This window comes from Gracilinanus agilis, chromosome 5 (genome assembly GCF_016433145.1).
Source record: "Gracilinanus agilis isolate LMUSP501 chromosome 5, AgileGrace, whole genome shotgun sequence".
In the NCBI taxonomy this organism is placed as follows: domain Eukaryota; kingdom Metazoa; phylum Chordata; class Mammalia; order Didelphimorphia; family Didelphidae; genus Gracilinanus; species Gracilinanus agilis.
In genome coordinates this window covers 306,398,371-306,465,939 of record NC_058134.1, presented here as the reverse complement: position 1 = coordinate 306,465,939, position 67,569 = coordinate 306,398,371, and the positions used below count along the sequence as shown (strand labels likewise).

General features: G+C 53.3%; 5 protein-coding genes across 6 annotated transcripts; 4 read left to right on the top strand and 1 right to left on the bottom strand.

Moving 5' to 3' along the window:
* Nucleotides 1-20,510: 20,510 nt before the first annotated feature.
* ODF3B (outer dense fiber of sperm tails 3B) lies at nt 20,511-23,749 on the top strand. The gene is made up of 7 exons (XM_044678450.1): nt 20,511-20,584; nt 21,080-21,217; nt 21,589-21,792; nt 22,220-22,321; nt 22,644-22,765; nt 22,906-23,046; nt 23,349-23,749. Exons 2-7 carry the CDS (start codon nt 21,109-21,111, stop codon nt 23,430-23,432), a joined length of 762 nt encoding a protein of 253 aa, XP_044534385.1. The 5' UTR covers nt 20,511-20,584; nt 21,080-21,108; the 3' UTR covers nt 23,433-23,749.
* Nucleotides 23,750-36,865: 13,116 nt separating this feature from the next.
* On the top strand, nt 36,866-44,210 carry LOC123250655 (thymidine phosphorylase). The gene is made up of 11 exons (XM_044679834.1): nt 36,866-36,967; nt 37,057-37,093; nt 37,194-37,328; nt 37,484-37,686; nt 38,008-38,106; nt 38,277-38,406; nt 38,485-38,603; nt 41,510-41,672; nt 41,763-41,993; nt 42,186-42,326; nt 43,937-44,210. The coding sequence occupies exons 2-11, from the start codon at nt 37,066-37,068 to the stop codon at nt 44,089-44,091; spliced, it is 1,404 nt and encodes a 467-aa protein (XP_044535769.1). The 5' UTR covers nt 36,866-36,967; nt 37,057-37,065; the 3' UTR covers nt 44,092-44,210.
* Nucleotides 44,211-44,682: 472 nt separating this feature from the next.
* LOC123250752 (protein SCO2 homolog, mitochondrial) lies at nt 44,683-45,995 on the top strand. Its single transcript, XM_044679988.1, has 2 exons — nt 44,683-44,768; nt 45,149-45,995. The coding sequence occupies exon 2, from the start codon at nt 45,163-45,165 to the stop codon at nt 45,916-45,918; it is 756 nt and encodes a 251-aa protein (XP_044535923.1). The 5' UTR covers nt 44,683-44,768; nt 45,149-45,162; the 3' UTR covers nt 45,919-45,995.
* Nucleotides 45,996-46,096: 101 nt separating this feature from the next.
* On the bottom strand, nt 46,097-55,442 carry NCAPH2 (non-SMC condensin II complex subunit H2). The gene is made up of 20 exons (XM_044679987.1): nt 55,260-55,442; nt 52,469-52,570; nt 51,707-51,762; nt 51,283-51,367; nt 51,096-51,164; nt 50,917-50,996; nt 50,623-50,756; nt 49,774-49,869; nt 49,355-49,467; nt 48,702-48,779; nt 48,373-48,439; nt 48,056-48,163; nt 47,916-47,969; nt 47,714-47,784; nt 47,297-47,390; nt 47,127-47,183; nt 46,973-47,025; nt 46,780-46,881; nt 46,503-46,652; nt 46,097-46,420 (listed from the first exon to the last, which is right to left on the bottom strand). Exons 1-20 carry the CDS (start codon nt 55,365-55,367, stop codon nt 46,280-46,282), a joined length of 1,818 nt encoding a protein of 605 aa, XP_044535922.1. The 5' UTR covers nt 55,368-55,442; the 3' UTR covers nt 46,097-46,279.
* Nucleotides 55,443-56,011: 569 nt separating this feature from the next.
* Nucleotides 56,012-62,503, top strand: LMF2 (lipase maturation factor 2). Of its 2 annotated transcripts, none has more exons than XM_044677396.1 (14): nt 56,012-56,129; nt 56,866-57,119; nt 57,459-57,487; nt 57,776-57,972; nt 58,107-58,285; nt 58,992-59,133; nt 59,317-59,451; nt 59,567-59,672; nt 59,795-59,891; nt 59,980-60,162; nt 60,861-61,029; nt 61,195-61,306; nt 61,490-61,586; nt 61,870-62,503. In XM_044677396.1, the coding sequence occupies exons 1-14, from the start codon at nt 56,036-56,038 to the stop codon at nt 62,170-62,172; spliced, it is 2,097 nt and encodes a 698-aa protein (XP_044533331.1). In that variant the 5' UTR covers nt 56,012-56,035; the 3' UTR covers nt 62,173-62,503. The 2 variants fall into 2 exon arrangements, with proteins under 2 accessions (XP_044533331.1, XP_044533332.1); XM_044677397.1 differs by having other exon boundaries at nt 56,103-56,129; nt 56,724-57,119.
* The last annotated feature ends 5,066 nt before the right edge of the window (nt 62,504-67,569 follow it).

The window sequence follows — 67,569 nt, the reverse complement described above, 5'->3', positions numbered from 1 at the left end:
GCCACCGGGAAGGTACCTTCGGGGAGAGAGGCCCGGGAGGTCCAGTGGTCAGTGCGGGGGTCGTAGCACTCCATGCTGTAGAGACACTCGCCCCCGATGGCGTAGAGGAGCCCCTCCAGGGCTACGAGCTTCAGCTGTGCCCGGGCCTGCAGCATGGGCCGCACTTGGGTCCAGATGTCGGTCAGTGGGTTGTAGCAAAAGACCTCGTTGGTAGAGGCAGCCCCGGGGCCTGAGCCCCTGATGCCGCCAGCCAGGAACAGGTAGTTGTACATGGTGCACAGGCCACAGCCTCGGAGCGGCGCCTCCTCGGGCACGAGGGTCAGGGGCTGCCATGCGTTCCTGCCGGGCTCGAACGTGTACAGGTAAGTGCGAGGCGCCACGGCTGACGGGGCCACGGGCACCTCTGTTGCTTGGGACTCCCCTGCCGGGCCTGCCCGGCTCACCCCATAGGCACTGGGCACCACGAGGACCCCCAGCACAGGCTGGCCTCGGGTCTTCCGCAGAGCCAGGATCCGCTCCCTGTCGCCTCCGCTGAGCTGCCGGTAGAGAGGGGCGTCCCCCAGCACGAGAAGGAAGTTGTCGCTCATTAGGGCATATACCTCTTCGACTAGCGCCAGCTCACCGTGCTGCTGGGCAAACGCCAGGGCCGCCACACAGCTGCCCAGGTCCAGGTGCCGCCGCATGGCCGCCACGGTACTAGGGAGATCCTTGGGAGGGTGACGAGGCTTGCGCGGCCCTTCCACTCTCCCCCAGGTTCCAGGACGTCTCAGAAAGGCCATGAGCTGGCTGTCCTGGAGTTGTCTTTCAGTGAGGGGGGTTACCATCCCTGGGGGGGATTCCCTCTGAGGGGGGGCTGCCGGGCTCACCCTCTGTGCCAAACTGTCGGCCATCTGGCAGATGCTGCGTTTTCGGGGTCGAGGTGCAGGCTGGCCCTCGGGCCTCGTCTCTCTGGGGACCATTGGCTCCTGCTGCTTCCTGTCTGGTGGGGGCCTGGTGGGGTCAAGGGACTCGGGGGGAGATGATGGTCCCTGGGTGACACTTTGGGGTTCCGTTGTTTCTAGCCTTTTCTTTTCCGCTGGGGCCCCGTTCGGGCCCTGGGAGCTACTTGGAGTGGTGACTGCTGGGGTTGCCATCCCTCCTGATGGCGGTGGGGCTCTGACCTTGGCCTGAGGCTCTGTGACCACTGCGCTTACTCCTGAAGGAAGATCCCTGGTCCGACTGCTCTGGGAGGGCTCAGCAGCAGCACTTGAGCGATCCACAGGGCCAGTCTGAGGGGCCTCCCCCTGCCTCTTTGCTGAGCTGGGGAAGGGATGGTTCTGCAAGACCATGGAAATGAGGTTCCCCCAGCTGCCACTCGGACCCTGGGCCAGAGCTCTGACTGGTTGGCCACCTGGGGCTGGGGCTGGGATTGAATCTGCTGTAAGACCTTCATCGCTGGAAGGACTCTGGGTGCTCTTGACAGGGAAGGGAAGGGCTGCAGGTGGTTGGCTCTTGGTCAGAGGGGATCCTTCAGTTTGGGGAGCTGAAGGAAGGGCTTGTGAGGCAGAGGGGATTGCGGATAAAGAAGCTGAGGGGGCAGGAACTGAGGAGGGTAGAGTAGAGGGAACATGAGCAGAGGAAGGAGGGCTTGTGGGAATCGAGGAGGGCCCCAAGAATGGAGACTCTGTGGGCGAGAGAACTCTGGGAGGAATAGCTGAAGACGGAGACTCTGTGGGGGCAAAGCCTGAGGAGGACCCTAAGGGTACAGAGGCTGATGGTGCTGACTCTGAGGGTACAAGGGCTGAGGATGGAGACTTTGTGGGTGCAGGGTTTGAGGATGGTGACCCCAAGGGTGCAGAGGCTAATGGTGGTGACTCCAAGGGAGCAGGAGCTGAGGATGAGGACTTTGTGGGTACAGGGGCTGAGGAAGGTGACCTTGAGGATTCAGGGGCTGAGGACTGCAACCCCAAAGGTGAAGGGGCTGAGGATGGGGCCTTCATGGGTATAGGAGATGAGGATGGGGACTTTATGGGTGCAGGGGCTGAGGATGGTGACCCCAAGGGTGCAGGGGCCACAGGCAGCAACCCCGAGGATTCAGGGGATAACGATGGGGACTTCATGGGTGCAAGGGCTGAGGATGGAGAACCCGAAGGTGTAGGGGCTGAGGCTGGGGACCCCGAGGGTGCAGGGGCTGAGGTCAGAGAACCCGAAGGTGTGGAGGTTGAGGCTGGGGACCCCGAGGGTGCAGGGGCTGAGGATGGAGAACCTGAAGGTTTAGGGGCTGAGGACAGAGAACCCGAAGGTATGGGGGCTGAGGACAGAGAACCTGAAGGTGTGGGGGCTGAGGCTGGGGACCCCGAGGGTGCAGGGGCTGAAGACGGAGAACCCAAAGGTGTGGGGGCTGAGGCTGGGGACCCCGAGGGTGCAGGGGCTGAGGATGGAGAACCTGAAGGTTTAGGGGCTGAGGCTGGGGACCCCGAGGGTACAGGGGCTGAGGACGGAGAACCCAAAGGTGTAGGGACTGAGGCTGGGGACCCCGAGGGTGCAGGGGCTGAGGAGGGAGGACCCGAAGGTGTAGGGACTGAGGCTGGGGACCCCGAGGGTGCAGGGGCTGAGGAGGGAGGACCCGAAGGTGTAGGGACTGAGGCTGGGGACCCTGAGGGTGCAGGGGCTGAGGATGGAGAACCTGAGGGTGCAGGGGCTGAAGGTGAAGACTTCATGGATTCAAGGGCTGAGGATGAAGACACAGAAGGTGCAGGGACTGAGGATGGGAACTCTGTGGGGCTGATAGCTGTGGGAGAAGAGCCTAAAGACTGAGACCCTGTAGGAGGAGAATCTGAGCTTGGAGGCCCCTTGAGGCTATGGGCTTTGGGAGAAGGGGCTGAAGATGGAGACTCTATAGGCAGTGGGGCTGAGGATGAAGATCCCACAGGAAGGGGGGCTCCAGGAGAAGTGACTGGGCTTGGAGGCCCCACGGTCTTACGGGCTCTGGGAGAAGGACCAGAGGCGGAGGAAGAGGAGCTCAGCCCAGCACCCTCATGATTAACTGTGGAATTGACTTGAGCTGGGGCATCCCCAACTCCTCCCTCACAGTACAGGAGGGTGCTCTCCTGCCCCTTCTTGACCCTGCTTCCTGGTTCTCCCCAGGCCTCTGCAGCCCCAAGCTTTTTTGCCGGTGCTCCAGGCTCTGAGCCTGGGGTGGTGCTAGGGAGGTCCTGACCTGGGCTCATGCCCTCTGGAGACAAAGGACCCTGAACTGCTCCCTTCTTCCTTTCTTCAGGATCTGTGCGGGTCGCCCTGGGAGCCAGGCCAGCCTCAGTGGTCTCCTTCTTGGAGGGCAATGGGGATTCTTGGCCAGAACCCTCCAGGTGCTGGATCAGAGCATTGAGGGGACGGCTAAAGCTCCTGGTGATCAGGAGCTCCCTCTCCTTCCAAGGCCAGCCCTCCTCTGTGACAGGGCCTACATCCTGGACAGGGCCGGGTTTGCAGGATGCCGAGAGTCCCGTTCCCCCAGGGCTGGGGTCTCTGTCTCTGGTCTCACTGTTCATTCTCTCTGGGGCTGGCTGGGATCCTGAGGCAGGGGGCTTGATCTGTCCTTGGGAAACTCGCCCTTCCCCCCCACCTCTCTTTGAAGGGGTGTCCTGGCGGCTCCCAGGGGGTGCTTTCTCTTTGGGTACAGGGCCACTGGAAGCTTTTGCTGGGGCTGAGACTCTAGTGCCTAGGGCTCGGGGCAGGAGCCCACCAAGAAATGGGTCCATAGCAGCAAGAGAGCTTCCTGCATCAATGGCATCCCACACACTCACCACCGTGCCCAGGCTAAATGGATCAGGCCCCGGGCCTCTAGAGCGGCTCCTGGTTCTGGGACTGGGCACCGCATCATGCCCTTGGCTCTCAGGACCCTTGCCCGACTTCTCTCCACCGTCATCGAGTTTGTCTCCGGCTGGGGCTGCATCCAGGGGGCTGGTTTGCTCTCTGGCACCCAATTCCCATTTACTCCATGTCTCTGGAGTGAAGTGTATCACAAGGGGAGCCTGCCCTGGTGATGGCCCAGCTTCGCTCTGCTGAGAGCCACTTCCAGGCTGCTTCGGTTGGGCTACCCTTGAAGTTATCTTGGGTGCCTTGGCCTGGGGAGGAGCTGGCGGGGCCACGTCTGGCGGGGCCAGGTCATCATCTTTGTTCCTGGGAGCCTCCGAGTCCCCTGGGCTTCTTCCACGCTGTTCTCTGGGACCCGGCCCTGGTGGATCTGGCATCGTCTTGGGGGCCTTGGTCTCTGGGTCTTGGCCACTGACCTTGGCCTTCGGGGCTGGTGTTTGGGCCATCTCATGGTCCTGAGGATGCTGAGTCTGGCTAGACACTGGGCTCTGCTTGGCCACATCCTCGTCTTGTTCAGACCCGGATCCTAACCAATGGAGGGCCAAGGCTGTGGCCGCCACCACGGCCAGCGCTAACATGGCCTGAGCCAAGGTCAGGGCCACTGAGTCCTCACCATCGCCATCTGCCTCAAAGAAGCACAGGGCCATCTTGCCAGGCTTACGACCCAGCCCCAGCAGCCCGGGAACCCTGGAGGGCCGGGAGGCAAGGGAATCGAGAGCGCTTCAGTGTCTGTCTCCGTTGTCTATGTCATGGACCCAATGGGTCCTCTGTGACCACAGGTGGTCTGGCATGAGGCCCAGAGTCCCCATCCACCCCGCCTGCTATTAAGGTGGCCCTCAGGAGATGGGTTCAGGGGAGGGTGGCCAAGGAGAAGAATGAGGCCTTGGAGTATGGGATAGGCTGGGCATATGTTTATTTGGGGACTAGGACTGGTTAGACAATGATGGGGGAGGCTTTAAGAGAATAAGGGGCATGAGGAAAGGGGCTTGGGGAAGAAACTGTTAAGCTTCTGGGAGACATGATCCTAAGTAATATAATGCAACAGAAACCTGAGTTATCAGAAACCTGAGTCTCTGTTCCACTGGGGCTCAGGGAGGGGAGGAAGCCAGAGGGAGAGAGAAGGGCCTAGGAGGAACAGAGGGTCTAGTGCCCCCAAAGACAGCCCTCACCCTAGCCCGAGTTTCTGTCTGCCACTTGGATGCCCAAACCCATTCTTCTCCCGAGTCTCTTGAGTACTTGATGTCCCATTATCCCATAAGTGCTGCCCAGCCCAGTGGACCACCCTATATGTTTGGTGCTTTGTGGGGAGGGTGAGGACAGGGAATGTATAAAGGTAGAGGCCGAGCCCTCTCCTCACTTGTCACAACAGTAGTGGGCAGCCCAGGGTCTATAAGCTGAGTTCTCAGGGCTGGAGAAAGAATAGGGGTAGGCAGGTGGGCAGTTAGTTAGAAGCAGACTTCTAGGAAAAGGGGAGGGGACCTGGGCTGGCTCCCTGGCCTCAGAGCTAGTCCCTTGGCACTCTGAGCTCTTTATTCCCTCAGTCTTTTCTGCCTCCATCACCACCCAGGCCACATGAGTGTGTTTCTGGGGTTTGAATAAACCCAGGAGAAAAGAAAAAAGACCAATTGAGAACTAAGGCAGCAGAGAAGTAGCATTCTCTATCCCAGAGCCTGGGTCTTAGCTGTACTGACCACCACCTCCTCTGACTCCCTGATGGAGACAGCACAGGACCCTTAATCTAAGAGTCTTGGGAATAGCAGCTTCCTCTAGACATCTAGCCTGAGCCCAGCAGCCATCATCAAAGAGAGATATCACTGTGGCGAAAGGGCCCATCTTCCTTGCCATCACCATGCCAAATGCTGACCAACTGCCACGTATTGGCAAGCCAGCCAAAGAGCCTCAGGAATAGCAAGACTCCCTCCCACTGGCACTCCTCCCTCCTAGCCCAACCAACAACAAACATGGTTCCAGAAGGCAACCCCTGGCCTTGCCACCGACTTCTGGGGATGCTTCAGCCACAGCTTCCAAAGACCCAGGCGATAAAGTTCTTGACTCCAAAGCCCTCAGCCCTGTCCAATGGAACATTCAGAAGCATCAGAAACGGAAAGGATTTCACGAGCAGAAATAACGTTAAAGATGGGGCCCGACCATCTGCCCTGCTTCTGCCCCCTGAGGACCAGGGGACCTTTCCACCAGATTCACTGCTGAAACTTTCCCTATGTGTTGTCTCCTCAAGGAGAACGGGAGCTCCTGGGGAGCAGGAATGTGTCCCAAATGTGTCCCTAGGCCAAGCCATAATGCATCGTTCATTCCTCCTTCCCTCTGACTCCTGGGCTCGGGGTGAATGGGGAAGAGCTATCAGGAGGTTTCTGATTGGATGAGATGGACCAGGGTTAGACTTTGGGGAGGGCTGGGAGGCTCTGGAGGGTCTGCCCTGGGACCTCTTGCTTTTTTTATAGGTTGAGTTTCTTTTTCTTCATATGGACATAGTAAATATGGATAGTCCACAACTATCTCCTCCCCTTCCCACACTCCCTGAGTCTCAGAAGGTCTCATGTGTGAGAGCAACATGTTCATCCAAGTTAGGTCTGACACGGAATTGTAAAGCAGGTACACATCATTAGGATTTCAGTTGGAGAGGAGCTACCTCTGGGGAGGAATCGAGACGGGGAAGCTGTGTTTTTTCCAAGTTTGAAAAGCACCTTGCTGGCACAGTAGAAAGAGTACGAGGCTTGGAGACAGAAAGATCCACGTTCAAATCCTGCTTCAGAGAGTGGTTGCAGGCAAGCCCATAAACTCATTTGCCTCAGTCTCCTTAACTGTAAAATTGTAAAATAGAGATCATACTAGCACTTACTTCCCAGAATTTGGGTGGGCGGGTGGTAAATGAGGTCATATTTGTCCATCTTCGTAAACCTCAAAGCACTATATAAATGGCAGCTGTTGTTACCGCCATTGCTCTGTGAGCAAACCTAGAACTGGTGATCCTGGGGGCTGGAGCTGGGGGATGTTATGAGTAAGATTAGGAAATACCAAGCAGTAAGGGGTTTGCTTGAAGCACTGTCCTCTTCTCTTGTTCTTTCCTTAAATGCCACACCACACAGGATCCAGGGGAAAACAGGATGCAAGGTGTCCTTTGCTCTGAGGTCTCCCAGGCTGGCAACAGTTTTGCCTACCACTCATGGAGTCCACACATAGAACACAGATAGACTTCCTCCTCCTTCATTCCAACCTGGAATTCCCAGCTCCAGCTCCTTCCTGCTAGGTATTTCCTAATCAATATATAATCAATACCTAATAACTAGCTAATCTAATCTTACTCATAACAGTTAGAAGGGACGCAGGGAACAGAGGCCAGTGCAGATGACCATGGTGACTGGGGATGACAGCCACAATGATGCGAGGCTGAGACTGGGAGAATCAGGATGGCATGGCCAGGACTCGGGGCTCAGAATGGGTTCAGAAAGCTGAGAGGAAGAACTCTGGAGTGAAAACAGATCTCTCAGGAGGGATCTGAGAGCAGGCCAAGAACAGGTGCTACCCCCCACTAGGGCTGGGGGAGAGAGGCTGCCTCTGCCCAGAGATGGTGCCTACTGAGGGAAATGGGTTCAGCATCCCACAATCCTGTACCCCGTCCCCAGCAGCAAATAGGATAAGGCTAGGGTTAAGGTGCCTGCCCACCCCCCAACCCCCCGCCAGGGCCTCAGTGCCTGACCCCTTCCCCCTCCCCCTTCTCTATCTCTGGCCTGCTGCCTCCCTCCTCTATTATCACCAGGACAATCTGGTAACCCTACACAGGGCAGCCTTTTCTTCCAGGAGGCCTGCCAAACTAGGGAAACCACCTGAGCTGGGAGCTGCCCTCACCCCCTCTCTCTAGATCCTGGGCTGGCACCTGCCGGGGTAGGACTCACTGACTTCAGAACCCTGCCTTGGGGTGCTGACCAGCTTCAAGCCTCATCGCCCTGTTCCTTCTACCTCCTGACTAATTCATGCAAAGAAAAGAGACTTGTATTTTGAGAGCAGGGATCTGGGTTCCAAATAGATTTTTAAACTGCACAGATCTGGCCAGGTCCCTTCCCTGGGCCTGTTTCCTCAGGTGTTGGCCCAGCTCTGAAGCCACTCACTCTCCCATGCCCCACCTCTCCTCCCACATACATACACATTCCCTGCAAGAAAGTGGAACTGAGATGTGGGTGAAGTCCTTGGAAAGGAAACCCAGGCTTTGAGAGTCAGAGGACCCCAGCTAAAACCCAGACTGTGGCTACTTCCTGCCCTCCCATGAGACCTTAAGAAAGCAAGTCCCTTCCCCTTCCAAGGCCTCAGTTTTCCTAACTGTAAAATGAGGTAGGTGGGGAGGAATAAGGGGATCTCTAAGATCTCTTCAGCCCTGACATTTGAGATGGTCCCAAAAGGGACCCACAGTCACTGGAAGGAAAGCAGCTCTGTTATCCTATATGTCTCCTCCTTTTCCTCAACCAAACTCTTAGAAAAAGCTGGCCTCATTGCCTCTTATTATCTTGATAATAAATTGAATATATTGAATTGAACCAAATGTAGTAAATTGAAGAATTCCTTCCTGCTTCTTCTGTAGCCTGGTTTCCAAACTCTGTCATAAACTGAAACCAATTGCTCCAAATGTACCATTGCCAAGTTGAATTAGCTTTTCTTAGTCCTCCCTGACCCCTCTCCTCCATTACTGAGAGTGGCCATCCACTGCAGGATACATTCTCTTTTATTGGATTTCATTCCCCAGCTTTCTCCTGGTTTTCCTCCTACTTTTCTGACCACTCTTCACTGGTTTCCTTTTTTTTTTTTTAAGGATTTTTTTTTATTTTAAACCCTTAACTTCTGTGTATTGACTTATAGGTGGAAGAGTGGTAAGGGTAGGCAATGGGGGTCAAGTGACTTGCCCAGGGTCACACAGCTGGGAAGTGTCTGAGGCCGGATTTGAACCTAGGACCTCCCGTCTCTAGGCCTGGCTCTCAATCCACTGAGCTACCCAGCTGCCCCCGCTGGTTTCCTTTGCAGAATCATCAGCCACCTCCCAGCCCTCAACTATTGCTCTATCCCCAAGGCTCTGCCCTTTGCCCTCTTCTCTCTCTCCATTCCATTTCCCTTGGTGACCTCATTAGCTCCTACAGGTTATCATTCCTCAGAAGATGATTTCCTGATCTTGTCACCCAGCCCTGGTCTCTCTCCTGAGTTCCATTGCCACACAACTGCCTATTGGATGTTTCAACTTGGCTGCCCAGATAGCTCCAACTGGGCATGTTCAAAAGAATTCATTGGCATCCTCCACCCCCATCCCACCCTTCCCTCTTCCCAATTTCCCCGTCTCTGTCAGGAGGACTGCCATCCTTCTAGGCTCCAAGATTCTCATCTTCAATGGCATCTCACTCACCCTATATATTCAACCAGGATATCAAATTCTCAAGTCTCCATTCATTCTACTCCATTTCCCATAATAGCGTTCCCTTTTCTCTACTCACTCTTTCTACCATAGCCATAGGCTTCGCAGGCACAGCCCACCAGACATCCAACAGAAGCCAACAGACCTAAGCCTCAGGCTTAGGTCAAATCCGCCTTTTCAACTCCCTCGGTCTAAAACTCTTCTCTGAGTGAAGTCTTAAACTCCCTTTCCACCTGTTATGTGCCTTGGTCTCTAAGCTTGAGCTCCTCCAAATCATTCCTGGCATTCTATTTGGCAAAATGGCAAAGAGGCTGGGAAGAAGAGATTCCTTTCCATCTCCTCTTCCATTGCCCCTTTGCTGCCATCCAAATCCATGAATGGCTGAATCAGAGCAAGGCTGAAAAGAGGATGGGGGAACCTGGACCCTGGATGTCACCTACAATCATGTAGTCCTAAGTAAAGAAATCTGCAGTCTCAGCACATTCACATCTTGTATCCAAGTATAATTGGCAGGTTCATCTCATAAGTGGTCATCAGTGAGTACCACACAAAGCCACAGCACAGACCCAGGGAACTGTTCCAGATGTCCCAAAAGGGACAGATAATGTATTCTCCGCACTAGAAGGGAAAGCGGACACAGAATACAAAGCTTATAAAGTGGTAGGACCCCAAATTTAGAGCTGGGAAGGACCTCAGAAAGCCATTTGCCTCATCATTTTATATAGATGGGGAATCTAAAGCCCAAGGGGGTTGAATAACGCACCAGATAGAAGTAGCAAAGATGGGATCCTAGGCAAACACAACACACTTCACGAAGATGTACACTCAGAAGCAAGTAGCTTCTGCTATGGGAATAAGTTAGAAGCCTTTCCAATATGATCAGGGATAAAGCAAGGATGCCTATTATCACCCACTATCATTCAATACTGTACTAGAAATGCTAGCTTTAGCAATAAGAAGAAAAAGAGATGGAAGGAATTAAAGTAGACAATGAGAAACTAAACTCTTTGCAGATGATATGATGATATACTTTGAAAATCAACTGAAAAACTAGTTGAAATGATTAATAGCTTTAGCAAAGTTGCAGGTTACAAAATATACCCACATAAATCATCATTTCTAGGTATTGTATGATGTAGGTGTAAAATGTGGGTCCTATAGGAGCAGCCAAGGGGCCTAGGCAGATGTTGTTGATGGAATATGAAGGGAGGGGAATCCCAAACCAAGGCTGTATGAGAGTTAGATAACCTCCCACAGCAGCTGGGTCAGGTCCCCTTTAAGCCCAAGGTTCTCTGCTAATAGGCCCAGGGCTTGGAACCAATCCAGCCAAGACAGTTAAAAATGTCTCCAGGAAGCTGATTGAAACTTCCTGAAACCTCATTGAAAATGGATAACTGGCTTGGAATGGCCTGCTCAACTAAGCTGTAACTCAGATCTGACCGCTATTAAGGATGGTTGGTGGTAGGTAAGCAAAGCTCCAAGACTGTTTAGGCTCAAGGTTAACCAGGGTTTATTTGTAAATAACTGTGGGAAGGAAAGGGTAAGTAGGTGGGTGAAAGAAACCCTATGACCTTGCCTAAACTGTTGATATTGATTAATCCTGGAGCACAAATTGATATTCCTAGGAGCAGAGTGATAAGACAGCTTTGAGGGCAAATCCCAACTCTGTTGTTTGTTGCTGAGCCCAGAGGCTGGGAAGCCCCTGGGTCAGTTGCAGTTGTTCTTGGTTGTAGCTTTCTCACTAGCTGATATGTAAGACGTTATCTATGCCAAGGAAGTAATGAATATTTGGCTGATGATTGAATAGTTCCTACCTGCCTAACAGAAACTCCCCAAAACCACCCTCGAGACCCCAAAACCCTCCTTCCCTAACCCTCCAGGTGAGTAAGAAAAGTGAAGTTCCCAGGGGTTTGGAGACCTCCTTTTATACCCTATCCTTAACTGGCACTCTGGCACATGGCCTAGGTGCTCTGCCAGATTCTGTGTTCTAAAGTGGCAACTGCCAGCTTGCACCCCCAGAAATATGGCTACTCATTTCTGCACATAACAATTACCAACAAAGTCCAGCAGCAAGAGATGGAAAGAAAAATTCCATTTAAAGTATCTTTAGGCAATATAAAATACTTGGAAATCAACTGGCCAAGACAAACACAGGAATTATCTTAACACAATTACCAAACAATTTTCACACAAATAATGTCAGTTTTAAACAGTTGGGGAAATATTAATTATTCAAGGGTAAGCTGAACAAATATAATAAAAATGACAATTCTACCTAAACTGATTTACTTATTCGGTCCTATACCAATCAAAATACCAAAATACCTAGTTGTAGAACTAGGAAAAATAATAACAAAATTCATCTGGAAGAACAAAAGTTCAGGAATATCAGGAGAAAATATCATGAGAAAAAAATACCAAAGAAGATGGCCTAGTAGCACTAGATCTCAAATAGTACTATAAAGCAGTAATCATCAAAACAGTCGGGTGCTGGGGCAGCTGGGTAGCTCAGTGGAGTGAGAGCCAGGCCTAGAGACGGGAGGTCCTAGGTTCAAATCCGGCCTCAGACACTTCCCAGCTGTGTGACCCTGGGCAAGTCACTTGACCCCCATTGCCTACCCTTACCACTCTTCCACCTATAAGTCAATACACAGAAGTTAAGGGTTTAAAATTTAAAAAAAAAAAAAAAACAGTCGGGGTGCTACCTAGGAAATAGAATGGTAGATCAATGGAATACAATAGATACAATACATAGGGGTAAATGACCACAGTAACTTAGTATTTGATAATCCCAAAGACCCTCACTCTTTAACAAAAACTGCTGGGAAACTGGAAAAGAGCATGGCAGAAATTAGATATAGACCAGTATCACACACCCTACCAAGATAAGGTTGGGTATATGGTTTAGACATAAAAGGTGCTCATAAGTATATTAGGGGAATACTGAATAGTTTGCCTGGCAGATCTGTGGAGAAGGGAAGAATTTGTGACAAGAGATAGACAGCATTACGAGATGTAAAATGAATAATTTTGATCATGTTAAATTAAAAATGAAAAAAATACATTGATCATGTACAAATGAAAGCAATGTAACCAAGATTAGAAGGGAAACTACAAACTGGGCAGCCGGGGGGGGGGGGAGGGAGATCAATTTTATAGCAAATGTCTCTGATAAAGGTCTCATTTCTCAAACTTATAGAGCTGTCAGCTTTATAATACAAGTCATTCCCCAACTGACAAATGGTCAAAGGATATAAATAAGCAGTTTTCAGATGAAGAAATCAAAGCTCTCAATAATCATATGAAAAATGTTCTAAATCCTTCTTGATTAGAGAAAAGCAAATCAAAACAATGCTGAGGTACCACCTCACACCTAGCAGATTGGCCAATATGACAGTAAAGGAAAAAAATAAATGTTGGAGGGGACTTGGCAAAATTGGGACACTAATGCATTGCTAGTGGAGTTGTGAATTAGACCAACCATTCTTGAAGACAACTTGGAATTATGCCCAAAGAAAGAGCCATAAAATTGAACATATCCTTTGAGCCTGTAACACCACTATGGGGCCATATCCCAAAGAAATAATAAAAATAAGGGAAGGACCTACTTGTACAAAAATATCTATAGCAGCCTTTTTTTGTGGTGGCAAAGAATTAGAAATTGAGGGGACGTCCCTCAATTGAGGAATGACTGAACAAATTGTGGAATATGTTGGTAATGGAATACTTTTATAATGATGAACAGGCTGATTTCAGAAAAAGCTGGAAAGACCTACCTGAATTGATGCAAAGTGAAATAAGCAGAACCAGGAGAACATTGTACAGTAAGACCTATATTGTATGATGATTGACTGTGAAACTTTGCTACTCTCAGCAATGAAGGATTTAGGACTGAGAATGCTCTCCACACCTCCACAGAAAGAACTGTTGGAGCCAGATGCAGATCAAAGCAGATGATTTTTCATATTTGTTTATTTATGTTTTTTATTTGGGGATTTGGGTATTAAATGAGTATTCTCTTACAACAAGGACCAATATGGAAGTATGTCTTATATGAGACTATCTCCGAGAATAGAGAGGGAAGAGAAGGAGAGAGACAATTTGGATCTTACAATTTTGAGAAACATAAGTTGAAAGTAGTTGTTAAATGTTATTGGGACAGGGTGCAGCTGGGTAGCTCAGTGGATTGAGAGCCAGGCCTAGAGACGGGAGGTCCTTGGTTCAAACCTGGCCTCAGACACTTCCCAGCTGTGTGACCCTGGGCAAGTCACTTGGCCCCCATTGCCTACCCTTGCCACTCTTCCACCTATAAGTCAATACACAGAAGTTAAGGGTTTAAAGAAAAATTAAAAAAAAAAAATGTTATTGGGACAATAAAATTACTTTGAATTTTAAAAAAAGAGATGTATACTCAGAGGACATTGTTTTTTGTTTTTGTTTTGTTTGTTTGTTTTTTTATAACACCCTTACCTTCTGTATTGGCTCCAAGGCAGAAGATAAGCGTAGCAATGGTGGTCAAGTGACTTGCCCAGGGTCACACAGCTAGGAAGTGTCTAAGGCCAGATTTGAACCTGGGACCTACTGTCTCTAGGCCTGGCTCTCAATCCACTGAGCTACCCAGCTGCCCCCTCAGAGGACACTGTTAAGGCAAACAGTGATTGGAGAACTCAACATGAAGGTCATTCTTGTTAGTTATCAAACTAAGCAAAAATTTGAGTAAATTTTCAAAGAAAATTAACAATTAAGCTTTACTTAAAAAGTGAAGCTTTAAAATGAAACACAAAATACTGAAAGTTTCCTGAAAATTAGCACATTAACTTTTTTTTAAACCCTTATGTTCTTAGAATCAATACAAATACAGGTTCTGAGGCAGAAGAATGGTAAAAAGTAGGCAACTGGGGTGAAGTGACTTGCCCAGGGTCACCTAGCTAGGAATTGTCTGGCCAGATTTTAACAGAACCTCCTGTTTCTAGGTTTGATTCTCTAGCCACCTACCCCTCCCTAGCACATTAACTTATGCTTGGCCACCCCAGCATGTACTGCATATACACCTTTGGGTAAGATTTGAACCCAGCCCTTTTGACTCCAACACTGGTGCTGTTTCTCCTATACTACAAGGTCTGTTTCTGCCAGAAGCTGTTGCCCATCGTTTTGTGTCTTTGTGGCCGCAGGGTTTAGTGGTGACCAGCACACTGTGCCCACTCGACTGACTCGCTGGGTCCTTGCATAAAGTGCTTCTGTCTTATACGTACACGGTGTCGCCCACACTAGAGGTCTGGAGCTCTCAAGGCAGCCACAAGACTAAAGCCATGTCCTGGGAGAGAAGAGACATCCCTAAGTTAGCCAGGAAATTCTCACAGGGCAGCTGCTAGGCTTCCAAGGAGTCTTTCCGTCCTGGGAGAGATCCGAGGGGCTCCTGGGACGATTTCTGTTGCGGGATGTGTTCTTGGGCTCCTGCCAGGCCTTTGTGCCTTATGGAATTTCCCGAGAGGGGGAAAATGGGCAGTTTGGAAAGTGAAGACCTTGAAGGTTCCTTCAGCCCTGACCTCTATGTGTGTACATTAGAGGCCCTTACCTGCCGTGGACGAGATGGAGGCCACCCCTGGCCCAGGGCCACTTCCTGCAATGAAGGTTCGCAGTCAGAAGCCAGGAGCAGAAAAGGGTTTATTTCTCTTTCATGAAAGAGGGCAGCGCCCCACACATGAGGCAAATGCCCCTCTTCTGCTTGAACCTGCCCTTTATTGGCGCCTCCTTTCCCCGTCTGCCCCCCAGAAACTGGGGAGCCAAAACTTACAGGCTCAAGTTCCCCCAGTCAGAAAATAGGGCAAGCACAGCTTTAGCACCGAGAGCTCGGCTCGAAGCTTCGCACCCAGTTAGCAAATAGCAGAGCCACCATCTGACGCCTGGAGCACGGTGGGCATACTCAGCGGCACGGCCTAACAGAAGCCGGGGGTCGCCGTCAGAGCTTTCCAGGAATGATACACTCGGCAACATGTTTGGAACTAGCACATTGCTTGGCCAAGGGCTTTGGAGAACGGATTCTGAGGCTACACGTAGTCCCCTCCTCAAATTATGCATTGGTTCCCAGGCAGAAGAGCAGGAAGGGCTAGGAGTGAAGTGACTTGCCCAGGGCCACCCAGCTGGGAAGTGTCTGAGACCAGATTGGAACCCGGGACCTCTGGTCTCTAGACCTGGCTCTCCATCCACTGAGACACCCAGCTGCCACCTGTCCATATTATATATTGAGAGTCTATGGGAGGAACAGTTATGTAGCTCAGGGGATAGAGAACCAGGCCTGAAGTAGGGAGGACCTGGGTTCAAACATTGGCCTCATATTTCCTTTTTTTTTTTTTTAATAGAATTTTTTTATTTTTTTAGAAAAATTTTCCTTGGTTATATGATTCATGTTCTTACTTTCCCCTTCACCCCTCCCAAACACCTCCCCCCAGAGCTAACTGGCATTTCCACTGGTTTTAACAAATGTCATCAATCAAGACTTATTCACCTATTATTGATAGTTACAATGGTGTGATTGTTTCCAGTCTATATCCTAATTGTGTTCCCATCAACCCATGTGTTCAAGCAATTGTTTTTCTTCTGTGTTTCCACTCCCACAGTTCTTCCTCTGAATGTGGGTAGCATCTTTACCATAAGTCCCTCAGAATTGCCCTGGTCATTGCATTGCTGCTAGTAGAAAAGTCAGTTACATTCGATTGTGCTACAATGTATCCGTCTCTGTGTACAATGTTCTTCTGGCTCTGCTCCTTTCACTCTGCATCAATTCCTGGAGGTCTCTCCAGTTCACATGGAATTCCTCCAGTTTATTATTCCTTTGATCGCAATAGTATTCCATCACCAGCATATACCACAATTTGTTCAGCCATTCCCCAATTGAGGACATACCCTCCTTTTCCAGTTTTTTGCCACCACAAAGAGCACAGCTATAAATATTTTCATGCAAGTCTGTTTATCTATGATCTCTTTGGGGTACAAAGCCAGCAACGGCATGGCTGGATCAAAGGGCATTGGTCTCACATTTCCTAGATGTGTGACCCTTGACAGATCATTTAACCTCTATTGCCTAGCCCTTACCACTCTTCTGCCCTTGCAATTGATATTGATTCTAAGATAGAAGATGTGAGGAGGAGAGACAGAGAGACAGAGAGGGAGAAAGAGAAAAGGAGGGAGAGAGAGAAAAAAGAGAGACAGAGGGAGGGGGACAGGGGGGGGGATGGAAGGAAGGAGAGGAGAGAAGGAGGAAGGGGGAGAGAGAGAGAGCGAGCAAGAGAGCGCCAGCCTGTGGGAGTTTAGACATTTCCTTCCGGATATATTCTGGGTGGGGACCGAGTTAGAGACGGCATTCTGTGCCGGTGTCCGAGGCCCCCGGGCGGGGATGAATCAGAGGTCCCAGAGACAAATGCACGCCCACACCTGGTACCACAGAGCCGGGTCACCTGAGAAGGCCGGCAGAGCTGGCGGTCTCAATGGCGCGTGCAATTAAGCGGCCCTTTGACCGATACTAGGTTACTGCTGTGAAGTGCAAACAGCAGTGATTAATGGCGGGGCGAGACTGCCGCGACGGTTTCGCCGGGCACGTATCGGTGCTCCGTCTGGCTACGGGAGGAGCAATGGTGGGAGAAGATGCGGCATCCGAAGCGACAAGCAGGGATTGCAATATGGCGAATACTTCCAAAGTGGGCCTCGATCTGCCAAGCAAAACAAATCCGGCTGAAAAGGAAGCAGCCTTCGGCCCCCTGTTTCCCCCTGTCTGCGGGCGACCCCTGGGAACCATCCCGGAGCTGAGAGCCCGACTCCTCCGCGGGGGACGCGGGCGAGGCGGTCCTATCCAAAGTGGCCAGCAGGTGGCCCTCTGCTCCCGCTGTTTCTCTGCCTCTAACCAGTCCCCACCCCCGAGCTCCCAGGTTTCAATCTAGTCTAGTAGACAGAACGTGGATCGAATATTAAAACATGAAATGGGCTATTCAGATGGCAGTTCCCTCCCCCCATCCCTCTTCATGCCCGGGAATTCCGCCCCTCCGCATCTTGCGGCTTCGTCATTTTCAGGCTGCCAGTGCAAGGGACGACATAAACTCTTGTGGCCACACCCCACCCACCCCACCCCCACCCCGTCCCCGGGCTTCGGTGCAGAAGGTCTGCTTCCCAAGTGCACATTGTCTCACAGTCTCCCAGTCAGGTATGAGGAGAACCTCCACTGTGCGCTCTTAAGTTTTTTGGATTGTAGGGAATTGGGGAAAACAAATTTCCCCTTGGCTGACCAGCCACCAGATCTTAGTAGCTGGAGCTATCGTTGACTCTGGGTGACATGCTGGGTGGCAGTCACTGTGCTGCCCTGCGCTCCTTGTCTTGACCCCCTGGCAGGGCCTTCTTCTCCTCTCTGGAAGGCTGCAGCTGAGGTTTAAAAAACACCAAGGGTAGCTCAGTGGATTGAGAGCCAGGCCTAGAGATGGGAGGTTCTGGGTTCAAATCTGAGTTCAAATCTGGCCTCAGACACTTCCCAGCTGGGTGACCCTGGACAAGTCACTTGACCCCCATTGCCTGGTTCTTACTGCTCTTCTGCCTTGGAGCCAATACACAGTACTGACTCCAAGAAGGAAGATGAGGGTTAAAAAAAAAAAAATCAAGGAAAGAGAGAGCCAAAGTGCAAATGGTGTCCTTTTCGCCTCTTCCCTGGTTCTTTATTAAAAACCTATTTGTCTATTAAAAACCAAAGACCAAAACAAAACAAAGCAAAAAAAAAAAAAAGTGACCTGACTATAAGAGGAAGAACAGGTTGTCCTTCTCCTGTACGAAGACCTCCGAATTTGCTCCTCAAGTCTCTTTCTGAATTATTTTTTCAGGTCCAGAGAGGGGGGAAATGTTCAAAGAAGTCAAGACAAAACAAAGTGAAGTTCTCTAGAGCTACACAGAGATCCGCAGTCAACAGATATCCTACCCACCGAGCTACACATCCATCCTTTCTGGCCATGCCTCTTTTTAGCCATAAGAGAGCTCTTAGGAGTGGACCATGTTTGCTCTCTTCAGTTTGTATGACTCTCCTGAGCCTTGAGGTCACACTGGATTTGCTGGAGTCATGGAACATGGGGTTGAATTCCAGACTCATTATGTGACTTTGGGCAAGTCTTTTCCACTTATGCAGCCTCTTCTATAGAAGGAGGATAATAGTCCTTTCAAGATCCCTATTTTTCCGATTGGTCTCTCCTCCCCCCCAACCCCCAATGCTGATGGGAGTAAAGTAATGGAAGTAGTTGCTACTGGCAGAATAAGATAAGCTCTTAAAATAAGGCAGCTAGGGGGCACCAGAATGTACAGAGCAAAAGTTGGGAAGACCTGAGTTCAAATCCAGTCATACATGCTTACTAGCTGTTTGACCCTGGGCAAGACAATCACTGTCTGCCTCAGTTCTTTATCTGTAAGAATAATGCTAGCACTGACATCCCAGGATTGTTGTGAAAAATGAGATGAAATATTCATTTAAGAGCTCAGCACATAGTAAGAGTTTAATAAATGCATATTCCTTCCTAAGGATTACTTGTAGCTTCATAAATATTTGTTCCAATATTCTGTGTTCTAAAACCCCTCCCAGCTCTAAAGCTATTATTCTGCAGTGTTCTAAGGTTCTACTCAACTCTACTTTTCTTTGTTTCATTTACAAAGGTATCTCCAGATTGTGACATTCCTGGTTCTAAGGCCCTTCCCAGCCCTGACAAAATGCCCATCCCCATAGCCCAGTGTTTAGATATTACCAGCACTGAGAATACACAGTTATGAAAAGCAAGATGTCCTTCATTCCCCTTGCTTTGTGCTTAACCCTAGATCTGCTGCCCTCCCCCCACTCCCACCCCCTATTCCTCAACTCCTAATCATCTATCTTCACTTGAGGTCATTCTCTTCCATCTGGCTGGCCTCCTCTGTCTTCCTGGTTTCCTCCTTACCTGCCTGCCCAACTCCCCAGTCCTGCCCTGGGCACTCCTTTCTCTCCACTCACACTTGGTGGCCTCAGTGGCTCTCATCTGTCCCCTCAGAGCCAATGACCCTCCAAGGGCTCTCTCAAAGTCCTGCACCTCCAAGTCTACTTGGCCGGCTGTAGCCACATCAGCTTCCTTCCCAAAGTCCCTCTGCTGCCCTGCTTTGCCATCTGTCTTGGTGGCACCCCAGTTCCCTCCCAGGTTCACAAGCTCAGACTCCTCTGCATGCCTCTTGTGCCCTCTCCCACCTCCCCTATCCAATCTGCTGTCAGTTCTGCCTCCAGAAGAACAATCAGTGACTTCTTCCTCCTCCCAGTGTGCATCGGGGCAGGAGGTGGACCAGGGAGATAGCTCCCCTGGATTGATCGGGCTCGTTTTCCCAAGTCGAGGAGGAGGATCGGGGATGAAATGGCTGTGATGTCAGGACAAAAGGCATTGTGAATAAGACATCTTTTCCCCTCCCCTACCCCCCAATTTACTTCCACAGTATCTCTCCCCTCACACTGCTCCACCTGGGCCGGCCTCCGTCCCTTTCACCTGGACTCAAGACAGTGACCGGCCCAGCGATCCCTCCAAGGCCAATCCTCTGGCTGCCAAGGAGACCCTCTAAAGTTCTGGTCTTACACGCCCCTCCTGCTCAGAGGTCTTCAGCCAGTCTCTGGTTGCTTCCAGGCTAAAGCCCTTCCTCCATGTCAATGCAACCTGGGCAGGCGGGGGCCAGTGGGGGGGGGGGGCAGGCGGTGCCCAGGAGCCCCGGGGTGGAGCCCAAGACTCCCAGAGCCCCGGACAGAATGAGCTCGTTTAGGAAGGGCTAGGGAAAGCTGGGAGAAGACAGCGGGGAGGAGCATGGCCTTTCTAAAGCCAGCGGGTGGTCCCTGGGGGTTCCGAGGTCCGGGACTGAGAAAAGCACGACACCCGGAGGACAGGGGGACCTTGGGAGGAGAGCGGCTCCAGAGTGGGGAGGGGTCGCCCCACTTTACTGAAGACTTTGCAAAGGAGAAGCTCTAGGTCTCCGCGTGCGACGGACAGAGCCGGGATCGGGACCCAAGAGTCCAGACCCCCGCCCTGGGCACCGACCAACTAGCTCCCGGGCTCCAGGGAGAGTGATGGTGAAACTAAGGCAGGGGCTAGCGGATCCAGCTCTTGCAGAGGCGAACTGGACCACAATGGGGCTGAGGGGCGGGGCCACAATAGGGTTTGTGGGCGGGGCATTGGAGCAGCTGCCGGGGCTGAAGTTAGGCCCAGGGGACCCGGGCCTCCCACCGGGATGGTCGGTCTACTTTTGGGCCGCTGCTTCTTTAGACTTCTCCCCTCGGCTCTGCCGGGGCCCCAGCAGGTGAGTGCGGCCCCAGAGGCAGCGGCAGGGCCTTTCCTGATGTGCGTGTCTACATAACAGCCACCTAGTCCAATGCCCACTCGGCACCCCAAACTTCCCACTGACCCCTCCCCAAAGCTCCCCCCGCAGTCCCCCAGACTCCTCACTGACTCACTCCGAGCCCCTCCCACGGACCCCGCCCTCGCCCCTTTCCGAGTCCCCCGGAGGTTCTTCTCCACGCCCCTGACTCCTGCCAGAGGCAAACGGGGGTGGCCCGGTGGGCTTCTTGGTCTCTGCCTCTGGGAGCGGGGTGGCCTCGGGGTTCTGGGGCCCCAACCCCCCCAGTTCCTCCCCACCAAAAGGCCTCTCTGTTTGTTGTCCGGGCTCCTCGGAGACCGGCCGGAGGCGTGGCCGACCTGGCGGCTCCAGCCTAGCGGCTACGAACCAGTACGGGAGAGGGGCGCGGGGTCCGGGAGGGAGCCTTTGGCGGGGTCGGCAGCATCTTCCGACTCTCAGGTGCAGCAAAGCTCGTCCCGGAGTCCGGCATGGACAACAGTGTGTGGGTGGGCTCTTGGCGGCCCCACCGGCCCCGGGGCCCCATTGCAGCACTCTACAGTGGTCCTGGGCCCAAGTATCAACTGCCCCCTAGCACCGGTATGCCACGTCCAGGATGGGGGAAACGGGAGGTTCGGGGGGGAGAGAGGACTGAGCCCCCAGACCCACGGCAGCCCTAGTGCAACTACTGCACCCAGTACACAAGTTCTGCGCCGCCGCCCCGCCCCCAGGTCCCTGGGAGGCCGAGGGAGGGCTCAGGGTGAGAGAGGGATTGTATTCGATGGGCTGCCCAGCCTCCCGGGCCCACGACGGCTAGGGCTGCCTTCCCCGGAAGGGGCCTGGGCAGAAAAGGGCCCGGCCCGGTGATCCAGAGGGCAGTCCTCGGAGACTGAGGGGTGGCCCTTGGACTGGGGATGGAGACGGACTCCTCCACTCGACGCCTTCCGCCCCGGTTTCCTTCCTCCCTCCAGGTTACAAGATGCACGACCCATCTCGGTTCCGGGCTCCTGCCTACACGTTCGGTACCCGGATTGCCACCCAAAACACGACGTGTGGCCCCGGCCCAGGGCACCTCATCCCTCAGCGCATGACCGTTCGGGGCCCCGATGGCGGGCCTGCCTTCTCCATCTACGGACGGCCCCGAGAGAGCCGCCTGTTCCGCACTCCGGGCCCTGGTCAGAGAAGACCTAAGCTGAGGGCTCCCCACCCCCCACCCCCACCCCACCGCGCTGGGGCCCAAATCTAAGCCCGAGGCGCCCTCTCCCCCAGTTTCTCGGCCCTGCTTCCCTCCAGGACTTGCTGGGGGCCTCGCCTTCTCAGCTCTCCCTGATGGGACTCGGAGACCAAGGGAGGAGGAGGACCTGCTCCGCCCCCACTGAGGAGGACCCCAACCTGACAGCCCCGCTAGACTCCGCCTGGGCACTTCAGTGGGCCCGGATCTGGCGTCGCTCGGGCCCTTAAGCCCCTCTTTTCCTGGCCCCCATCAGCTGTGGACCCGGGGCCCAAGTGTCCCTCTAATAAACTACAGCCCACCCGACGTCTCCCTAGCCTCCGCCCTCTAATCGTGCCACCCAGGGACTGAAGCAGCCCTTCTCCCTGCAGGTCGCTACTTTCCAGAGCGGGCAGCCCGCATCGCTTACCCCTGCGCCCCGGGGCACTCAATAGGAGGCCGGAACAAAGAGTTAAAGGCGGACCTAACCCCCGGTGAGCCCCCGCCCCCGCCTGGCAGGCCTGGAACAGCACCCAAATCCCAGGAAAGCCCGCGCACGCGCACCCCTGGCCCTCGGGAGCTGGGGCCGCGGCCACCTGGGGCAGACCTAAGAAAGGGCGTTCGCTCACGTTCCTTTCCTTCTCTGGGCTCAGTTTCCCCGCTGTAAAACCAAAGGATAAGAACAGACTTAAAGGCATTAAGGAGCGAGGGGATCCCCACTCCCACCCCCGCCTCTGCAGTCAGCGAAGAGCTCCCTCCCCCCACCCTCCACCTCGCCTCCCGGCCCAACCGGTCCCCTTCCTCCCTGGGCCCTAGGCCCGGCAGCCTACACGATTCCGTCGCTCATCGGCTCCCGTCTGATCCACAAGCCTTCGGCTCCCACTTACTCCATCTACGGCCGCAATGCTTTGGGCAGCTTCTGCCAAGACTTGAGCAAGGTGGGGAGGGACGGAGGCGTTCAGCGCCGGCCGGGGCGGGAGGGAAGCGGGGAGAGCACTCACTCCGAGGGCCAGCGAGAGCCACGAGGCCCGGGGGCTGGGCGGCCTCCCGTCTGAATCGCGGCCGCCTCTCCCTGCAGACTCCGGGCCCCTGTGCTTATCACGAGGTGAACCCGGCCGTGTACAAGCCCAGGGCCCCCCAGTTCACCATGCAGCCTCGCAACTACCTGCCCGGGGACAACACCGTGAAGCCTGGGCCGGCAGCCTACCACCCTCTTAAGGTCGGGCTGGAAAGAGCTGCCCAGGAAGGACCGCGTGGGGAGAGGGGAGGGAAAGGAGAGCCCGAGCCCGAGAGACCTGGGGGGAGGGGCTGTAAGAGGTGGGCGCTGGGGGAGGCGGGGAAGACTTAGACGGCTTGCCGGCCGAGAGGGGAGCAGAGGACTCGGAGAGCTTCGGAGAGCCCGGGGTCCCTAAAAGGGGAAGGGGCTCGGGAATGGGGGAGGGGCTCCGAGGACCGCCGCGGGACAGGGGGAGAGGGGAGGGCCGCCGGCGGCTCTTGCTCAGCTGCCGCTTTCCCCCGCAGCTTCGCCAAACACCTGGAGGCCCCACCTTCGGGATCCGCCACTCGGATTACGAGGCCCCTGTTATATTGGAAATACAGGAATAACCTCTGCGGGGCCCGAGGGGTGAAACCCCACAAAGGTTCCTCTCGTAAAGCCTCCTGGCCCAGCCCTGCCTCTGTCCATCTGTCCATTTGTCCGGCCGCCCCCACCCCCCTGAGCGTCTGTCAGCCTGTGTGGCTGTGGCCGCCTCCGTCCCGGCGGTATAAAGCAGGCCCCTGGCGGGCCGCAGAGTATACTCCCTCTTCTCTCTGGCCCTGGGCGCAGAGGCCAGCCGCCCCTGCAGCTGGAGCCCCGGCCCTGGGCCCCTGCAGCCTGAGCCTGTCTGTGTCTGTCTGTCAGTGTGCGGTGACCCCATGCGGAAATAAACCTTGTCCTATACCTGCGGCTTCTTCTAGCTTTCAGCCGCGCTAGCTCGGGACATCCCGACATCCCCTGGGCCTAGAAGGTCCAGGATGGAAAGGGGCACTGCCTGCCCCTCAGGTTCCAAGGCCCCCCGGCCGCCCCGTGGCAGCCGCTCCTGGGGGCCCCAGCACAAGGCGTTACCTGGAAACCTGCAGAGCCCAATTAGGAAGTGGGGGTGGGGGGCGGGCAGAGCGACCCACTTCCTGTTTCCCTTTCCCAGTGGGTCCGAGGCCCACCAGAGCCCAGACTGACCTGGAGGTTTCATTGTTCTTTGATCCTGGCTGTGCAAGTGGGCCGCTTTAGCAACTTTAGCATACAGACTGTTGGGCATCCAGAGGGAGGGAACCTGGCCTAGGGGTTTCCACTATGCCTCTAACACTTCTCATGTGACTCTCATGCCTCAGTTTCCTTCTTGGTAAATAGAGAAAATAACCCAGGCCCCATCTCTGAGACTGAAAGGAAAGTGCTTTTCCAGCCCGAGAGCTTGGTCCCTGTTGTTATCTTTATCCCTAAGGTCCCTAGGGCCCCCGAGCATCTGGGTGGTCTCCTCTTTCCCTAAAATACCAGAATTAGGGGGTAGCTGAGTGGTGCAGTGGATAGAGTGTTCAAATCTGGCCTCAGACACTTCTTAACTGTGGGACCCTGGGCAAGTCACTTAACCCCCATGCAGTTCTTCTTCCTTGGAATAAATATGCAGTATTGTTCTAAAGTGGAAGATAAGGGTTTAAAATAAATAAATAAAATAAAATATCAGAATCTTGGGAGGCAACTCTTATCTACAAAAGGCTTACAGTAGATTGAGAGCTACATCTAGAGCCAGGAGGACCTGGGTTCAAATTTGACCTCAGACACTCTCTAGCTGTGGGACCCTGGGCAAATCACTGTCAAACTCTTCCTGCTCTTGGGCCTTGAACTCAATTACACAACATTGATTCTAAGATGGAAGTAGGAGTTTTTTTTGTTTGTTTGTTTTTTTAAAGAATAGGTGTACTTAGCCCATCAGCAGGCTAGTTAAGGACCAGCACAAGGCAATCCTATTGGACTGGGGACCAATCCAGAGAGCTCCCCTGTGGGAGGGAGGGCAGAGTGTGAAGGACTAGGGCAGTGTTGGCAAAGGCATGCTAGCCAGCACTCAGGGATCTGCTCCCTTCCTCCTCTTCCCAGGGCCAGAGAACATTTTTTGCATGCCCCACCCCATCTCTCCAGCTGCCCAAAGCAAGCACTTCCCCTCCCCCCCCCCAACTCTCCAACAATCTGGGGGCTCACAGACAGTTTGAATTTGCCCTTTGGGCACTGGAACTCTGAAAAGGTTCACCAAGGAGGGACTAGGACCTCTCTGAGCCCCCAGCCACAATACCTCTTTAGCTCTGCTGGCCCAGGAACACTGGTAGGCCACACAACAATCAGACCTGTTAACATCAGTGACACGTATCAGTGACACTGGTGATTCACAGTCAAAGCCAAAGGGCCAGTTTGCACCCACCTTGTCCATTTTCCTGTACGTGCCCTAGAGACCAACCAAGCTTGGTTCCAGCATTCATCTCACACCAGGACTCTGAGATCCAGAAGCAGAGTACCTGGACAAAGAGAGTACACCCAGAAGGCATAGACTCAGAAGCTCTGGGTTCAAATCCAAACCCTACTACTCACTAATTGTACAGCTCTGGCTAAATCATGTCCCCTCTGTAAATTATAGGTAATTTACAATTTATAGATAGGGCTTATTATAGTGAAAGCAGACAGACTAAGCTAAAACCTGGCTGAGGCTGTGAACATTCTAAAATCAGAATGTTCAGAGAGTTTTGGCCCCAGAGACTGAGGAATTGGCAGGGTTTTGCCTGGGAGAGTGTTGGTAGAGGTGGCATCTGTTCATCTAAGCCTGTGGACAAGTTTGGGATCTCAGTAGATGAGTTTGAGCTTCAATCAAGAACTAGGTAGAGTTGGGTGCTTTTCCTGTTCTTGGTGGACGGCAAACAGGAAGCCCTTTACTCTCTAGCCCTCTTTGGATTAACTTACTGTATTTGAAGTTTTCCTGTGTACCAATTACATCTGGATATCATCTTGGACCTGATTTGTGAGATTCCCAAATTCCTTTTCCCTCTGCAGCCCTGTCAGTGCTGACTGTTTGGAGTTAGAGTAGTGTAGCCAATTCCACGCCAACATTCCTTTGACAGTTGTTTGTAGACTTTAAGATTTCAGCTAACCCTCTCCCCTCCTTCCCTGTCCTTCTTAAACATTAAACAAAACTTTTATAAACTTCCTGGTAGTCTCCTTCCCAGCCATCAAGAACCCACTGAGGTTAAACTGTTTTCCCTGGCTGTATTGATTTTCAGTTACTGTTTGTTTCCCCAGCTAAGTTACATTGGGTTACCTCTCCCTAAGCAGCAATGTAGCTGTACTGGTGTTTCTTCTTCCATTTTCTACCTATTTCCCCATTCCCCTAAGTTACTGTTAGTTTATTGTTACCCATTCTTTCAGATGGGACATTTATTTTTTCACCTCTCAGGATCCAAATTTCCTCCCCTGTAAGATGACTACTAAATGAAGCAGCCCCCAGACAGTCCTGCTGGTTAGCCCTTCTATCCAAGGACTTGGATAAAGGAATGTTAACCAGTCTGGAAATGACCCAAAGCTGGGAGCAAAGAGGAATGGACAAGAGGGTACAAGCCTAACAGGCTAACCAGCTTCTTTGACAGACTAGAGCATGGAATTGAGTCTGAGATTCTTTTCTATTAGAAACTTCATGAGGATGAAATGTAAACTCTTATATTTGAATTGGAAAAACCCAATTTGAATACAATATACCAGACTTGGAATATGGAGGGACTCTCGCCTCCTCATTCCTGGAAACTTTGCTATACTCTTGGATGCAGCCCCAAATCATCTCATTAGCTTTTCTGGCTGCCCCATCACACTGCAAACTTGTTGCCCTCTAAACCTCTCAGATCTCCACCCCCCAAAACAAACTGCCTCTCTCAAGTCCCATTTGTGAAATCAATGTTTTGGAAGCCAAATATGACTTGACTTCAATAGCTGTGGTTGAGGATATATACCAAATGTAAGCACGATTATAGATGGAGCCAGTCCGATGGGCTCCCACATATCATGCTCTCCCAGAACCAAGAAACTGTCAATTGATCACATCTTAAGAGGGGCACACAGGATATTGTTTGGCCTCTGGTCTCTGGTCTCTGGTCTCTAACTTCAGTTTAGCAATATGCTCTAGAATTTATTCTTTTTAATTATTTAAATTTTTAGTCATATTTTCTGTTGCTTACATTGCCATAGTTGTCCCAAGTAGCCCTCTCTTTCCCCCTCCCACAGAGTCATCACATGTGACAAATAATATTTTTTAAAGGAAAATCAGCACAAAAAGGGAAAGTCAGCAAAACTGATCCATCAGAAAAAGGCCAAAAACATGTGCCTATATAACACCTGTGAACTGCCCCCCCCACACACTTCCACATAGGGATAGGTTGGCAGTGTCTTCTCTGTTTATTCAACTCCCACTTGATCTTTGTAATTTTCTTCCTTTCTTTGGTGCATTGTTGTTCTTTCCATGTACATTGATGTAGTTACAATATTGATTGTTTTCTTGGCTCTGCTAACTTCATCCTATATCAGGTTATATACGGAGTTTTCCATGATCTGTATCCATCATATAAATCACTTCATACAGAAAGATATCGGAGCAGCAAGGTGGCTCTATGGATAGAGAGAGCCAGACCTGGAGACAGGAGGTACTAGGTTCAAATTTGGCCTGAGATGCTTCCTAGCTGTGTGATCCTGGACGAGTCACTTAATCCCCATTGCCTAGCCCTTACTGCTCTCCTGTCTTCAGTCCAAGACTGAAGGTAAGGATTTAAAGAACAAAGAAACAAAAGACAATCTAAGTCAGGGGTTACTTCTTTGCTCACTTGCACATCTGGTCTTCTCAGACAGATTCTGTTTTGTCTTCCTGAAATTGTTCATTTTATGATTTCATTTCATTCCTGAGAGTTTCTCAGATCTCCTTGGGTAGAAAGGGACTGTATTTCTGTGAACACTTTGAGTCTCCCATAGCCTACTATGGTGCATGTCAGATTCTACCTAGCTTGCCTTGATTTTTTTTATCACAAACTCTTGTAAAATTTAAATTAATGTCCAATACTTCAACTATTATATTTTATAAGTTTATTGATAATCACTAGAAATAAAGAAGTAAAAAGGTAATTATCTAACAAAACAGAACTACATGACTAAGTTTTTCTACCTGCTCAAAAAGCCCGCTCCACCAAAGCTGCAACAAGAAGACAAGAGAGCGAGAGATGGAACTCCACAGAATTTATATCCTGACTATGTCAGCACGTAATGACAGGAAGAGAGTGGAGCTCTGAGAATCATAGGGTTTTTTTTAGGGTAACAGATTCTAATAACACAATCCTCCCTGGGATCCTTTGGGAGACTAGTCTCCCCAATGGATCATGTAAACATAATATCGCAATAAGTTGGGGATAAAAGGGAAAGAGAACAAAACCAATGATTGCTAGGCACATTGACAAAAAGCCAGTTAGGGGGCAGTTCCCTTTGGCATAAAAGGGTACATTGAAAACAAATGCATTCAACCCCCCACAGTTCAATTTCACTACATCCCAAAGTTCATTCTGGATCTTTTGGTGCAGTGTGAGATTTCTGTAGGCATCTCCATGGCCTTCTGGGAAGCAGCAAGTTTCTTACACAAAAATTACTCTCAAACAAGAAAAACTTTTATAAAATGAGAATTTTATGATAATTATACAATCCCCACCTGAGGGGGGGGGGGATTGTATGATCCAAACACATGGATCAACTCATGATACATTAATTTTCACTAAGAAAACAGCTTTAAAAAAAAAACAAACAGTAGTGTAGCAGCTAATTCAAGAAAACCTTTTGGGTCTAAAACATCACCAAGCATCTAGATCATTCTGGTGGAGGGGTAGAGTAAACTAAAGAATTACAAATAGAAAAAACCATCCAGAAGCCACTAGGCTACCTGGGTAACACTCCCTTCTCAAGAGCCATCCAGAGGTGCCATGCCCCCTAGGAAAACCCTCCCACCTCCACCTCCAGGAGAGAATGGTCACATCATTTCTATACTAGCAATCAGTTCTTTCCTGTTAGATACAGATATAGATACAGAGTAAAATCTTTTGTGCATGGAAAAATTATACAGGTCTAGATCAGGTCTAGATTCAGGACTGGGGTAGGGTTGGGTAATGAAATCTCCACCTTTTGAAGGAAGAAAATCTCATCATGGAAAGTTAAGAAGTTGTTAGCTGCTCTACTTTTAGCAAAGGGAGCTCTAGCGTATGTCTGGATATTTGAAGTCTTGCATCATTACTATATAATGCCTCTGGGTTGGGCTAGCAATTTTTTCCCCCCAATGCTCTTCTATTTCCTCTTTCTGTACTGGTAGTTATATACTCCAATGATAAGAAAGGGTTCTGTTTTCCCCACTATCGATCTTTAATCAAATGCTTCCTCTCCCTATCCCTCTTTCCTGGTTATTTTTTATTTTTTTATAAACTCTTATCTTCTGCCTAGAACTGATCATCTTGCCTAGAGTTATAAAGCTAGAAAGTGTCTGAGGCCAGATTTGAATCCAAGATCACCCATCTCCAGACCTAGCTCTCTATTCACTGAACCATCTAACTACCCCTGTGCCTTCTCCTTTAAAAATTCAATTTTATTTTCTTTTTACTTCTGGATTGTTTCCCTCCTATCTCGACCACTCTGACATGATGAGAAGGTAAGAAAATAAAAACCCAAAAGAAATATGTAATCAAACAAAATAAATTCCCACATTAGTGACATCTAAAAAAAGGAAGAAAGAAAAAAGAGAAAAAAAGGAAAGGAATGAAACATGAATACTTCATTCTGTATTCTAAGCCCATCAGTTCTCTATCTGAGAGTAAGCAGCAGATTTCATCATTAGTCCTCTGGAACTGAAACGTGTCATTGTTTGATCAGAGTTCCTAAGACTTCAAAGTTGATTGTTCTTACAGTATTGTTATTGTAGAAATTGTTCTCCTGGTTCTACTCACTTCACTTTGCATCAGTTCACATAAGCCTTTCCAGATTTTTCTAAAATCATCCCCTTCATTGTTTCTTATAGCACAATATTCTATCACATTTATATATATATATATATATTTATATATAACATGTTTAGCCATTCCCCAGTTGATAGGCACTCACTCAGTTTCCAATTCTTTTGATATTTTTTCAGCTCTTTTTACTGATATATTTTTGTACCCATGGGTCCTCTCCTTCTTTCTTTACTTGGTAAGGGTATCATTGGGTTAAAAGGTACCCATGGATCCAGCCAGACCAGTGTTGGGTTTTGTAAAAAGTGAAATTTGGGAAATGTATAAAACTACATTTCCCGTGATCCAACATGGTCCAACTGATTTCCGTCTCCGACGTCTTGACGCAGGGGAGAGCTTAAATCTCGTGGGTTAGGAGGGGTGGTCTTTTTTGTGAGTAGGCCATGGCCTGGAAACAGGAGACAAAATGGAGGCAGCAGTTTTGAATGCTTACAAGCGCGTGGTCTAATGATTTTATCTATCAACATGGCTTTAATTAAAATACTAATTTATATATTTATCACAGCATTTATCATTTTTCATTTTTATAGTTTGTACCCCAAAGAGATAATAAGGAAAAAGACTTGTACAAAAATATTTGTAATCTCACTCTTTGTGGTGGCAAAAAATTAGAAAATGAGAGGATGCCCTTCAATTGGGGAATGGATGAACAAATTGTGGTAGCTGATGGTGATGGGATACTACTGTGCTCAAAGGAATAATAAACTGGAGGAATTCCACGTGAACTGGAAAGACCTCCAGAAACTGATGCAGAGTGAAAGGAGCAGAACCAGGAGAACATTGTACAGAGAGGGATACATTGTAGCACCATCGAATGTAATGGACTTCTGTACTAGCAGCAATGCAATGACCCAGGACAATTCTGAGGGACTTATGAGAAGAACACTATTCACAACTAGAGAAAGAACTGAGGGAGCAGAAACACAGAAGAAAAACAACTGTTTGATCACATGGTTCAATGAGGATATGATTGGGGAGGTAGACTCTAAATGATCACTCTATTGCAAATATGAATAATATGGAAATAGGTCTTGATTAATGATACATGTAAAACCCAGTTGAATTGTTTGTTGGCTATGGGAGGGGAAAGAATATGAATCATGTAACCATTGTAAGAGGTAAAAATTATAGTTGGATTGAATATTTAAGAGTTTGGACGCCCGGAATTGATTACCCAATTCCAAATTGAAGACCCAAATCAGGATGACTTTTATGGTAGTTTATTTACAAATAGGAAGAGTGAAGATAGGGATAATGAGATAATGAAAGAGAGAGAAAGAGACAGAGAGAGAGAGAGACAGACAGAGAGAGAGAGAGAGAGAGAGAGAGAGAGAGAGAGAGAGTTACTCCAGCCTGGTCTGAAGGCCTGAACCAGGCAGGGCTTCAGCAGCCCCAGCAAAGGGGGGACACAGAGGTTAATTAAACAAAGCTTCTAGCCACGAGGCCTCCTCTAAGACAAGAGGCCTCTTCGGAGAGGCTAGGGCCTCCAGAAACACCAAGGAAAAGGAGTCAGCCTTAACTTACCCACGTGACAATTCAAGAGAAAGCAGTCTGAGGTTTCAACCCAAGCTCCTCCAAGGCCAAGTTCAAAGGGCAAAATCCCTTTCACAGGAAGTTACCATCATATTTAAAAGATAGATCTTTGCGTCACTTTCTGCATCCACCCTCCAGTTCCACATGGACAAATGACAGCTTCAACCTCCTTTCGGATTGCCCAGGGTGTCACTTGCTTTTGATTTGTCTTTCAGTAGCACATGTGGATCATAGACCTTCCCCACTTGCCACTTAATTTTAAGTTGGGTGGGGTAACATATTCTTGGTGGCTAAAGTCTAAAGAATGAATAGGGGTAAGCTAATTCCATTTTCACACCATGGAAAAATATTCTAAATCAATTAATTTAATTAATTAATTAAAAACAAAAACAAAAAACCCAATAAGTTAAAAAAATAAAAAATACACACAACTTAATAGCTTTGGAGGCATAATTCCAAATTGTTTTCCAGAATTTTTGTATCAGTTCACAGCTTTACCAGCACTTCATTAATGTACCTGTTTTGCACATTATCATTTTTGTTAACTTTGCCCATCTGAAGTAGATGGGAAGTAGTACCTCAGAGATGTTTCAATTTGCATTTATCTAATTATTTGAGATACAAAGATTTTTCACATGGCTATTGATAGCTTGGATTTCTTCCTCTGAAGACTGTCTATTCACATCCTTTGATGACTTATCAATTAGTAAATGGGTCTTATTCATTCAAATTTGATTCTGTCCCCTATCCACTTTGAAATGAAACCTTTACAGAAAAACTGGTTGCAAAGATTTTTTTCTCCAAAATTCTTGCTTCTAATTTTAGTTGCATTCATTTTGTTTATGCAAAACCTCTTTAAATGTGTATAATCACAACTGTCCATTTGACCTACTATGAATTTCTTTATTTCTTGTTTGGTCATGAACTTTTTGTTTTGTTTTGTTTTGTTTTAAACCCTTGTACTTCGGTGTATTGTCTCATAGGTAGAAGATTGGTAAGGGTGGGCAATGGGGGTCAAGTGACTTGCCCAGGGTCACACAGCTGGGAAGTGGCTGAGGCCGGGTTTGAACCTAAGACCTCCCATCTCTAGGCCTGACTCTCACTCCACTGAGCTACCCAGCTGCCCCTGAACTTTTTATCATATATCGGATAGGTCGTTTCTTCCACACTTCTCAAATTTGCTTATGACGTCACCCTTTATGTCTAAATTCTTTAAACATTTGAAGCTTTTCTTGGTATATGTTGTAAGATAGTGGTGTATACCTAGTTTCTGTCAGACTAATTTCAAGTTTTCTCAGGAGTTTTCATCAAACAGTGAGTTCCTCCATAGTTGGGATCTTTGGGTCATATATCTTTTCTTTTTAAATAAAACCCCTTACCTTCTGTCTTAGATTTAATTGGTTCCAAGGCAGAAGAGACGCAAGAACTAGGTAATGGAGGTTAAGTGACTTTCCTAGGGTCACACAGCTAGGAAGTATCAGAGGTCACCCAGGACCTTCTGTCTCTAGGCGTGGCTCTGAAACCCACTGAACCATTTAATTGCCCTCCATCTACCTTCCTAATCCTCACTCACATCTATCCTCTTTCTTTTGAATAATGGATATCCATTCAAGACATGGGTTTCATTGCACTATTCCTCAAAATGGCCTCCTTCCATTGAGTAACTTAACACACACTAATTATGTTTCAAAGTCCTTACATTTTGCAAAGAATTTTCCCAGCCCAACTTCTTGAGTTAAATTAACATTGTTATTCTTAAATTACAGACTAGAAAAGAGAGGCTCTTAGAAGTTGGAACATGATATTGTTTGAGGATTCCAAATGAGACAGACTCTGAGCTCATCAATCTAGCCACTTCCGATTCTGGAAACAACATGGTGATCCTTTCCCCAAGATCCTAGATCCGGAGCTGGATAGGACCTCAGAGGCCAGTTGGTATAACCCCTTCTTATTTTACAAATGAGGAAACTGAGACCCAAGGAGGTGAGGCAACCAACTGAGGAGGTGAGGCAATTAATTGCCAGAGACAGCTTTTGAACCCTCTGAGTCCTTTGATTCCAAATCCAATGAACTTTCTTCTATGTTCAGCTGCCCCTCTTCCAGCATCAGCAGCATGGGTACAATTAGATCAGTCGACTAGAAGAAATATTAAAATAAATGCTGAATTAGGAGAAAAGACAAAGTTAAAATTAAGAATCTAAAGGATTAGTATGGTGTTGGTGTCCCAACATCACAGAGCCTGTTGAAAAACAAAAAGAAAAACAAAAAAAAACATCAACCCCAAAAAATGAACAAAAGGAAGGTTACTGACTGAGACTATCTTTTCCTCCCTTTTAGAAAAGTTTAATCACAAAAAAACCTAAAATCTTTTCTTTTACTAGAAGCCTGCCCCAATGACTCTTAATTCTGGTGTCTTCCCTCTGTTAACTGTTTCCTACTTCCCCCATATATAGCTTATTTTGTATGTATTTGTTAACATGTAGTTTCTCCCATTAGATTCTGAGCTCTGTGATCACTGTACACAGTATCAGCAATATTGTAGCAATAATCAACTGTAGAAGACCTAGCACCTCTGAGAAGTACAATGATCCATGAGAAAAAATTCTCTCCCCCTCCAGAGAGTAAGCTGATGACCTCAAGTGCAGATTTAAGCAGCTTCTCCCTCGCTCCCTTTTTTTTTTCTGGCTTTCCCCCCCCACAACAGGGCTAACAAGGAAATGTGTTTTGCATGACTTCTTATGTATAATGGGAATTGTCTTTCTTGCCTTCTCAGTGGGTGAGGGAGGGGAATGGAGGGAAAGGGAGAATTTGGAACTAAATTTTTAAAAAAAAAAATTTTTTTTAAGAAAGATTATAAGCTTCTGGAGGTCAGGAGCTATTTTTTGGCTTCTTTTTGTGTCCTCAGAACTTAGCACAGTACCTGGCACATAGGAAACATTCATAAATATTTATTGATTGGTTATTAGTTGCTATAATGAGGATACTAAGTAAGCCTAGAAATGCCTTGGCAAATAATCATCTTCCTGAGACAAGGAGGCATGGCAACAAAGTAAACTACCTGTTTAGAGTACAAGCTCATTTGCAAAACAATATGGAAGAGAATGACAGAAGATTATGAGTAAGATCACCTCAACAAAGGATTCCACTCACAGAAAGCAACAGCGTAGAACTCCACAGTTTCACCCAAGATCCAGCTTGGCCAGGCCATCCAAGAGTATTTACCTCTCTCTATTGCTGCTGAAATTAATGGCTTTTTGGGTAGATCTGGTCAGGGAGTGGCCAAGGGAATACTGATTTTGAGGCATGGAGCTCAAGTCATGAAGTTAATCTAAGTATGGGATTTATTGATCACTTATAGACCATGAGGAACATACTTACACCAAAAAGATATGAGGCTCCCTGAACCTCCCTGCCAGCCCTGGGACATAGAGATGAAGCTACAGAATTTGGAAACCAATTCCCAGGCAAGGACTATTTCTGGATGGCCCCTACATATTAGGGAGCTAGAGGTTTTAACTCAGGTAAACCAAAGGAGCTGAGTGCTCTAAGCTAGGTTGAGTCTAAATCCCAGTCACCACTGAATACACTAGCCCTAAGCCAAAACACCAGGCTTGGTAGAATTTCTTTGAAGGATGATCCCTTTGGCTGATGGGGATATGTTCTGTGATCCCATGAGGCCAGCCTATCCTCCCAGGTACCTGTCAGTCATTTAAGCTACTTCTGTCCTCTTCCTACTCCTCTGGGGCAGGAAGGAACTAATCTAAACTGTCAGCATCATCTGATAGTAAATCAGTTTAGAAGACTTCAATGATCCCCTGCTGCCTCCTCACCTCTCCAGCTTGATCTCATATTTCTCTCCATACTTTTAACAATCTGAGGTGACTCTCTGATCCCTAAAGACCTCACCTCACCTCCTCATCCTTGCTCAGGTTGTTCCCTAGGCCCAGAGGGTTCTGGCTTTCCCTGTTGAATTTCCACCTTTCCTTCTATTCCCTACTTAAATGCCACTGGTTTGTAATGATGCTGGGACCTCCAACATCCCTTTGCCTCTTGTGGATACCCTTAAACTGGTGCACTTTGTGCCTCTCGCCTTGTGTTGCCACCACCTCCTCCTCCTTCTCCTAGTCTGTGAGCTCCAGGAAGGAAGGGATTTCTAGGAGCATAGGGCCACAACCAGTAGGCAATGGGACACACAGTCGCTCAGGGTCACCCAGCTGGGAAGTGTCTGAGCCCGGACTTGAACCTAGGACCTTTCGTCTCTAGGCCTGGCTCTCAATCCACTGAGCTAGCCCAGCTGCCCCTACTTTAGGTTGCAGTTTCTTTAGCAGATGTAGTTTTTACAGGGTGGGGTTGCTAGCCCCACGCCCAACCCTCCTCCTTTTTTCATCCAGGCTAGGGACCTTCCTAGGCCCAGGAGTGGTAAGGGTGGGCAGTAGGGGTCAAGTGACTTGCCCAAGGTCACACAGCTGGTAGTGTCTGAGGCCGGACTTGAACCTAGGACCTCCAGTTTCTAGGCCTGGATCTCAATCCACTGAGCCACCCAGCTGCCCCTGAAGGAAGGGATAGTAAGAGGTAAACCATGCATCTCTCCCAGCCAGGGGTGGGCTAGAGCCAGCCTGGCCCCTCCCAGAGCCTCCAATTGTTCACTTTTCTGAGTAAACATTTATGCCTCAGAAACCAACCAATGGCAGCTTGTTTTATTGTTGCATATTTTCTCAGTGATTGAGAAAATGTTAGTATACACATAAAACTTGCAAGTGTGGTAGATGGACATTTTTTCCAGTGGGCTGTTAAACATTTACCAGCATTCCCTCCCCTAGCTGAGGCCAAGGCTCTCTCTGGATGTTACAGAAGTTTAAATGGGTCTCTTTTGGATGAATGATTTTTTTGTCAATTGCCTTTCCAGTGGCTTCCTGGGCTGGGCTGGGCTGGGCTGGGCTGGGCTGGCTCTTGGTCAGCAGACAGTCAGTCCATTACTCAGCCTCCATGGGAACTCAGGGAAAGAAAAAAGCTATAGAGGCAATTCTAAGGCACCCTGTAGGGATCAAACGGCTTGTATTTTCACCAAAACTAAGGAAGTTCAGAGCAAATGACAGGGCTAGTCAAGCAAGGAAGGCTTCTTAGAGGAGGTGAATATATATATGGATATATATGGATATAGATATAGATATAGATTTTTTTTTCAGAAGAGTGATAAGGGCTAGGCAATGGGGGTTAGAGTTAAGTGATTTGCCCAGTGTCAAATTTGAACCCAGGACCTTCCATCTCCAGGTCTGGCTGCCCTGAGGAAGTGAATCTTGAAGAAAGTGAGGGGCAGAGGCCTCTGGTACGCGGGGACACTGCTCTGTCCCGCCCACACTTCAGGTTCCAGGAATGGTCCAGTTTGTGACACGCCCCCTTCATTATCCCCAGTGAAAGGTCAAGGTACAAAAGAGAAAGGGAAGAGAGTGGGTGGGTGGTGAAGAGACCCAGAAGGCCTGAGACCCAGATTGAGAGAGGGGAGAGCAAGCTAGAAGGTAGAGAGGGCTGAGGTGGCCATGGGGGGAGGCAGGGGGGGGGGAAGACTGCCTGGAGGGGCTCCACCTTTGCCTTTTCCTCCTGGCAGAGTCCGAGGATGGCAGCGACCCAACGGACAGGGCCAGGTGAGGGGCCCTGGGGGGCACCAGTCTCGTCCAGGGCCCGAGATGTCCCCTCGGTGCTGGGGCCCCTCTGACTCGGCCCTCTCCTCCATCCCTCCCCCAGACTCCAGCCCCCAGAACCCTAGCACCATCCCGGAGCTGATTAAGAAGAAGAGAGATGGGGCTCGCCTGGAGGACGCAGAGATCCGGAGCTTTGTTCAAGGGCTGACGGAGGGCACCGTGCAGGAGGCGCAGATAGGTGACACCCCTCCCTCTCTGCCTCTGCCCGCCACGGGACCCAGAGCCAGCACCCTAGGCCTGGCCTCCCCAGGGATCCCACCTTCCCAGCCCCTGGAAGGGTTCCCCAAAGTCGCGCAGAATCTGTTGCGCCAAGGGCTCTCCCTGTGCCTGCAGGTGCCATGTTAATGGCCATCCGACTACAAGGCATGGACCTGGGCGAGACAGAGATTCTGACTCGAGCTCTGGCTGAGTCTGGGCAGCAGCTGCAGTGGCCCGAGGCCTGGGGAGGGCTGCTGGTGGACAAGCATTCGACAGGGGGTGTAGGGGACAAAGTCAGCCTGGTCTTGGCACCTGCTCTGGCCGCCTGCGGCTGCAAGGTCAGCCCCCTGCCCCCGGCCCCGGGGGCTCAAGGTATCCCTGGGGAGCCTGGGAGGGGGACGTAAATGGGGCTCCTTCCTATTAAGTGCTTCTTGCCCCAATCGACTCTTTGCTCGGCACTCCCATTTTGGGCCAGTTTTCCGAGCAGCCTGGCCCGCCTCGAGGCCGGCCGGAATTTGGGGGTGGGCTGGCTGAGAACCCCCTCAGCCCGGGCTTCCTTCAAGCCACAGACCGCAGATGAGAGCTGAGTCTATGGAAGAAGGAAGCCTGGGAGTTTTCAACCCTCAGTGGTGGGCTGGGGGCTGGGCTCCTCCACACAGGTCCCAATGATCAGTGGGCGGGGACTGGGGCACACCGGGGGCACCTTGGACAAGCTGGAGGCCATCCCCGGCTTCTCGGTGGTACAAAGTCCAGAGCAGGTATTGGGCAAAGGATCCTGACTGGGGGCCCTGCTAAGCAGGCAATGAATGGGGCAGTCCTAATTGGAGATCAATGGCCGAGGGGAGAAATCACGGGGGACTGATTGGTGGGCCATCCTTGCCCGGGGTCCTGCGGTCACTGGGGGGCTCCTCCCTGACTGGGAGGTCAGATGCAGGAGCTGCTGGAGCGTGTGGGCTGTTGCATCGTGGGCCAGAGTCGGGAGCTCGTCCCTGCAGATGGAATCCTTTATGCCATTCGGGATGTGACTGCCACCGTGGACAGCCTCCCTCTGATCACAGGTGACCGCCTGCCCACCCCCTGCTAGAGTCTGCTCAGGGGCGCTCTGCCTCCAGCCATCCCCTCTCTGCCCATTCTAGCCTCCATCCTCAGTAAGAAGGCTGTGGAGCGGCTCTCAACCCTCGTGGTGGATGTGAAATTTGGAGAGGCTGCCATCTTCCCAAGCCAAGAAAGGGCCCGAGAGTTGGCCCAGGCCCTGGTGAGTGAATGAGTGAGTGGAGCCGAGTCTGCCGCATTCCACAAACACTCATCTTACTCCTTCGATGTTTCCTCCTCTGGACCCTCCTGAGCCAATGAAATCACCAACCCAGGGGCAGCCGGCTGGCTCAGGGCATGGAGAGCCAGGCCTAGAGATGGGAAGTCCTGGGTTCCGATCTGGCCTCAGATACTTTCTAGCTGGGTGACCCTGGGCAAGTCCCTTAACCTCATTGCCTAGCCCTGACCGCTCTTCCGCCTGGGAACCAATATCCAGCACAGGCTTTTCAAAAATCCTTAGCCTAGTCCTTCGGGGGGTGGGCACTTCTCTCAGCACTGTGGCGGCCCATGAGGATCAGATTACGTGCCATGAAAGTCAGGGAGAATTTTAATTATTCTTTTTATTATTAACGTCAATCTGCCAGCACAGTGGAAACCACCTACAGCTGAGGGGCAGAATCGTCCCCTCTTGCCCCTTTCCTCCCCATCTTCTACCCCAAACGCTCAGTAGTGGATATGTAGGACTTTGGCGGAGATGGAGGGAAGGGTGTTAAAAGGAGTGGATCTGTGAGGGAGGCACCGAGGGAGCACCGAGGCATGAAATGGTCAGGCTGGCATAGGCAGAAGGAACCAAAGACAAAAGTGGCAGATGGGCTAGAAAGGCAGACTGGCACCGGTGTAGAAGGTCTTGAATGCCAAGTAGAAAAGTTGGGGTTCCAGTCAGGAGTGATTTGCTGTTGTTCAGTCATTTCAGTCAATTCTTCTTGGCCCTTTGGGGGGTTTTCTTGGTGAAGATCCTGGAGTGGTTTGCCATTTTCTTCTCCAGCTCATTTTACAGATGGGGAAATGGAGGTAAACAGGGTGAAGTGACTTGCCTAAGGTCACACAGCTAGGAAGTGTCCCCGGCCAGATGAGTCTTCCTGACTGGAAGCCCAGCGCTTTATCCACCAAACCACCTAGCTGCCTCTAATGGGGGAGAGAACATGCCAACAACTCTGCCCAGACTAGACATATGCAGAGTTCATGGATTCCAGAGATGGGAGGAAGCACATGTTGACCAAGAACTTTGGATGTGCAGGAGAGAGGGCAGATTTGTCAGGGACATGTCAGGGACATGGACAGGGAGGTGAGGTCAGCAGGAAGAAGAGCTGGCAGTGGGACAAGGGCGCTCGAAGGGAGGCTGATGAGGCCAGTGCAGAGCCGAGCCACAGACTCCTTTGGCAGGCTGGTGGAGTCTGGACTCGGTCTCCGAATGATGCCTGAACAACAATTCTCTTCCTTTCCAGTTCCAGGAAGTCCATCCCTAGGCCCAGATGGGAGTCGAGAGACTCCAGTTAAGAACCCCTGTTTCAGGGCTCAGTGAGCTTAAGGACCCCCAAGGTGGGCAGGTCCAGTAGGCAGACAGTGGTTGGGGTTGCAGTTTGGGGCTCATCTACATTGAGGTAACAGTTTAAGCCACCAGAGGGAGGAGATGCTGGCAAGGGAGAGAGCTGCCAGGGTGAGGGGGACGGAGGGCAACCTTGAGGAGCAGCTGCCTCCAAAGGCGGGGAGAAGGCGAGCCAGGAAAAGGGGCTGTGGAGCAAGTCAGAGGGGGACGAGAAGCCTGGGAGAAAACAGAGTCCCGGAGGCCAAGGAAGGAAAAAGCGTCCAGGAGCAGATGCCCAACAGACTAAGAAGTCAGTCAGCAAGTGGAGAAAAAGCCATCTGAGTTTGGCTTGGGGACCTGCCCAGGACCTGCGTAGACGTGGATGGGAGAACCTCAGCAGCCTCTGTGCCAACCAGAACAAGACTCTTCTACAACATCCCTCCACAAAGGGGTTGTCACCCATTGCTTGAATAGCTTCCAAGACAGGGAGCCCCCTACCTAACTTAACAGCAAGGGGGCCATGATTGTAGCCAGAAACGTAGCAGTATCAGAGAGAAGGGAGGCTAGACTGCAACTGGAAGCAAGGTCAGCGCAGGGCATGGGAAGACAAACGTGCTGGTTCCAAATTCGAATTTCAAATGGAAATGGGTGCCTCAAATCTGAAATGAGGGAGCCCAGGAAGACCTCTCCTCACCCATTTCTGATTTCCTGGTCCAAAATAGCCTCCGTTCATATCCAGAGGCTTCTGGGACTGTGGGCAGGAACTCCGAAAACAAAGGAAACTCTTCTTCCTGGAAATCAGTGGCTCAGAAAGGGATGAGATCTGGACATCTCTTGAATTGAAATTGAATTTGAACTGAAACTGAATCCAAACCAGAGGCCAGCAGACGTAGATGAGAGTTGCAGGCAAGGGTGTCAAAGAAAGGAATGCTAAAGGAGGAGGGGGGCATTGCCCCCTGGTGCCAGCCGGCAGCAGCAATCCTTCAAAGACTCAGATTCTGCTCTGGGTGCCCACCGCAGCCTGTAGCCCATGGAATCTGAGGGCTTCTGAGGTCAGTTTAGGACTGTGGATTCAGGTATCGCCTGGGCGAACAGCATGAGCTTAAGCAGGGAAATTTTAAATTAAGAAGCAATAAAAATCCACATCAGGAATATTCTCGGGACAGAAGAGGCTGTTGTCATCCTTGGGGGGAGGGACAAAGAAAAGGAGAGGAAAGAAGAATGAAGAGGGCAAGGGGATGATGGGAAAGGGGCTTGAGATGGGGGCGTGGGGTGGGAGGGGAGGGGGAAGGCGGAGGGAAGAAGGGAAGGGAAGGCCGGATAAGTGGAGGTAAGTCAAGAAGACTTCATGGTTGGTTAGATTTGGCAGATAAAGGAGAGAGGAGTCCAGGCTGATCAGGGGCTTTCTAACCTGGAGGGCTAAGAAGATGATCTGAGGAGGATAAGGCCGGGAAGAGAGGGCTCAGGGCAAGCACCCTGGTGACTCCAGGGAGATCAGTAAGGGCTGGGTAGATGTGGCCAGACCAGAGGATGTTTCTCTCCAGGTGGGAGTAGGGGCCCGTCTGGGGATCCGGGTGGCAGCTGCATTGACCACCATGGATAGCCCTCTGGGCCGCTGTGTGGGCCATGGGCTCGAAGTAGAGGAGGCCTTACAGTGCCTGGAAGGAGGAGGCCCCACGGACTTACGGGACCTGGTCACCCAGCTAGGTAGGACTAGGGAGAGGGTGGGAAAAAGAGAGAAGGAAGGAACCTCTCTGTTCCTCCTGCCTACTGGTCCTGCCTAACCCCCATCCCCAGGAGGATCTCTGCTGTGGCTGAATGGCCAAGCCCCAACCTTAACCAAGGGGGTAGCCCAGCTGGGCGCCATGCTGGACAGTGGCTCTGCCTTGGGCCGGTTTCAGGCCATGCTGGAAGCCCAGGGGGTGGCCTCGGACCTGGCCCAAGCCCTGTGCTCAGGATCTTCTGCCCAGCGCCAAGGCCTGCTCCCCACAGCCCCCTTCAAGGATGAGCTGCGAGCGGCTTCCGAGGGTGAGAACCTTAATTTCATGGTTGGCCCCATCCCTGTCCCATGCTGCCCTTCTCCCTTGTTCCCTTTGTGCCTCACATCCTGTCATTCCTCCCCACCTCACCTCTCCAGATGCCCCAGCTGGCTCCCCTCCCCATCCCCCTCTGGATCACTGCCTTTGTTCTTATCCCCCACCCTAAAACTCCCCTCCTCAGGCACCGTACAGATGATCCAGGCCCTGCCCCTGGCCCAGGTCCTCCATGAGCTGGGGGCTGGCCGAACCCGAGCAGGGGAGCCCCTCCACCATGATGTGGGGCTGGAGCTGCTGGTGACCATAGGACAGAGACTCAGTGCAGGTGAGGCCCGGGGTGGGGGTGGGGGCCCTGCAGGAGACCCCCTGGGCATGATGGCTCCAGCCTGAGCCAAACCCCTCTGCCTTCAGATTCTTTCAGGCCTTCTCTGGGTCCTGACTGCCTCAGGGTCCTTCCCATCCATCTCCATCCACACTGCCCTTAGTCCTGGGTACTGGACCATTCTAGGACTAAAAGGCACCTCAGAGGCCAGGTGGCCCAATCTTATTTTTCAGACAAGGAAATTGAGGCCCAAGGGAGCTGACCTCCTACTCGGTTTCCCTAATTCTTTGGGGTCTGGGTAAAACTGCTTCCTTTACTCCCCCATCTGTGGTTGCTGACGTCTGACCAGCCTGGGGCCCTTCCTCACTTCCTGGCCTGATGCTGGCCCTCCTCCCTCTGAGTTGGTGCTTGCCCTGCGCCCTGCTGCTCTCTGTCCCAGGGAGGAGTCAGGAGCTCCCTCCTTATAGTGTGATGACCTCTCTGGCTTAGACTAGGCCGAGCTGCCCTTTCCTTGCCCCTCTCCTACCCGCCACCCCGGATTCTGTCTCCTTCTCAGGGTCTTTTCTGGGCTCCCTTGGTCTTTATAAGCCATTCTCAGAACTCTGAGCAAGTTCAATTCAGTGCACATATGAAGTCCCTGCTGCATACAGTGCCCTTCCCTGGGCAGTAGGGCTCCCAGGAGAGGAAGAGCGGGACCAGACATCAGTAGAGACCTGGGATTCGTGCAGGACTTCTTGTCCCATCCTTGGGGGTCAGACCAGGCCAGCTGGGGCTGGGGAGAATGTCCTTGGAGCCTTTAAGAAATGGGAAGAGCATGCATGCCGGGCGGAGGGCACAGAGTGCCCAGGGTGTTCCAGGCCGGCAATACAAAGGAACTGTGTGTGTCAGAGGACGGAGCAGATTTAGAGAGAGGATACAATATCTGGGTGGAGAGGCTGGCCTGGGGTAGGAGCGGAAGATTGGCCTCTGATGCTGCGGAGAGTGGAGGAGAGACGTGCCTGAAGAGGCCTGGAAAGGGCTTGAGGAGACAGACCAGGAGCAGGCAGGAGGCAGGAGGAGAACCAAGGGAGTAGGGCCTCTCCGAAGCCCAAGGACAAAAACTACTAATGAAAACAACTCCCAGCTGGATGGGGCTTTAAAGACTCACACAGGGGACAAAGTGCTTTTAATCCCCCTCACCCACGAAGAAATGGGCCAGTGGCTTGCCAAGGGTCAGCAAGCTGGCCCTGAGTGCGAGGGACGGCTGAGGCCCAGGAGGATAAGGCCTGAAAGGAGGCTCTGAGGGAGCTCCAGGGGAACGCAGGTGGGAGATGAGGCCGGAAGGACCCTGGAAACAGTGGGAGGGGGCAGCACAGCTGGTCAAGGGCAGGCAAGGGAGGCCTGAGCCCCATGGCAGAGGAGCAGCAGCAGATGGAGAGGAAGGGATTGAGATCAAAAAGGAAAGTGGCGGAAAGGCCCAGGAGGCTGGGACCAGGGTACCGGGAGAGCCCGGTGCTGTCGTCGTGCTAACCGGCTCCGAATCCCCCCTTGGTCGGGGGGCTGGAATTTTAGCCGGGGGGGTTGCCCCGCAGTCTTGGGTGACGACAACTCCTCCTCTCTTCCCCACTGCCCAGGGACACCCTGGATCCGAGTCCACCACAAGGGCCCCAGCCTGAGCCCCAGCCACCACCAGAAGCTGCAGGAGGCTCTGAAGCTGTCCGACGGGGCCCCCTTTGTGCCGGACCCCTGCCTGCGGGAGCTCATCCTGCCGCCCTCCATGAAAGGCTAACCCTTTGCCCAGGGGCAGACCGACTCCTGGAGGCCCAAACAGGCTCTGGCCTGCAGGCCAGCCCCCAGACCCCCGGGTGGGGGCTTCTCCTCTCCAATAAACCGCCCTTCCGCTACTGACTGAGGCTCCTCTGTCTGCCGCCAGCCCGCCGTCCTCTCTTGCCACCCTAGCCTGGGGCGGGCTCCTGACATACTGGGGGCTGGGATGGAGACTATGCGCACTCGAATGCAGTTCGGAGTGCTGGGAATCCCCTGCGCAGGTCACTGCCCTCGGCCTCAGCGTCCTTATTTTAAAACAGCCAGAAGGGGTATGCAGACTAGGGAGCCATTGAGCACGTTTACCCGCCTACTCGGGACAGTACTCCACTAACACACCAGAGGGCGCTCGAGGGTGCGTGGATGGAGATCTGGCAGTGCTCATGCGTGGCACCACCAGCCACCGCCCTATCGTCCCTTTAGGCTCCGCCCCTGCGCAGGCGCAGCATCATCCCTTCGCGTCCGCTGGACTCACGCCCATTCGCTGCGCAGGCGCTTTGGCCTCCAGTCAAGGGCGGCCTCGGCAGTTGCCGGCTGATGCCCATTGGACCAAACCTGCTCGAAGGCGCGTGTATTAATCTCGCGAGATCGCAAAAAGAAAAAGCTTCCCAAAGGGGGGGACCCTGCAGGCGCGTGTGAGAGGTAAGCGCATGCGCCCCCCCCAACCCGGGGCGGTAGGCGGGACCAACGGGAGTGGGAGGGGGGCTTCGTGCCACTGCACCGCGGCCCCCTCCCCCCCAGGAGCCAGGTTCTGATAGCCAACATTAAGTACCTGCAGTGTACAAAGTACGGGGCGAAGGAGGGAGAATCACAGGAGTGCAGCCAGGGCGAACTCGAGGGCAGGGGACTGGCTGGGGCAAAGGCCGGGAGGTGGAAGCCTGCGTGAACACCCCCCACCCCCCCTTCTCCTAGCCAGACCCCACGATGGGGAAACTGCAGCTGAGAGGAGAAAGGTGCTGATGGGGCAGGGCAAGCCCCAGCTCTCCCTGCCTGCTTCACCCCCACCCCCACGTGTGTTCCAGGGCTCTGCTGTGAGATGTGGCCCGTCCGGGCTCCAGGCCTCTGGCGCCTCGCCCTGGCTCGCCTGCGCTGGGCTGCGCGTCCCTGCTCCTCAGGCTCTGCCGGCCCTGGCAGCAGGGGTCCCCTGGGCGCCCCAGGGCTGCGCACCCGCTTGCTGGTGACCGGGCTCTTTGGGGCCGGCTTGGCTGCAGCGTGGCTCTCCGCGCGTGAGGAGAAAGAGCAGCGGCGGCAGCAGCGGCGGCTAGAGGCCCTCCGCAGCGCTGCTGTGGGCCAGGGTGACTTCCAGCTGGTGGACCACATGGGCCAGCCCCGGTGCAAGGCTGACTTCGTGGGTCAGTGGGTGCTCCTGTACTTCGGCTTCACGCACTGCCCAGACGTGTGCCCGGAGGAGCTAGAGAAGCTGGCCACCGTGGTCCGCACGCTGGAGGCCGAACCAGGCCTGCCCTCCGTGCAGCCCCTCTTCATCACCGTGGACCCCGAACGGGACGACGTGGCCGCTGTGGGCCGCTACGTGCGCGAGTTCCACCCTCGGCTACTGGGGCTCACGGGCACCCCCGAGCAGGTGCGCCAGGCCAGTCAGGCCTACCGGGTCTACTACAGCGCTGGGCCTCGGGACGAGGATCAGGACTACATCGTGGACCACTCCATCATCATCTACCTGCTCAACCCTGATGGGCTCTTCACAGACTACTATGGCCGGAGCAAGACGGAGGAGCAGATCGTGGCCAGTGTGAGGGGTCACATGGCCGCCTTCCGCAGTGTGCGCTCCTGAGCTCCCGCCCCATGTCTGGGCCCCCACCTCCATTATCTCCACACGTGGGCTCCACACGGGTGGGGCAATAAATGTATTTTTTGTACAAAAATGCAGTAAGCTTGAAGGGCACATTGGGGCCTTGACTAGAGCTAAGACACCTGGGTTTGGGGGAGGGGGAAGGGGAACACTGCCCTCCCACGGCCTTAGGCTCTGGCTAAATGCAGCCACCCAGTCTCTAGGGGTAGGGAGGCTCCCATGTCTCCCCCCTCCCCCCCAATCATCTAGGTACCAAAGAAGGTAGTCTGGCCAAACTTTGGGCAAAACATGGAAAAATATCACTGCTGGCTGCAGCCCAACAAGTAGGGGGGCTCACACACTATCAGGGCAGGACCATAGAGGGGGCTGTGTACGTCTGGAAGCGTTCATTGGCTCTCTGACGGCTCAGGAGTCTTAGGGACATGGTGTCCACAGCCTCTTCGAGGCCAGGCTTCTGGGCGATCTCCACGGTGTAGTCATTGGCCTGGTGGGAGGAAAGGGAGGCTGGGAACAGGCCTTGGCCCTGCTGGCTTGGGGCCCCTCCCCAGTGCCCAGCCCCTACTCACCAGCTGCAAGGAGGCCAGCATAGAGCGGCACACCTCAAAGGCCGGCTTGCCAGCCACCAGCTCAGCAAAGGGACACCACTCATTGAGCTGCTTAAAGCTGGCTACCACTTGGTCCCCGTAATTATGGATGTCAAATGGAACATGCTCCTCCTGGAGGGAGGAAAGGAGCAAGGGTTACCTGCTGCCACCACCAGCCACTGCCACCCCCCAGTGGGTGAAGGAAGCCCAGAGGTCTGCCAGGTGCTGGATGCGAGGAGGCCCAGGGTCCCATCCTCACCTGTTCCTGGAGTAGGGGGCCAATGGTATCCTCCCAGTCACGGATACGCTGAGACAGCTCAGTCTCATGAACATACTTCTGAGAGTTGGCAATAAATAATTCCTGAGAAAAGGAAAGGGGGCTCAGGAGGTCTTTGGGCCAGGTGTGTGCCCACCCCACTGACCCTTGCACCTGGCTCTAGAGCAGAACCTACCACATTTCTCTGGACCAACTCCTCGTAGCTCAGTGGAGGGATGACTTCTGGCTCTGGGGGAGGAAGGCAGGGCTACAGGTCAGCTCCACATTGGGACAACTTTTGTGGCCTTTCCCTCCCGCCATTCCACATACCCCCAAGCCCCTAGGCCTACCTGGAGCTTCCTCCAAGGACTCCATGGGCTCCACGTCTTCGAGCTCCAGGAAGCTATCTAAGAAGGGGAATGGGGGGAGCTGGCACCACCCATCCACCAGCCCCAGTGCCCCCCTCCCCTTTCCTTCCCCACCAGGGCTGCCAAAGGACAGCCTGGGCCCCAGGGGTTACCTCCCCCTCCAAGGTGCTCCAGGGACTCCTCCACACGCTCCTCCTCTAAGGCCTGCAGTCTTTCCTGGACCTTGGTCAGCTGCTGCTCAGTGACCTGGAAGCACACAAGGCTAACGAGGTTAGTCCTCTAGCCTCATGGGCCTGGAGATGGCTTCATGCCCTTCTGCCAACATCCCTCTAACATCTGCTCTGCACAGGGAGGAATGGTGGCAGAAGGCCTGGAGACCTGCCTTCCCAGAGAGAGACAGACTTCAGGGACCTGGCAGGGCTAAGGACAGTGGCTGGGGCCTTGGGGCTTGTTGCTTCTGGCCCCATTCTCCCCAGTGCCTCAGTAGCTTCCCAAGCAAGAGGCTGCTCAACGCTGCTGTCCTGCCTCTCTCCTCATGGACATGCTTGTCTAGCCCCCACTGCCTTCACCTCTCCCCTCCGCAGCTTCCGAAGAGTATCCATCTGCTTCTTGAGATGCTTCCAGTAGAGGGCTTCCATGTCTGTACAAAGAGATGTCGCTGGGGCCTCTGGTTCTGGTCCGGGGGGGCAGTTTAAAGCCCCCCGTGATGTCTCAGGCCTGCTACCCCTCTTGCCACCCCCCAAGGGGTTTCGGGCTCTTCCCCAGGCTCACCTGCAAACGTGGGGCCTTTGGGCTGAGGTTTCTTGGAGTTTTCACCGCCACTATCTGAAGAGAGAAGTGAGTGATCAGCTGGGTACCCATTGGACATCACTTTAGCCCCTTGTGGCCTCCACCCACCTAGGACTACTCACAAGCTGCCAGGTACCATTCATGGAAGCCCTGGAGTCTAGTGGAGGTCTTCCTTTTCCGTTTGCCTGATGAGTTCTCTTCCAAGTGCTGTGGCAAAGAGTAAGGGCTACCTGGGAAGCAGAGCCAGGAAGTCAGGCAAAGGAGCTGCCCAAAAGGGATGGACACCAGGAGAAAAGGTGGCTGCCCCCGGGCCAGCCTCCCCACTGGGCCACCAGAGCCCTGGGGACAGGGACCAAAGCCCTCTGGGTCTTAGATTCCCTTGGCTCTGCTAGAGGCTCCCCCACAGTGCACACCCACCTTCACCCCCATTTCTCATTACCTTTCTTGAAGGGCTTGCCTTCCAGGGAGTCAAAGGGGTCCAGGTTCTGCCAGTGATTTCGGGATTCCTAAGGCACATGACACATAGGAGACACTGAGCCAAGAGCCACGTACTTGGGGCTCTGTTGTGTGATCCCCAGTAAGGCTAGATATTGGGCTGTTTGCCTCATCGGAGAGTTTTGGGGGAGCTTTGCCCACAAGGTGCCCCAGGAAAGGAGTCAGGCCTGTTTAGAACCAGAGAAATTTTGGAAGGGATCCTCTCCCCCCACCTATCCCCCAGCACCTCCCAACCTCCCAGCAGCCCCCCCCCCAAACTCCAGCTCTTCTTGCCTTTTGGTACCACGATGGATGGGGGATAGCAGCAGTGGCTCTGCCCCGCAGAGTGTACCTCTTTGGTTTCGGGGTGGCCTAGGAGAGAACACCGAGGACATCACCTTTATTGCCTATTGTACCACCCCCAAAGACTAATAGACAATCCAACAAAACCAGCTCGTCTGAATTTGGCCCAGAGCCCCAGAGTGACAGCTGGGACCCTGCTACCCCACTGAAAGGGGTCACCACCACTTGGGAACAGAGCTGAGCTTGGGTGAGGTCAGCCAAGGACAGATGGCAGCAAGGACCTGAGGACTTTACCACACTTCACAGGCTTTACACCATCCCTTGGAACTAGGGTAAAACATGCCAAAAAACTCAGGCAGGCCCAGGGTGTCCTGGGAACAAGCCCAGATGACCCGCCCATATTCATTTAACTGTGGTTCATCTACCTGAAATTCTAAGGGCCCCACACACTTCTGACTGATCTGGGAATAATCCAAAGAATCACTAGAGCCCTTGAAAGTTTGTAAAGTACTTCAAAGCTATTTTTCCCCAAAGCCTGTGAGGTGGGAACTCTAGACAACATTGTCCCCATTTTAGAGGTATAGAAACTGAGTAACCTCACTGCCCTCTGTCACCCCTCACCCTCACCCTCCACAGGGCTCCACCTGCTGCTGGATCCCCTGTTCAGGGGGCTTTGGAGAGACGGCAGGCACCTCTGGGACCTCATTAGGTAGGTCCCCACCCACATCATCATCTTCACCTTCAGATAAGGCTGCCTCTAGAGAAGGGAAGGGAGGAGAGGATGAGGACCAGCCTGGCCAGGAATAACGGCCAGGCAACTCCTGCAGGCCCAAGGAGCTCCCCAGGAAGTAGGGGCTGCCAGGCTCTCAAGAATCCTCTAGGTAAAACTGAGTTCTGATTCACTTCCATTTAAAATAGAAGGAAAGAAAGGAGGGGAGGGAGACTGAGGCTGCCTGAGGCTCAGACTTGAAGGGGAGGTCCAGGGGGTCCCTTTGGCCAGCCAGATCTTCAGCACTTTAGAGAAGGGCCAGAGCAAGGCTGAATAAGGGCCTCAGCTCCACACCTGGCTTTTCATCATCGTCCTGGGAGAAATCGAGCACTGGGGCCGGAGACATGCACACAGAGACATCCATGGGCACTTCCTCAGGCCTCTCAGCATCTGTAAAGAACGGTATGAGAAGGGGATGGGGGGAGTTCAGGTCTGGGAATTCCAAATTAATCTTTGTATCAAAGGACACATTCTAGGGGAAAGGGACCTTTAAGGAATGGTCATTGGAGGAGGCGGGATGCTGTCTAGGGAAAGCCTGGCACTCCTTTCAGGCCAGACATGGACTGAAGCACTGCCCTCAAGCTATGCAAAGTCCCTGGCCATTGTAGGTGCCTGTCTGCAAAACGGGACGTGTCTGACCACGTGCCCTCCCCAAGGAACTCCCCTGCCTGTAGGAAAGAACAGCCAGGTCTTGGCTTGGCCCTCACAGCTCAGTCTCTCTTCCAGGCCATCCCATCTTAACTAGCCATTGGGATTTGCTTGCTGCCTCCCAACTGCCCTCTGTGCCTTGGCTGGGGCTGCCCCTGGCGTCTGATGGTGGAGGAAGGGCCTTTCCAGTGCTAAGCTGTGAGCCCTTGCCTCCTCTTGGTATGATGGCCTGGCGTCGCTTCTCTCTCAGAGCAGAGGCTCTCTTCCCTGCCCTCTCCTCAAGAGCAGGGCCTGTCCTTGCCGTTCTCTGTATCCCCTGCACCCAGCATAATGCCTGGCAATCACAGGTGCTTAATAAATGCCTGCTGGATGGAGATAACTGCTGTCTCTTGACTTCGCTGGTCTTAGGGTTCTTCTGAGGAACAGCTGCGTCCTGAGCCCAATGCAAGGGACAGCCCCCTCCCCAGACTCCTTCTGGCTCCATGCCCCTCTCACCTAGCTGGGTCCTTGGAAGTATGTGCTCCATTGGGGACAGACCTCCTGGCTCCAGCATGAAGGCACCACTGGGGTGAGGGGTGGATGTGTTCATCCGGAAATCCTTACGGCTGGCCAGGATCTCCCCTTGCCGGCTGTGCTAGCAAATAACCATGTTCTGAGGAGAGACCTTTGAGGGCCAACCCCTGCCTCGGGCAGGCCACAGGCTCAAGGGCAGACAGAGAAGCCTCCCAGGGAGGCACAGAAGGGTACTGGGGGCAGAGTGGGCAAGGGTTGGGAGGGTGTCACCTGTACCTGTAGAGTGGGTTGTTTTTCTTCTCTTCTTCATCAGGGGGCACCAGGGCCATGGGCACCAAGGGGATGACAAGTACCGCCTGACAAGGGGGCACAGAGTCACCTTCCAGGTCCTTTCTCCCCACCCCCACCCTTGTCACAGCACCAAGGTCAGCAATGTGGCCAAAGGTGCCACTTACATTGGGAGATTGGTCATTCTTCAGGTCGATGTTTGCCCGGGGGTCTGGGAGGTCATCCAGAGACAGAAACTGCAGGGAAACAGAGGCAACAATTGGCAGGGCCTGCAACGGCCTAGCATGGGCCAAGCGGGGTGAGCAAAGGGCATGTACACAGCATCAGTGTGGCTCAAGCCGCAGGAAGCCTCACCTCTTCCTCAGGTTCTGGGGGAGCTCCGCAGCTGGCATCCCCATCATGCCCATCTGGCTGCACAGATGTGGGCTGCTTATTCCGTCTGGGGGAGAAAAACAGGGACAGGTTGGCTTTTCCCTAAATGGGAAAGTCAGTGCAAGTTGTCAGAGAATAGTTGGGGATGCTCCAGGTTAAGTGCTGGGGGGGTGTTCCTGGGCCAACAGCTCCTTGGGGAAGTTGCCCAATCTCTGCCCAGCACCTGAGCCTTTCCTCCAGTTCTTCAAGCAATTCATTTTTTATTTTTAACAATCAGCAAGGAGATGGGCATTTCCATATATGAAGCAGAATATAAAAAGAGGCTTTGTGGCTTCTTCAGCCCACAATGGACCCTGCACGAATTTTTAGCATTCTCCTGCTTGTCCAAGTTTCCTCCCATCCTTACTTTTTGCCTGAGATGAAATCCAGGGCCTGGTAGACCAGCGAGTAGAGGTACTCCACCTGCCAAAGGGAAGGGAGACATGGGGTGAGGAGAGGAACCCATGCCCGGACATAGCAGGGCAGCACAGCTGACCGACCGGCTGGGGCTGGGTCCAAAGCAAAGGTCCTCCCAGGTAGCAGCATCCTAAAGCATGCACATGTGTGCAAAAGAGCCCAGTGATGCTTCTCAGGCTCGGGGCAGGCAAATCAATCCAATTTTGATCCTATTTATTGAGTGCCTCATCTCCTGAATACAGAGCACTGCCAGGAGCCACTGTGCCACGAGAGGAAGCAGAGATCCTGAAGGCAAGGCCTGGGACAGAGCCCAAAGGCAGGGAGCCCAGGGGGCCCAGGGGCCCGGGGATGGGGTAGGCTGACCTCAAGCAAGGCCATGCCAAAGCAGGGGCCAGAAGAAGGGTACAAACACTCTGCAAAGGAGAGCTGCATCGAAGGAGGGAATCTCAAAGGTCCTTCTCTTAGAGGTCTTTGTGAATAAGCAGGAAATAGCCTGTCTGCCCTTAGAGCAAAGGCCTAGCCCACCTGGGAACATGTGTGAGCACGGCTCAAGGGCCCCCCAGAAGAGAAGGAACCCTGGGGTGCCTCCTTCCAGCTCCTGGCAAATGAATCGAGGTGTACACAAATCAATCCTCCCACGTTTCACCCCCCCCCCCCATGCTGCTGCATGGAGAAGTGGGGGAGAGCCTATCACCAGCTGCCAGGCACTCACCTTCTTACTGTAGACACAGGCCGACCCTTGAATCAGCAGTGCAGCTTCAATGAAGTTCATGGTGGTTTTGCCTTCATCGAAAGAAATGCAGATCTGGTCCAGCTTCAGGCCATGTGAGAAGGGATACAGAAAGGGAAGTGAACAATCCCTACCCCCACGGGGTTCAATCCCACCTGTAGGCCTTTGCTCATACTGTTCCTAACACTAAGAAAATCCCCCTTCCTGCCTTCTCCACTTCCTGCCCAGGCTGGTTTAATTGGAGGGCAGGGTTTATGGGATTAAGCTCAAAAGGCAGTAAGAAAGTACTGGCCTGAGGAGGGCTTTAAATGCCCACATAGACGGTGGGCACTGAGGAGGCCCTGAGGGCTTCCAGCAGGCAAAGAGTGAAATCAGGGGCCTGAAACTCCCTGACAACCCTTCTCTGAGCCCTTGCCAGGACCAGATGGCTCAGGCCTCCCTCTCTTTGAGGAAACAATTTCTGCCATTGTCCTGGTCACCCAAGTGACCTCTGACAATTATAGACAAGGATAGGGCCCTCCTTAGTCCTAGGTCAGCCTATGAGCCCCCAACCAACTGCTTTTTATTTCTCTTTTAAAGTACTAATGTTTTTTACTTCCTCTGACAAACAGATGCCCAAGAGCATAAGTATTATAACCCCATGAGCCGAAACCAGCCAAAGAGCAAGAAATCTGAACCCAGTTTCTAGCTTTTTAAAACATTTTCTTTTGTCAACTGAAATCTTGGCTTGCTACCTCCCAGGTGCCTTCTGTGGAGAGTGATGCATTTATCTAGCCCTTTAATGCTCACATGTATTAACTCTTTTGATCCTTAAAACAACCTGAAATGCTGATGCTATTATTATTCTCAATTAACATATGGGGAAACTGAGGCACCAAACAGTTAAGTGACTTGCCCAGGGTCTCATAACTCATAAATGTCTGAGGGTGGATTTGAATTTGGGTCCTCCTGCCTCCAAGTCCAACACTATCAAAGACCCAGAACCTGGGAAAACTCAAACTAGGGATAGGATGGCCTGAGCTTAAGCCAGATTCAACTACTTCCTAATTCTATAACCTCTCTGGACCTCAGCCCCTGGCCTTCTCACTACTGCCTTTGAGATTCAGCTCAAAGGGGGCAGTGAAATAGCTAAGTGGATAGAGAACCAGGCCTAGAGGCAGGAGGTCCTGGGTTCAAATCTAGCCTCAGTCACTTCTTAGCTGGGTGACTCTGGGCAAGTCTTAACTCCCACTGTCTAGACTTTACCACCCATCTGCCTTAGAACCAATACATAGTATTGATTCTAAGACGGAAGGTGAAGGATTTTAAAAAAAGACAGCTCAAGCCACTGCAGAGGATAGTTCTGGCTCCCCTAGCAGGCAATGCCTTCCCCACGGGGTGTCCTTTCATCTCCTCTGAAGGTGTCTTGTCAAGACCCAGTTATTCACATGTTGCCTCCCCCATTCTAATGAATGTGAGCCCCTTGCTTGGATAGTTTTGGCTTTTTTCCATTTCTTTTTCTTCCCAGTTTGCCTGGCATATAATAAAGGTTTGATGACTCAGTGACTTGACTAAAGGATGCCTCTTAGGCCCTTTCCCAAGGAGAGGGATGGATCCAAGTCACTCAAGCATATTGGGAATAGGAATGGCTGAACCAGACCCAAAAAGTTGTGACTGGGTCAATGTCCACCTGGAGGCTGTTAGTGACCTGTCTCAGGGCTCAGGCTAACTCTCTTAAGGTCCCACCCCACTCCAGTTTTTAACTTTCTCTAAATTTTGGTTCTCTGCCTGATCTCTCAATCTTCCCATCTCCATCCTCACCCTTCTTTGGAAAGGAGGCTGGTGAGGTGACCCTGTAAGGCCTGGGCAGAGGTGGGGGGGCCCCACAAGGACTCCTAGGTAGGAACAAGTCTCGGGCAGGGCAGGGAACCCGTTTGTATAACGGCACCTATGGGGGTACCCAGAGATCACTAGCATATTGGGGGCTCAAACGACTGAGTAAAAGGCAGATAGTCAACAGGGGTGGGGCAGATACAGTGGTGCCCTTCTGCCCCCCCCCCCCAACACCTGTGCTGGCATGAAGGGCCAGCTTTGAGGTTTACCAGATGCTTTACCACATTTTACAGACAAGGAAACTGAGGCTGAAACTTGGTCCCAATAAGATTTCCCCGTCACACAGGCCCCCTTCCCCCTTCTGATGATGCAGACCCTCATCCCCTCACCTCTGGACTATAGCAGCAGCCTTCCTCAAGCCTCTCCCTCCCTCCAATCCAGCATTCAACCAACAAAATGATTTCCCAGCAAATAGGAAATGCTGAAGCTCTAGTTAGCCCAGGCCCCTAACAACCTCCTTCCCCATCGGTACCCTTCCATGATGATCTGAGCCCCCAGGCTATTCTAGAAACACTGCGCTCCATCTCCGGCCCACTGCCCTCCCGGGGCTTCTACCGAAAGCCTTCCCCCACTGGGAAAAGGCAATCAATTTCTCGTCGGGCACCGCCCACCTCCCTGTCCGCATCACGAAATAGACAAGGTAATGAACACTTCGTGGAACCTCAGGAAGCTCCGTGCGTGCGAGCAGGGGGTCCTCCCACGGGCTCCAAGGGCAGGAACCCCGGCCCCCAGCTAAGGGAACCCAATGTGCACTTAATCAATGCACTCTTAGCCCGGGAAGGCCGGGCTCTTCACCTCCAGAAAGGCCCCGCTAGAACCTCCCCAGAACACCAGGCCTAGTCCTGGTCTCCGCTGACGTCACCGCCCAGCCCCTCCTTCTCCGACCCCGTCGTGACGTCACCTCCTCCAGGTATTCGCCCAGCTGCGCCGCCACATCCACCTCCCAGTTCTTGGTGAGGTCGCGGATGGGTTGCAGGAGGTGGGCGAAGCGGCTCTCGACGTCCTCCATGGGCGGGCAGGCTGCCGGGACTCCCGCTCCAGGCTCCGCTTCTTCCTCAGGCCACAGTAGCGGCCGCTCGGTCTGGCGCCATTTTTGCGTTTCCCGCTCAGGGTGCTACGTGACGACTAAAGGCGGAGCCGGGCACAGACCTGTGACGTCACGGATGGGAGGGAGGAGCGGGGCTTGATGGGTGGAGCGTTGGTGGCACCTACAGGGCGGGGGGCCAGACTCCTTCTTGAGGCATAGTGGGGCTGGGCCAACACGAAAGGGAGGGAGGCCCCTCGCGTGGGGCTGGGCTATCACGTGAGGGCGGGGCCAAGGTCCTCTCGGTCTGGGCGAAGATCGTGCCGTTGCTGAAGTCGAGCTTTTGCAAGCTGGGACTAGGGGGAGGAGAGGGTGGAAGGGTGGAGACGCTGACCTACGGCACCACGTGGGACGGAGTTTGAACGAATGCGAGACCATGGAAGGGGCGGGGCGATTACGTAACTAGAGAGGGCGGGACGAAGCGAGGGGGAGGGAGCTAGCTCCCTTCTCGCTCCGGGCAGCCCTCCCGGAGGCGGAGCCAAAGCTCTCTGGCGTCACTCGAAGGCGGGGTCGAAGAGAGGGGCGGGGCCAGCTGCAGGCGGGCCGACGTGTCTCTGCAGCCCCTACCCTGTCTCGGACCCGGACCGTCCGCCATGGCTGGCTCGCTGCAGCCCAGGCGCCTGTTCCTGCAGGGTGTGGCGGCTGCCTTCATGTTCGCCTTCGCTTCTCTCTACGCGCAGATCCCGGGTGAGGTCGCGGGACCCCGGGACTCTCCCCCAGCAGACCTGTCCAACTTGGATCCTCTCCCCTCCCCCAGGAATCTCCCTTCCACACCCTACCCCGGGGAATCCCCTTTCCAGACTCCCTCTGGTGACCCTCCCCTTGAAGATCCTCCTCCCCCTGGGATCCTCCTCCCTTCCCCTTGGAATTCTCCTCTCTTCAACCTGGGGATCCTTGTTCCTCCTCCTGATCCTCCCACCTTTCTCTGAGAATCCAGTCGAAGTTCTCAGCCCTTCCTTTCTGCACCTCGCCCCCGGCTCATTTCTCCCCTCCCTTCTGTCGCTCCTCTCGAGGTCCCCTCCTCAGACCTTACTAACCTGCTCGTCCCATTCCATTTTCCCTTGGAATGTCCCCACTGCAGACTCCCACGCGCTCTAGCCCTCTGTCATCCCTTCCCATCTCCTGCCCCTCTGCCCCAGAGGAAACCTCTAGACCTGGCCCACTAGTTCCCCCTGGAACTCCTTCCTCCCCCTCTACCCCTAGCCCACTTGGCATCCCCCACCACTGCCAGACCCAGTGCCCAAGGAGACTCATAACACACTTTCTCCCCATTGCCCTTAGTCCTTTCCAGATGGCTCCTGGGACAGGGGGTGAGCACAGTCCTTCCCTTTCCTACTGGCTCTTCATCTGCACCCAGGCTGACCAGCCTCCCCTGAGCCCCAGCTCCCCTCCTGACCAGCCTTCTCCCCCACCCCCAACCCAGGGCTCTATGGGCGGGAGGGGATCCTGCCTGCCCGGAAGATGCTCCGGCCTCTGGGGAAGGGTCTCTGGCAGCAGCTGTGGGAGGTCCCCACGCTGCTCTGGCTGTCCCCAAGCCTGGGACTGGACACAGAGCAAGGCATGGAGCTGCTGAGCCTTCTGGGGACACTGTGCAGCCTGGGGGCCCTACTGGTGCCTGCCTTGCGCCACAGCCTTCTCTACTTGCTGCTCTGGACTCTCTACCTCTCCCTTTACCAGGTGAGAAAGGGTCCTGTGGGACCCCTGCTTGCCTTGGCCTGAGCTCTGCTAGGGAAAAGGACCCTGTGAGGCCTTCCCCTTCCCACTCCCTTCTGCTCTGGAGGGAAGCCACCGGCCAGTTCTGCCCACCCACTTCCTGCTGGACGCTCCAGACTCTGCAGGCCCTGGGATCTCGCTTCCTTCCCTTCCTTTCCCTTCCCAGGGGACATTAGGGGGAAAGTGTAGGAAAGTTGCTTCTGCTTTTCCCCTTCCCTCCCCCACCTTAAAGCCCCTGGGGGAGGGGAAGGAGCTGCCCCTGGCCAGCCTGGCTGCCCTACAGCCCTTTCTGCCTTCCTGCAGGTGGGACAGGTGTTCCTGTACTTCCAGTGGTAAGTGGCCAGGCTGGCTACATGCCTCCATCCCAGGGTGAACTGTCAGAACTGGCCAGGCCCAGCAGGGGATGGCCAAGGTCCTTGGAAGCTATAGTAGGGGGACTGGGAATTCCCTATGTCCAGAGAGGCAATACAGTGTGGGAGGGAGGCCGGGAACAGAGCTGGCACCCCTTTGTTTTTCACTGGGGACTCCAGACTGGTGGGGCCACAGCTGTGCCCTTTCCAAAGGGTGGGCAGGTGGGTGGTCCTGGGCTCCTGTGCAGTGAGCCCACCCCGACCCCCCAGGGACTCCCTGCTGCTGGAGACAGGGTTCCTGGCTGTGCTGGTAGCCCCTCTGCAGCCCTCCCGGGGCAGGGAGACGAGTGGCCCGCCCCATGCAGATGTCCCCTTCTGGCTGGTTCGATGGCTTCTTTTCCGACTCATGTTCGCCTCTGGAGTGGTCAAACTCACCAGCCGCTGCCCCACTTGGTGGGGGCTTACAGGTGAGTGGGCTTCCTGGAACCTGACCCAGCCATGCTGCCACCCCCCTACCCCAACAGTGCCACCACCCTGACGTCCCAGCCAGAGGGCCCTGCCCAGGGCAGCCTGGCTTAGGCCTCAGCTCTGCCTCCCACAGCCCTGACCTACCACTATGAGACCCAGTGTCTGCCCACACCTGCCGCCTGGTTTGCCCATCATCTGCCCGTCTGGCTGCACAAGCTCAGTGTGGTTGCCACCTTCCTCATCGAGATCGCTGTGCCCATCCTGTTCTTTGCCCCCATCCGCCGGCTCCGCCTCGCTGCCTTCTATTCCCAGGTAGGCCCCAGCAGAGGGTCCTCGGCCCGCGGCCGCCTTTCTTCCTTCCTGGCCTAGCTAAGAGCCTGCTTTAGCCTTGTGCTACCAGCATGGGAATGCCCGTCCTGGCCCTGCCAGCTTCCATTCCCCAAGGAAGGCTGGCCCAGCTGTACAGGCGGCTGGGGACGGAGAGCCCCAGGGAAGAGGACCGGCAGGGGCAGCTCAGCAGCTTCGGGGAAATGGAAGCTACTCCTGCCCAGGGAGGAAGGCAGGATGCCCAGTTCATGCAGATGACAGGCAGCTGGAAGCCGGGGAGATCAGGGTTGGCCTGTTGGGCTCCCTGGGAAGGGCAGGACTGGCCACAGGTAGTGGTGGGAGGGCTAGGCCGGAGAGAAGGCTTCCAGCAAGGCTACAGTCAGGACTAGACCGGATCACTGTGGAAGCCCCTTCCAGCCCTGATGGCCCACCTGAAATCCCACTGGGGGACAGAAGGGGCTGGCAATGGCAGGCCTGGAGCTTGTTTTGTTCCTTGGCTAGTGCTCCCTCCTGTGCTGCCCTCCCCTTGCTCCCTCCCTTCCCTCCTTTCCCTCCCTCCTTCCTCTGCTCCCTCCTCCTACTCCCTCCCTCCCTTCTCTGCCCCTCCCTCTGCCCCTTCCTATGCTCCCTCCTCTGCTCCCTCCCTTGTGGAGTTGCTGCCACTGACTTTGCCCTGTTCCCCCTTCCTCAGGCCTTACTCCAGATCCTGATCATCATCACGGGGAACTATAACTTCTTCAACCTGCTCACCCTGGTGCTCACCACATCACTGCTAGACGACAAGCACGTGTCCTGGTGGCTGGGCCCAGGCCGAGCAAAGCAGCCACCTGCTGGTTAGTGTGAGCCCCTGGACAGTGCCACCCGCTCCCTCCCCCTGGGTAGTGCCTCCTTCACCCTCTCCCTGGGCAGTGCCACCCGCTCCCTGGCCTGGACCATGGGTCAGGGATCTGGCTGGGCAGGCTCCCACTCCACAGATCTTGGGCCCCAGCACCCACCTTCTGTCTTTGTCCCTGCAGCATGGACTGGGCGGCTGCTGACCGCCTCGACCCTGCTGTTGGAGGCGGCCGTCTATGGGCTCCTGGCCTACGGTACGGTTCACTACTTTGACCTGGAACTGGACAAAGAATGGGGCAGCATCCAGGCCAAAACAGGTAGGTCGAGGAGGGAGAGGTGAGCTTCTGGACTTGGCAGGGAGGAGTGGACTGGGACGTGGGAGAAGGGGGTCACCGTCCACTCCCCTCCTGACCCGCTCCTCCCCCTCCACAGCCTTTACTTTTCACGAATTTTCCCAGTGGCTGAAGGTGGTCACGATGCCCTCCGTGTGGCTGGGCATTGCCTCGCTGCTCTGGGTGCTACTCGGCGCCCTGTACAGGTACCTGGGTGGGGGGGTGGGGCCCCTTGTCCAGCTCCATCCTTGTGGTCCAGCCAATCTGGAGGGCGAGAGGAGGTGGGACGGGAAGCGCAGCCCCAGGAGAGGGTCATCCTCGTCCCCAGGTGTGCCCGGATCCGCAGGTGGCCGGGGAAGCTCAAGGCTGCTGTCCAATTGTCCATCGTCGGTGCGGCCACCGCGGCCATGTTTACGATCAGCCTGGTGAGTGGGGACGGGGCAGGGGTGGGCCTTGGTGCTGTAGGGCCTGGCATGGCTGGGCAAGGGGCACCCACACTGTCCTGTGACTCAGGTGCCCTACACCTACCTGGAGCCGGGCACCAACAGGCAGCTCTGGGCCGGGGCCCACCGGCTCTTCAGCACCGTGGAACACCTGCAGCTGGCTAACTCCTACGGCCTCTTCCGACGCATGACGGGCCTGGCTGGGCGGCCTGAGGTGGTCTTAGAGGGCAGCTACGACGGCCAGAGCTGGACGGTGAGGGCCCTGGGATGCCAGTCTGGGCCCTGGCGGGGGACTTGGGCTCATCTCCCAGATTGCAGCTGTTGCCACATTCTCTCAGTTCTGAGTCCCCCGAATCCTCCCCACGCCACTGCCACAGGAGCCCGCAGGCACCTGGACAATCACGAGGGCCCAGGCTCCTCTCCCCATCTTGTCTGGTCTCCTCCCGGCTTCCCAAAGAGTCTTTCTCAGGCACAGATGTGACTGTGTCACTCTCTTACTGAGATATTCCTCAATGGCTCTCCATTACCTGAGGGTCAAGCATAGGCTCTTCCTACTGTTCTTGGAGCTGCTGTTCCCCTGCCTGGCCTCTGGGCATTCCCACAAGCCCTCCCCATCCCTTGCTTCCCATCACACCCCTCTGGGATGCACTCCGTCCGCATCTTTCAGCATCCTCCACCTGGCATGTGGCCTCCTCTGGGAAGCCCTCTCTGATTCCCTAGCAAAAGAAGATGTTGCCTAGTTCTTGGCACCTCTTTGAGCTGCCTCCTTTGACTCACACTTCCCTGTCCTGTGCCTTATTCTCCCATCAGGGAGTAAATCCTGAGAGATATCCCTGTCTCCATACCCCGAGGACCCAGCAGGCACAGGAAGCCCTTAGGGACCTGGGACGGTAGGGTCGGGGAGACTGTGCCGGCCAAGCTCTCACCTCTTGCCTTTCCTGGCTCCCCAAGGAGATCGAGTTCATGTACAAACCAGGGAATGTCAGCGTGGCTCCCCCCCTCGTGGTGCCCCATCAGCCCCGCTTGGATTGGCAGATGTGGTTTGCCGCCCTGGGCCATCACACCCACAGCCCCTGGTTCTCCAGTCTCGTCTACCGCCTCCTTCAGGGGAAGGCACAGGGTGAGGAGAAGGGCTGAGCAGGAGGGAGCGGAGGGCCTAATGAGGAGAAGGGCCAGGAGAGAGTGGGGGGCCTAGTGAGGAGAGGGACCGGGGGGAGGGAGCAGGGGTTTTAAGGGGGGTTTGGGGAGGGCGCAGCATTCTCAGTAGCTTCCTTCCCCAATCCAGTGATCCGCCTGCTACAAGTGGACACCTCCAGGTACCCATTCTGGGAGCAGCCACCCACGTATATCCGGGCCCAGCTCTACAAGTACTGGTTCTCACGGCCTGGCGAGCAAAGGTGAAGACCAGGGGGCAGGAGTCAGGCCCTGGTGGGGGCAGGGGGCAGGGGTGAGGCCTTAGGCCAAGGAGGGGGCATGGAGAGCAGCAGCGCAGCCACACTGACCTTCTCATGGCAAGCCCTTTGCAGGCTTGGAGCAGGGCAGGGCATGAAGTGGCCTCCATTCCCTTTCCTGTCTCTTAGCCAGTGGTGGCGGCGAAAGTGGTCTGAGGAGTTCTTTCCCCAGGTGACTCTGGGGGACCCTAAGCTGGAGTCGTTGCTGGCACAGTTTGGCCTTCAGGTAGGGAGTGGCGGAGGGGCCAGGGCTGGGCTGGGGCTGGGGCAGAGCACTGAGGGACACACGTGTGTGTGGCCAGGGCGAGGGCTGGGGCCTCGGGAGAGCCGGCAGCTTACCCCCTTCCTGTCTGACTTTGGAGGAGTCCCTTTCCCTCTCTGACACTCAGTTTCTCCACATGTGAAATGGAGAGTCTTGCTAAAGCTTCTAACATTGCCAAAAGGTCCACAATGATTACCAGAGTTGTTGGGGGCCGTCGGCGAGATATCCACCTCCCTCTTCTCCCCAGGACAAGAGCCCAGGCCGACCCCCACCCAGCTCAGCTAGCCCGCTACCTCAAGCCCTGCGCTGGCTGCGGAACCAGCTGACTCCCCTGGCTGCCCCAGTGCTGCTCTGGGGCCTCATCTGCTCGGTAGTGGCCATTCACATCTTCCAGGCACTGCTGTTTCCCGGGCCCCGGAGGCCTGAAACAGTGGGTGGTGAGAAGAACAAGCCACCCTCTCAGAAGGAGAAGGTGGGTAAGGAGCGGTCCCAGCCCCAGGGCCCAGAGGGGGCTGGAAACAGCTCCAAGGGAACCCGGAGAAAGAAGTAACACTGTTGAGCCTGGATCTTAGGCTGCTTCTCAGGCATGGCTCCCCTGCTCTGGGGAAGCAGGGGCCTGTGGGGCTGGAAAGGTGGAGACAGGATGTTTTTGGGACACCACCGCCACCAGCCCCCACCAAGCTCAGGACCTTCTTGGCCTCCCCCATCTGCTGCATTCTGGGCCCATTCTCAGGGCCAGCTTCAAATGCCTTAGTGAGACTGTCTGACTCTCCTGGGCTGGGCTGCGCTGCCCAGGCCAGACGCACCCGGACTTCCTTCTGGTGTGTAAGATGGATGGACAGAAGTCTTCCTCTCGTTTTCTAAATAAAGAAAAGAATGTCTTTGGCCTTTTTCCATCCTTGGGCTTGTGGGCAGCAGAGGGTGGAGCAGGCCTGGGGTTGAGGCAGACTTAGGAGGGGAGAAGAGCCAGCCAGGTCTCAGAGGAGTGAGAAGCTGGACTTGAGCAGCCTAGGAACTGGCTGGCCCCTCTCTCCCTAAGCCTGGGTCCTCTGCTGCCTGGGAAAGGGCAGCAGAAACCCAGCTCTGCCTCGGCCTAGAGCTGTCATGCCCTTGGCAGTTGCTGTCCCTCTCTTAGCCTCCAGGCCTCTCTGCCAGCCTACCCAGGGCCTCAGAGCATGGGCTTTGAAGAAGCAGATGCTGTTGGGCATCGTCGTTAGGGTCGAGGAGCAGGGCCCTGATCTTGGACGGAGAGTCCAGGCTGGCGACACACCGGCACTGATCAGAGGCAGCAGCATCACGGAGCTGAGTATCCCACCTTCCCAGGCTTCAGCACGGCCGAGTATAAAGTGAGTCAGGCTCAAATCAGGAGGCCCTTCTCTGCTCATACCAGACAAAAGACAGTTGTGTATGGCAAGGGAGGTCTGGGCACGAGACTTCGCCAGCAAGTGCCCACCCCCTAAATGATTGCTAAGAATGGGGAGCTCACCACCTCTCAAAGCAGCTCCTGCTTGGAAGTGTTCTTTCAGACAGACATTGGGCCCAAATCAGCATTTCCATCCCTCTTGCCCCATTGCTTCTTGCTCTGCCCTGGCGTCAAGCTGCCTCCTGACAGCCCTTCCAGGCCAGGGACCCTCATGAGCCCTAGGCTGAAGGCCCTGTTCTGCCCTGGCCACCTTTTGGACTCTGCAGCTGGTCAGTTTCCTTCTTAAAAGCTGTGCTCCAGACCTGGACGGAGGCTCCAGAGGAGGCCTGGACAGGGCAGAGAAGCTACTCCCAACCCCATGCTAGGCTCTTTGGGCCTCTGGCCTAGGAAGACTCCAGCCATATCTTGGAGCCACACTGCATTGGCCCATTTTTCTTTCTCGGTGTCTCTGTCTTCCTCTCCTTCTCCCCTCTGGCTCCCTCTTTCTTTCTCTCTGGGTCTCTTGCATACCCAGAGGACTACTGATCCTGAGCGAAGGGTAGAGAGGGAGCCAGAGAGGGATCTGTCAGGACGGAAGGGTTGTCATAGGTCCTGACGTCAAACCTGTGGGCTGCCCCAGGACAGCTTTTGGAGTCTCTCTTGGAAAGAAGCACAGGCTTCCCTGGGCTTGGTGGCCTTTCCACAGAGCCCTGCTGGGCCCCTGCTAGATGGACAACTGCAGGAGTGGTTGGGCCGTGAACACTCAAGATGGGGGACTGTGCTCCAGGCATAAGGGGGCCTAGAAGACAGCACATGCTGGGATCTTAGGGAGCATGGGACTTGGTGATAGGGCAGCAAGAAGCCTTTAGTGTGGGGCTCAATGGAGATGCTGAGGGAAGAAACAAAGGGAAAGGAGAGGATTGTTCTGTTCAGTCCAGTCTAGGCCCTGCAGAGCCCCTCCCTCGCTAGGTCCAAGAAGGCCAAGGACTGCCAGCCCAGAGGGTCAGAAAGGGGCTCTGCTGGGGGTTCCTGCCCCTTTGGGTTGGGGTCCTTGTCATGAGGTTAGGATTAGGGGCCTCAGGTTTGAGGATCTCTGGTCCAGATCCCTGAACTCAAGGGATCAGGCACCTTGGTGGGAGGTAGCCACTTGCACCCAGTGTGAAGCCAAGGGCAGCTCTCCTGGGGATGAGGCAGGAGCCAGAGTTGGGGGGGGGGGGGGGGGATGGAGAATGTAAGTCCTTCCCAGAGGGACAAGGCGAGAGAGGCAAGTCAAATGCCAACTGTCAGCTGTGAGCTCCCTGCCCCCACCCCCACCCCATCTCTCCCCCAGAGGGTTTGGAGCCTCCTCTTCTGCCTGGCTCCAGACTCTGCCCTTGCCTGGGAGCTTCAGGCTGTGTGTGAACAAATGGGGAAAATGACTGCCTCAAGTAAGGAATTCTGCCCCAACACCTTGTCTTACCAGTCTTGGGCTCAGTTTTGACTCGCTCCCCACCCTTTCAGGCTGAACCTGGAATTGCTGTAGCCACCCTTCAGGAACCACAGAGCCTGTGCCAACGCATCGCCTGCCCTGGGGTTCGAGATCCCCGGGCAGCCATCAGGCCCGGCTGATCTGCTGGCACAGGGGCAGCTCCATCCAGGGCAATGGAGCAATGGAGTCAATCCTACCGTGTGGGGGGCTAAGTAAGGGCCATGGCAGAGAGCACGGCATCTTAGGAGAGAGTGGAATGGGGCTGCTCTCACAGTGCTGGGGGAGAGAAAGCTTCCCTATTGCCTGTGCTATCAGTGGCTATGACTGGCCTTTGCTGCTGCCAAGCCTGAGCCCTCAACCCTCCCATGGCCGGAGGTAGGGCAGGATCCGAAGGGATGATGAGACTTGTGGTGTAAACAATGTGTATTAGAGACCCTTCCCTCAAAAAAACACTTACTATCATGGAACATATTTACACCATTGAGGGAGGACTCCTGCAGACAGATAGGCTGCCTTCACATACAGAGACAGCTGGCAAGTGGCAGAAAGGTTACTACTAGCCCTAGGGGGAAGAATAAGGGCAGTGCCGAGATCAGGAGCCACAGAAGACATCAAGTCCAGAGGCAGACAGATGGCTCTGGACAGAGAACCAAGCCTAGAGATGGGAGGTCCTGGGTTCAAATCTGATTTCAAACACTTTCTAGCTGTGTGACCTTGGGCAAGTCTGCCTAGTCCTTGCTGCTCTTCTGCCATGGAACCAATACACAGATGGAAGGGAAGGATTAAAAAAAAAAGTCATTAAGTCCAGTCTCTGCCTTTTAAAGTTAGGGAAACTGAAGTCCAGGAAGGTAGAGTCTCTTAAGCCAGAGGAATGCAAACTTCTTAAAGGTAGGGACTGTTTTGGTTTGGTCTTCGTGTCCCCCAGTGCCTAGCACAAACCGTACTCACAGCAAGCCCTTCAGGAATGCTTTTTTTCTAGTGGATGAGATTGAATTGACCAGGAAAGGGTTGCTGAATGGTTGACTAGACTCCCAAATCTGCTTGGACACCTCCACACGAGCACCCCCCAGATATCTCCTGGTCACTGTGTCCTGAACAGGGACGATCATATTCCCCAGCTCCTCCTGGCTCGCCTGTCTCATCCTTCTAGGCCACCAGTTTTGAAGCCTTGGGATCTTTTTCTTCTCCCTCATCCTTCAGTGAAGACTTCACGAATTCTCTCCTGCAGTTCAGACCCTCATCACTTCTTGCCCAGGCTAGTACGATCATCTCCTAATTGTTCTCTCCTTTCTCTGATCTAATCTCCATAAAGCTCCCCAAACCATCTTCAGAGGGATGGGTGTGATCGCAGCTCTCCCTTTCTCATAAAGCGTGCAATGGCTCCCTTTGGTCTCCAGGATGATGTTCTGGCTTCCATTGCCTTCTATCGGCCTTCCTCAGGGATTTCCCATCGCCCACCTCTCTACACAAACTTCCCGTGGCTTCCCCTCCATTCACCTGCTCTACCTCCTGGGTAGTCTGGTTCATCCCTGAAATGTGCACTCCCCATTTCATCTCTTGGAGCCTGTGTTCCCTCCCAGCCAGAACAGGCAGGTTGTGACTGACTCCTGTCCCCTGACTGCTGACTTTGCTTCATTTTTTTTTTTAAGCCTTCCCTTCTGTCTCAGAATCAATGCAATATATTGATTCCAAGGCAGAATAGCAATAAAGGCCCATTTCTTCACAACCTTTCCAACCCTGCCTCTGGTCTTATTTCCTGCCCCGCTCCCTCTTCCCAAGTCTGCAGCCTTCTCCAAAGAGGTCTCCCAGTGGCCTGAGTGCTCCTTCTTCTTCTCAGCTCCCTGGTTTGTACTTATTGTTATAGGAACTAAGAGCAATCGATGTGACCCCCTTCCTGGCCCATGACTCCAGCCACACTCTCATGACATGGATTTGCCAAGCCCTGACCCACTTGAGCTCTTTGCTGTTTCTTCTGAATGCCAATCCCTGATCTCTGAGCCCTGAGGCCAACCTTTCCACAGCTGGAGCCTTGATATTATAATCAGAAATTCTTTAGCTCTGCCTCATTACAGAGCCCTGCCATCTTGGAGTTAATACAGTGTATTGACTCTAAGGTAGAAGAGTGGTAAGGGTAGGCAATGGAACTTAAGTGACTCGCCCACAGTCACACAGCTGGGAAGTATCTGAGGCCAGATTGGAGCCTAGGACCTCCCAGGCTCTAGGCCTGACTCTCAATCCACTGAGCTACCCAGCTGCCCCCTCTAAAGGCCTTCTTAACCCCGCATTCTCCCTCCCTCCCTTTCCATCTCTGCCTCATCCTCCCAGTCCTAATCCCTGAAACACCTGACTCCCAAAGCCCCCTGTTCCTTCAGAGTCCTAATCCCTGTCCCTCCCAAGGCATCTGAGCCCCCCACCCCAGTTCCTTCTCAATCCTGAACCCCTCCCCAAGCTGGTGAGAGTCCCCAAGACGCTAATGCTTGTACACATACACAAGTGAGTCTTTATTGATGGGTTGCTCTGGGTCTGGCCTGAGTGGCTCATCCCATCCTGGCCCAGCTCCCCCTCCCCCCACCCGACCTCAGGAGCCGGGGCTAGGTTCTGGGGGCCCCTTAGCCAAAGGACTTAGAGCCGCCGAAGTCACCAGGAGCAGGAGCTTCAGGATTTGGGCCCCACTCAGATATTGACTGGTTCTTCGGGGTCACATAATTCAAGGAAGCAGCCCTTTTCTAAGGCCCGTTTTTCTCGGCCTCCTATGGGGATGGGGGGCATTTCAGCCAACTCAAGGGCATTTGCTGGAAGGTAAGCAGCATCATCCGGCGCCTCCTCAGGGAGAGGGCTGGGAGGGAAAGGAGGCCCATAGGCCCATTCCATCAGCACCTTGGGCCAGGCCTAACTCGCAGAATCAGCTCCTCCCCTTGGCCTAGGCTCCAACCCTCGCTTCCCTGCTGGCAGCCCTCCAAGAGCAAGTCTCCCAGGCTTGCGAACTGAGCCCCACGGCCCCCCAGAATCCTTTCTCCCTGCTCTCACTTCACTCTTAGCCTCTCGTGGTCAGACCTTTAGCCTGTAGGCTTCCAGGG

Bases quoted from the DNA above. Each gene is read 5' to 3' on its own strand.
- LOC123250752 (XM_044679988.1), top strand. From the start codon at position 45,163: ATGTGGCCCGTCCGGGCTCCAGGCCTCTGGCGCCTCGCCCTGGCTCGC.
- ODF3B (XM_044678450.1), top strand. From the start codon at position 21,109: ATGGACAACAGTGTGTGGGTGGGCTCTTGGCGGCCCCACCGGCCCCGG. The intron at 21,218-21,588 runs GTATGCCACGTC...TCCTCCCTCCAG, and splicing joins TCAACTGCCCCCTAGCACCG to GTTACAAGATGCACGACCCA. The intron at 22,766-22,905 runs GTGGGGAGGGAC...CTCTCCCTGCAG, and splicing joins TCTGCCAAGACTTGAGCAAG to ACTCCGGGCCCCTGTGCTTA.
- LMF2 (XM_044677396.1), top strand. From the start codon at position 56,036: ATGGCTGGCTCGCTGCAGCCCAGGCGCCTGTTCCTGCAGGGTGTGGCG. The intron at 59,452-59,566 runs GTAGGTCGAGGA...CCCCCTCCACAG, and splicing joins CAGCATCCAGGCCAAAACAG to CCTTTACTTTTCACGAATTT. The intron at 60,163-60,860 runs GTGAGGGCCCTG...TGGCTCCCCAAG, and splicing joins ACGACGGCCAGAGCTGGACG to GAGATCGAGTTCATGTACAA.
- NCAPH2 (XM_044679987.1), bottom strand. From the start codon at position 55,367: ATGGAGGACGTCGAGAGCCGCTTCGCCCACCTCCTGCAACCCATCCGC. The intron at 50,757-50,916 runs GTACAGGTGACA...TTGCTAGCACAG, and splicing joins AAAAACAACCCACTCTACAG to CCGGCAAGGGGAGATCCTGG. The intron at 47,391-47,713 runs GTGAAGGCAGTG...GTGTGCTTCCAG, and splicing joins GGAAGCTGCGGAGGGGAGAG to GTCACTGAGCAGCAGCTGAC.
- LOC123250655 (XM_044679834.1), top strand. From the start codon at position 37,066: ATGGCAGCGACCCAACGGACAGGGCCAG. The intron at 38,407-38,484 runs GTGACCGCCTGC...TGCCCATTCTAG, and splicing joins CAGCCTCCCTCTGATCACAG to CCTCCATCCTCAGTAAGAAG. The intron at 42,327-43,936 runs GTGAGGCCCGGG...CCCACTGCCCAG, and splicing joins AGGACAGAGACTCAGTGCAG to GGACACCCTGGATCCGAGTC.